General features: G+C 47.5%; 1 protein-coding gene, 1 long non-coding RNA gene and 1 pseudogene across 2 annotated transcripts; all 3 read right to left on the bottom strand.

The window, feature by feature from the left end:
- Nucleotides 1-10,812: 10,812 nt before the first annotated feature.
- LOC116904789 lies at nucleotides 10,813-10,911 on the bottom strand (annotated as a pseudogene).
- Nucleotides 10,912-23,487: 12,576 nt separating this feature from the next.
- On the bottom strand, nucleotides 23,488-33,825 carry LOC116903027. The gene is made up of 3 exons (XR_004388247.1): nucleotides 33,470-33,825; nucleotides 31,478-31,620; nucleotides 23,488-23,859 (listed from the first exon to the last, which is right to left on the bottom strand). It is a non-coding gene; the product is annotated as an uncharacterized LOC116903027 (long non-coding RNA).
- A 9,556-nt stretch (nucleotides 33,826-43,381) lies between these two features.
- Nucleotides 43,382-47,704, bottom strand: Inmt (indolethylamine N-methyltransferase). Its single transcript, XM_032905153.1, has 3 exons — nucleotides 47,499-47,704; nucleotides 46,076-46,283; nucleotides 43,382-44,024 (listed from the first exon to the last, which is right to left on the bottom strand). Exons 1-3 carry the CDS (start codon nucleotides 47,653-47,655, stop codon nucleotides 43,595-43,597), a joined length of 795 nt encoding a protein of 264 aa, XP_032761044.1. The 5' UTR covers nucleotides 47,656-47,704; the 3' UTR covers nucleotides 43,382-43,594.
- Nucleotides 47,705-66,653: the final 18,949 nt, after the last annotated feature.

Below are 66,653 nucleotides of genomic sequence, written 5' to 3'. Positions count from 1 at the left end.
CCCTTCCCCCAGGCCCAGGTTCAGCCTTCTCCTTCCTGCCTGGTGCATAAACACTCTGAGGGGAAGCATGGGCCTGGGGGACCCTTGTTCCCAACTACCAGCTGTTGTCTGTATGTCGGCAGCACCTGGGTACACAGGATACTAGGGACCACAGCAACTGTCCCAGAACCTGCTGTTTCCCAACTGAGAAAACACAGGACGAGGAACCCTGTAATGGACTGTGCTCCGCCTCCCCTGAGTGACTTGCTGGGGGTGCTACAGTGAGTGGCAGGGCAGACATTTTTGAAGATGGACTAAATATATTTTGCATTACGCTATGGCTAGGTATGGTTCCCGTAGACTTATGTGTTTAAAGCCTATGGGGACCAGGCACTGGAATGTGGTGGTTTGAATATGCTTGGTCCATAGGAGGTAGCCTTGTGGGGTGGGTGTGGACTTATTGGAGAAAGCATGTCACTGTGTAGGTGGGCTTGGAGTCTCCTAGTGCTCAAGGTCCACCCAGTGTTGAAGGGTGGGTCTCCTCCTGGCTGCCTTTGGATCAAGATACAGAACTCTTGGCTCCTCCAGTTCATCCAGATCTGCTTGGATGCTGCCATGCTTCCTACCATGATGGATGTAGACTGAACCTCTGAAACTGTAAGCCAGCCCCAGTTAATGTTGCCTTTATAACAGTTGCCTTGGGGCTGGGGATTTAGCTCAGTGGTAGAGCACTTGCCTAGCAAGCGCAAGGCCCTGGGTTCGATCCCCAGCTCAGAAAAAAAAAAAAAAACCAAAAACAAAAAAAAAAAAAAAAAACAGTTGCCTTGGCCATGGTTTGTGGTGTCTCTTCACAGTACGACAGCTAAGACAGTTGATATCCAGCCTTTCTAGCACTATTTGCTGAAGTTTCTTTCTTTTCATAAACATATGCTTTCGATATCTTTGTCATATATTAAATGGCAGAAGTTACATGTACTCATGTTTGGGTTTTTAATTATATTCCATTGGTCTATGTGTCTGTTTTTGAACCATATTGTTTTTATTACCATGGCTCTGTAATATATCTTTTAAAATGTTTTTTATTGGTTATTTGGAAATTTCACATAATGCACCCTGATTCTATTTACTTCCCAGTCCTCCCAGGTCCGTTTTCTACTGTTATGACCTCCCCCAAAACAAAAGAACAAAAAAATTACAAGACCCAATTCATGTTGCCCATTTGCAATATATCTTATATCTTAAGATCTGTAATGGTAATCTGCCTAGCCTCCTGCTCTTTTTGCACAGGACTTTTTGTTTTGTTTTGGCTGTTTAAGGTCCTTTGTAGTTTTATATAAATTTTTTTGTTTTATATAAATTTTAGGGTATTTTTTTTTCCTGTTTTTATGAAGAATGGAGGTTCTTACTGGGACTATATTGTATTTATAAATAGCTTTTGGTAAAAATGTCTTTCCATTCTCTTGTGTCTTTCCAAATCTTTCTTCAGTGGTTTATTTTCATCATCATCATTATTATTATCATTATTATTATTATTATTATTATTATTATTATTATTAACAACGGGGTTTCTCTGTATAGTCCTGGCTGTCTAGAAACTCACTCTATAGACCAGGCTGGCCTCAAACTCAGGGATCCTTTTGCCTCTTCCTCTCAAGGGCTGAAATTAAAGGCATGCACTACCACCATCTGGCTTATTTTTAACAAAATAAAGTAAGATAAGGTAAAACAAAAGCCATCATTTTGAAGTTGGACAAGACAAAGTAACAAAAAAAATGAAAGAGATTCAAGAGAAGGTACAAAAGTCAGAGACCCACTAATTAACACATTCAGGAATTCCATAAAAGTATTAAACTGAAAACTATATAGAACATATACAGAGGACTTGGTGCAGACCCATGTAAGCCCTCTGATTGCTGCTTCAGTCTCTGTGAGTCAATATGAGCTTTGCTAACTTTAGAGGACCTTGTTTTCCTGGTGTCCCCTGTTCCCCTGTTTTCCCCTTCCTTCTGCCTCCTTTCCTGTGGGGTTCCCTGACCTCTGAGGGGAGGGGTTTGATGGAGACGTCTCCTTTAGAGTTGTGTGTTCCAAGGTCTCTCCATACACAGACTGTATGTAGGTCTCTGTATTTGTCCCCATCTACTGCATGATGAAGCCTCTTTCTTCAGAGGTCTGAAGTTGTCCTTGTAGAGGTCTTTCATTTGATGTTACTATGAATGGCCACCCTTTTTACCTGCCTTTCTTGGGAGCACCCCCTTTATACATCACTGCAAAGAATGCCTGTTTCTGATCTGGGAATGGTTCTAGGGAACCTGTGTGGTCAGAAGGCAGAGAGGTCTGAATCTGACCTATGTAGAGTATGCTAAAATGAAGCCGATCACAGCAAAAGCAAACAAACAACCATGCACCTTCAGGGTTCCCCTGACTCGTCTTAGCCACATTTTTTTCAACTTTCTTAATAAAGCAAAGCAACAAAAATGACTAGACTGGGGGAGGAGGGGTGGAAGGCTGGACTGAAGTCTGCTTTAGAGAGAAAAATGTTAGAATAGGGGACAGGACTAAAGTCATATGTAAGGTGCAAGGAGGAGCAGGTGGGGAGATGCCCATGGTCAGTGCCTGTGAGTGAGCGATGAGTGAGCCCTCATTTTTAAAGAAGACTTCTTGATACTCAGTAGCTTGCACTGGGAGAGCTTGGGGAAGCAGGAAGAAGCACTACATTGTGGACACAGGGTTAGGGGAGGTCAGCAGAGGAAGGAAGTAGGAGGCTGGACTCCATATTGTTTTGTCCCAGAGTGGTGCCTTCCTGAAGTTCTCCATAACAACTCTTCTGGAGATTATTCTTATAAAGATCCTGCTACAATTTGACTGTAGCCCCATCCCAGCTTCATGTGTGGAGCTTGGTACTAAAGGATTTGTGGGATGGGATTCCTGGTTAGAGGTGGCTTCATTGTTACGAACTGTCTGACCCACTTGCAGTCTCACATCGTGTGATGCCCTCTGCCATGTAATGGTGCATCAGGAAGGCCTCACCGGATGTCACTGCCCGGCCCCAGGACTTCCCAGACTCTGGAACTGTTAGTAAAATAAACTTCTATTCATCAATTACCCAGACTCAGGTTTTAATAGAGAATGGACCAAGACAGGGCCTTTTTTGGTTTTCCTTTTGTCTTCATCTTCTTTCTTTTCCTCCTCTTTCCCTCTTCCTCCTCACTTTTTCTCCTCCTCCTTTTTTCTTCCTCCTCCTCCTCTTGAGACTAAACCTTTCTGCATAAACAACTCAGACTGGCCTCAATGTCACAGTCCTCCTCTCTAGCCTTCCAAATGCTGTCTGGTTGTACAGTTGTTTCATTCCTTTTCCCCTGTGATATTTTAACACCACAGACACACCGTGTATCTGACATGCAGTTGGGTTTTGGAGGAACATGGCCATTACAAATTCTAAGGGCGTCCCACCTTCCAAGAACCAGTGCTCCTCATTGGGAATGTAAATTGTTTTCCAGCCATCATCTAACTGTCAGAGGGCTTGCTGTGGTCCTCTCAGAGCACTGACTGGCCAGGATCATCGAGATGACTTTACTCCACCATCCACAATTGATGAGTAGGGGGATGGACAGCTGATCTGAATTAGCCCAGTGAAGTCCTGCCTTGGGATTCCAAAGAGTGTGCACTCCCCTCCCCTCCCACATAGAACCAGAGGCTGTGTTGCTAAGTCAATTCATCAGTGTGGATCTCCACACAGGGTAGTAGAGAAGATTGTGAAAGGCTATGTGGCTTTTGAGCCTCTGGTTTCCTGCTTTGCCCCCAGTGAGGAAGCTTTCCAATGAGTTTTCCTGTCTCTTGGGATAGTTTTGTGTATGTTTTAGCTACTTATCCCTCAGGGAATTCTGAGAAATGCAGAGGAATGCTTGGAGAATCCGGTGTAAATGGCTTCCAGGAAGATGCTAAGATACACTGTCCCAAACCAAGCCTTGGAACCTGCACTTTTAGGATATCGGGCTTTCTGTTAAGAAGATAGGGACGTAGCTTAGTCATTGTATGTGGCTATGAAAGAAAAAGATGGCTTTGAAAACTGGGGGCTTCTGGACTTTGGGTTTCGCACATCTTGGAGCACGGGGTGGGGTGGGAGACAGTATTCAGGACATCTCCTTCGGCTGCAGGGTGGCCTTGGGTTGAAGGTAGAGCCTGAATTGAAGGAGGGAGAATGGGCTGGTTGGCATCTCTGGCAAGACATCAGACAGTCCTCCCCATTCAGTGGTGAGGCTTAGGAAAGGCAGGGCCCGTGATAGTCAGAAGCCCCGACTGCCCTTAAGACACTACACTGGTTCATTCTTCTCTAAGACCAGGCATCAGAGAAGGGGAAGAACCTGAGTTACACAGAAGGAGTCCTCCTCACGTTGCCCCTGCCTGCTGCTAGGTGGCATGCACAGCTCTATGAAGTGGTTATGCTAGGAGGAGTGACACAAATTTAATTTCACATGGAGGTGTTTTGCTGTGAAATTTCAGACATACTTCTATAGCACTGATGACAGAACGGGCGCTGGCTTTGCTCATTTTTATTTTTATCCCCCCCTCCCAATATTCCATGGACTATTACCCTCTCTTTCCCCGGACTCTGGTTTGGGAACACTGGCTTTAAACATGATTTATGGTGCAATTCTGCCAACATCTGTCTTTAAGGTAAACCAATCACTGTCTGATTAACAGCAATCGATTCAGCCTTGGCAGAGGTTTTTACCAGCTTACAAAGACGCTTTGGACTTCAGGCCTGGGAACAGCTGCAAAGGCTTGTGTTTTCTGGACTGGTTTGGACTCTAGTCCTAGAGTGGCACTCAAGCCTGACTCCAGTTGTCATGTTTGTGGTTTCACAGTTGTCCCCTTGGCCCATGGGTAGGCTCCTCCCAGGAGCAGTGCCCAAAGGCAGGACTTGGCAGAAGCCTTGGAAGGGATCCCAAGGGCAGTGCAGGACAGGTCATTACTGGCCTCTGGGAGGAGGTGGCCTCTCCAGGGCCTTCAGGATCCTCTCTGTGGTGTCTGCCTCTGTCCCTGCTCCATTGGTTGTTGTGGGATACTCAATTTGTTCCTTCCCCCTTTTTTCCATCAGTCCCTTCACCTATGCAGTACGAAAGGAATGTGTCTCGTGGAGGGTACCAAGAGGAGCAAGGTGGAACCTGCTAAGAAATGTGAAGGGAAATAGTTATTCATGCTCACGAATTACTTCATGGTGGGAGCATACCCAGAGATGCGTGACAAGGTGACTTTATTGTTGTGCAAACCCGATGAGGTATACTAAATTGGCTTCAGTGCTAGTAGGGATACATTGGCATGTGGTCCCTACCTGACTGGAACATTAATATGTGTGTAGGGCTGTCCCTTTCTTTCTTTTCATGACAATAAATACCAGGAACTACTACACTCAAGACCACAAAGGAAGTATGGCCATGGGCACCTAGAACAGAGCATGTCTTTATCACGTGTTTGATGAGTCCTGAACGTACCAGAGTCTCAAGGCAAGAGGCATGGGGTAGTGAGGGACATAGGGACTGCAGGAGCACATCACACAGTAAGCCTCTGCTCCTACCTTTTCTGAATTCCTGCAGGAGCTTGGACAGTGGGAGACGGCAACCATTCGAATTTTTTTTAAAGATTTATTTATTTTATGTATATGAGTACACACACACACACACACACACACACACACACACACACGTGTATGTAAGATGTCTTCATGCACTCCAGAAGAGGGCATCAGTTCCCATTACAGAAGGTTGTGAGCCACCATATGATTGGCAGGAATTGAGCTCAGGACCTTTGGAAGAGCAGCCAGTGCTCTTAACTGCTGAGCCATCCCTTCAGCCCTCAGCATTGGAATTTAATGCTGGTTTATTTACTGAATAACTCTTAAGTGCAGGGTGCAGGGAGAGCAAGAAAACACTGACTGCTGCAGTGTGGTAGGGACAAGTTACCAGACTAAGACCACAAGACAGGGTGAGAGTGATCACCAGGCAGTGGATCAAAAATGGGGAGCAGCTGCATGGATTCTCTCCTTGAAGGTGAGGGAGGGCAGGTGGAGGATGTGTGATGGAAGAATGGGTCCCTGTGGTCAGCGGGACAGGCCAAGACTGATTTGCCTGAGAGGGATCTCTCCTAGATGGGTGAGTGTAGTTGCCTTTGTCAGTTTGGTTCACTAAATCAAAATGCCACTGTGTGAACCACAGATATCTAGCTCTTGGTTTTAGAGCTAAGAAGGTCAAGATGAAGGTTCATACATCTTGATTTGTAGACTATTTCTCTTGTGTCTTCACATATAGACAAGTCATAAAGTGCCCGTTAAAGGAAGTGAACCTCTCTCGAAGATGCCATCTATGTGATGTATTTACCTTCTAGAGAATCTACCTGTAATTCCATTGTGTTGGTAGTTAGGACTTCTAGATGAAGACTGGGGGTGGGGGATGGCACACATTCAATTCAAAATATGGATGAAGTGGGCAGTGGGCAGAGCCAAGTCCATGAGGCATGTAGGTGTGTAAGGCAGTCTTGCTCAGGTCTTGGATTTGAAAGGACGTGGCCAAACTGGAATCGTAGGAACATGGTGGAGTGTGGCCAGGCTGAGATCAGCCAGAGGCATGGAGACTCTTGTGAACCTTGCAAATTAGTATTGCTGGTACCCTGAATCCTTATCCAGATGCAACTCCCGGGGGGAATGAGCTGGAAGGGACCTTACAGCTGTGCAGTCCACTCCCTGGCTTAGGCTCTGAGCATTTGCAAGCCAGGCCATTTTTGCTGTGTGGTGACTTACTGGGCCTTGGACTTGGGGTCCCCAGAGATCAGGAACCTGAGACATCAGATCAGCAGAAGTGGGAGTTCTGTGTGGCTGCCAGGGCCTCAGTTTAGTCTTCACTGGGCAAATACCAGGCCCAGTGGCTTGGGAGCACTTCTGAAAGCTGTTGATTAAAAGACTACAGGCAGGTGGGATCCTCCTGGCAAGGCGGCAGGCTGCCTTTTCTAAAAAAGTTGCCTGTGTTTAGAAAGCTGCACTCTCCTTGGACTATGGGAAGCCAAGAAGAGAGTCATAGGAAACCATGCTGTGGGTTGACTGTACCCCAAAGTTCATGCATTGGAAACTTAATTATCCTGGCTAGTTTTCATGTCAGCTTGACACAAGCTAGGGTCATCTGGGAACAAGGGATCTTAATTGGGGAAAATGCCTTCATAGGATTGGCCTGCAGGCAAGTCTGCAGGGCATTTTCTTGACTGATGATTGATGTGGGAAGGCTCCGCTCACTGAGAGCGCTACCAGCCCTTGGCAGGGAGGGCTGGTTCTATATGGAAGCAGACTTAGGAAGCCATGATGGACAAGCCAGTAAGTAGCTTTTTCTAAGGCCTTTGGATCAGTTTCTGCCTCCAGGTTCCTACTTTGACTTGTCTGGATGATGGATATACAAGCTGTAAGACGAAATAAACCCTTAAGGTGCTTTTGGTCATAGTGTTCTATCACAGCAATAGAAATACTCACTAAGACAATACACAGATGTATGTGTTAATGGTATCTGGAGGGCAGTCTTTGGGAAGTCATTAGAGTTAGAGGTCATTAGAGGTCATGAAGGATAAGCCTCCATATTGGGACTGGAGGCTTTATGAGAAGAGAGATCTGAGCTTACAAGTTCCCTTACTTTCTCCCATGTAATGCCCTCTGAATGTGAACACAGGAGAAAGTCCCTTAACCTTGGATGTTACCAGTGCCAAGAAATGTCAGTGAACGTCATAAATTGCCCAATCTGATGTTGAGATGATACGAGCTGGCACAGCACATCAGTGTGTTGTTCTGGTAGCCAGCAAGACTAAGTAGGGGCAGAGCCATAAGGCCAGCAGCTTGGGAGGTTTGTCCCCTGCCCATTCCACTAGGCCTAGAGCTTGGGCATGAATGGAGGATTCCAATTCATTGAATAGCTTATTTTCTGGGAGCCCTTGGAAAAAGACTCCACCCACAAGGGCTTCAAGTTTCTCATCTGTCCAATGCCTGCCTGTATTGTAGTATCCTGGGTCCTGAAGATACTGAAGAATTTGGGGTTCTCAAGACTCCAACCTTCATTCCCAGTGTCCCTGGTTTTCACTTGGCCATGCTGTGGCTAGGGGCAGGCTGATAGTCTCTTAGATACATGAAGCATCACCGTGCTCCACTGACTGCAGGAAGTCGCACTTCGTTCCCTTGACCTGAGCCACCAGCCAGTAAAGAGGGGAATACCCTTCCTTGCACTCTGCTCCCTCTTCTCCTAGCCCTTAGAATTCTTGAAATGAGACACAGTCCTTAAAAGTACATTTAGGGGATAGGGAGGTTATGAGTGGTGGAGCTAATGTGTCCTGACACACCTTGCCTACCTTCCCCAGACAGGCAAAGGCGTCAACAACACTGAAGTCATCCAGGGACAGAGATCAAAGACAGGTCTGAGCAGACAGAGTACCATGCCTACACTACATCCAGCCATCCAAGAGGTGGCTCATGCAAGGGGACTGTTATTCTTGCTTTATGAAATTTCTTTCTCATGGCTGCTCCCATGTGGATCTCCTGGCATGTAGCTGTCTTTCGGGATTTAACTCACGTTGTTGTGAGCATGCTATCCTGCCTCCCAGGGGACGGTCAGACCATCACATATTCCAGGAAGTCTGTGTTCTCATGGTCACCTCTGAGCAGTTTCAGCTTCTTGATCCCACGTGTATCTCTTCTCTGTGGCTTATATAAGCCTGCACATGGAACCCCCACAACCCCTCAGCTCATACAGGGTGTAGTCACTCCTGCTAAGAGAAAACTTAGCCATAAGACTGTCCTCTTCCTGTTGTCTCAATGTCCCATTTCGCTTCACAGGCTGCTCCTGGCTTTGCTGTCTATGGCCTTGCCTCTGCCAGGCACAGGGCTTACTTGCTTTGGCTGGGGGACTGATGCTATCTAGGGCCAGCCCATTATCCACTATGCAAGCCACAGAGGGCTCTGCAATGCATTCCACTGTTAGGGGAGTGCTACAGGTATGTTTGGTGAGACAGCTATTGCAGTAGAAAGGGGTGCCCCAAAATGATCAGAGTCACTGTGGCATTGGGACAACACGGCCACTTGTCTTTTCTTTTGACCTTTGCTTCCTCAAAGGATCTCAGAGCAGCCCTGACATTTTGTCTTCACAGATTTAGAGTAGTTTTCCACATTGAGTGTTACAGGAGGTTTCCACAGTCCAGAGTTTGTTGATAGACACGTGAGCTTCAGCCACACTTAAAGAAATTAGCCATCCACTCCCATCTCCAGCTGGTAACACTCAATGTGGAGTCTCGACTCGATACATAGGTCAGATACATATTCAGATACATAGGTCTATGATGTGGACAGGCACAGAACCTGGACATGGGAAACATTATATGTCAACTGGGCAAGGCTGTGGCATCCTGTTGTTTGTCCAAATACCCGATGAGATGCCGTAGGCCTAGGTGGTTCCTCACCCCAGCTGGAAACTCTGGAGAGTGAGGGTTTCCAGGAAAAGTAAGACCAGTGTGTTAATTCTGAACTTGGAGTAGGGAATACCTGGCTTCTCACAAGGCCCAGTGCCTGGCGGGAGAGGGCAGAGCAGGAGCAGGAGGAGGGCTCACACAGGAGCTATGTGTCTGCGGAACCCTGGTAGGTGTCTGAGAATGGAGGGGGCCAAGCCTAGGAGCTGGTGTAACCACATGCACCCTAGCGTGTGGGCCCGGCTCAGCCCAGGGGAAGAAGGGGTCATGTAGGATAATGTGTTGGGACAGAAGGACGAGCAAAAGGAGCCAGGCTCTGTTCTCAGAGATGCTGGCTTCCCTGTTATCAGAGAAGCTGGGCCAGCTGACAGAGGTTATGGAACACTCAGCCATGGATCCCAGGGGACCCTTAGGATGGATTTGATTGGGATGAGAGAAGGGAACGTCATCTTGTTGCCTTGTGTTCCCAAAGGCCACCACAACACTATTTTTAGAAACTGGTATATTCAGTGGGGAAGTGAAATCCCACACTGCTCCCTGACTTCTGCGTTTGGAACATCGGCTTTGTGAGTTATCTGAAGTTGGAGTAGTAATGGCTGGTGTTCACAAACCCTTGGCTCTTGCTGGGTATCTTGTCAGTCCCTGTAGCCATGAAGCCACCCATGTCTGTGGGTCCTACCTCCATGGCCTCAACCAGCCTTAGGTCAGTAATATTCACAAAGGGAGCCTCAGCACCAGAAAAACAAAATGACAAAAACTGCATCTGCCCTGAATGTGCACGGACTTCTATTTTTGTTATCATCCCTCAGAGAATAACGTATCAGCTACTTATAGAACATGCAGTGCCCTTCATAAATAATCCGAGGATGAACTGGAGTATACAGCAGGATGTGCACGGGTTATATGTAAATACTATGCCATTTTACGTGAGGCACCTGGAATCCCATGGAATTTGGCATTCACAGGGATCCTGGATCCAGTCATCCTTTGCACTGGAGGGTGACTGCGCTGAGTGAATTTCTATATTTCTCATACCACCCAGGGAAGAAAGCACAGAGAGATTGGGTGATGGACCTAAGGTCGCAGAGCCCATGTGTGGTGGCCCTAGGAGTTGAACCCCAGAAGTTCTGGGCCAGGAATCGGTGTTCTAAAATAGCATGCTTTGGTGCCCTTAGAAGCAGCAATGTTGCCTCCCAGGGCTTACTTACAAATCAGAGCATAAGCCCTCCCTGCACAGCACTCCTGCTGACCTAACACCACCCCCACACCCCCACCCAACACTGCTCTTACCAAACACTGTGGGTGGAAAATCAGAACCTCATAGCTTTGTCTCTCTTTTCACTGAGTCCACGGCAGCCGGGTAATGTGCAGGTTTGTAATGGGGCAGGAGGAACCACACCTCACAATAGACTGAAAACCCAATCAGCATGCTTAGGAATCTCAAAGGATCTTTCTTTCTTTCTTTCCTTAAGAAAGACACAATGCTCTTGCCCCAAGCCTGGAGCCATTGATTCAAGCGATAATAGGAGGTATTGTGCCGAGAACAGCTTCTTCTGGTGTGATCGCAGAATGTTCTCTTTGGCAGGTAAAAAGAATATTGACAAAAGAGATTCAAATAGTCCTGTTGCCATTCCCCACCCACAACGGCTTCTGAGGAAAAAGAGGAAATTGGTTTTGAAAGTAGCATAAATACCCATCACCCATGGTCCCAAATATTGATTCTGTGTGGTGATTTTCGTTGCAAGCACATAGTAGGTCTAAATAGAAGCTCATTGGAACCAAATTGCCCGTGAGCATCCTGGTTGCTTTTTAGTTCAATCTCAAGTGAGTGACTTCAGTTCTCTGGGTCACAATTCCCCTGTGTAGAGTGGAGTGGGTAATATTGTCTGTCGCAAAACAGCGATCGTGTCCAAATAAACCTGTTGCAAGACAAAACGCAAAATCAGTGTGCCTGACCTCGCAGACCTTTCTCAGCAACATGTGCTGTGGTGTAGCTAGTTCCCCGTGTGACTGTGGAGATGGCCGCAACTGCAGTTCCTGCTTCTGCCCAGTGTCCCAATAGCTAGGCTGTGAAAGAGCCTCCCTCAAACGTCAAGCCAAGATGTCTGATTACATGTGTGTTTCTTTTGTCATCATGAAGCCTTAGAAGGAGCAGGGACATCCACCGTTGGGTAGGGCTTTGTCGGTTGGCATCGGGGATCCCATGGGGTGATTCGGGGTCAGATTGATGCCTCGCCCAGGTATAGCCTGTAACTCTGCTGCCGCAATGGCAGGCTGTCAGTGGGAAAGTGAAGGGAAATGCCTCGGATAGAGGGGGTCACTCTGGGAAGCTGCTCTTGATGGTCTGAGCTACAGAAGGCATTTCCTCAGTGTTTACACAAGTAATGGAAGCCTAGCGACACTTGGCAGAGTACCAGCGTGTGCATGTGGAAATCAGAAGACAACTTCTGGGAGTCGTTTCTCTCCTTCCAACATGAGCGTCCGAGGGAGAGAACTCAGACTGTCAGGCGTGGCAGTGAGCTCTTTTCCCTGTGGAATCCTCTTGCTAGCCCGTGAGTACCTATTGAAGGCCAGCGTAGGTGTGTCTGACTGGGCAGCCGCACTGCTGTGGTTATTTCTGTAGATTGATTTCTTTCTGCATGGCTGTGACCTGGGTGCTTCTGGGAAAAGGCACTTGTATCCCAAGTTAGCAAGCTTGGCTCAGAGGTGCCAGGGTGTACTGTAAGGGGAGATGGCAGCCGTCTATATACTAATTACGCTTCTGACTGGTGCCTGCTTAACCTGGGAGGGGCCTCGAGTTCTCATTATGTCTCCTGACCTACTCATTAGCGCCCCAAGTCCAAGGTCTCATGCATTTGCAGATCTTCAGAATAGCAATGACGACTCTGTGGGAATGAGGGAGCCTTTCTGCCCTCTTCCCAGAGTGGGAAAGTGGTTCCAAGAGAAATATTTGCCTCTTGGCTAGTTAGATGTAGGTCTAAAATGAGACTACATGCTGATTCACCTCAGAGTCTCTAGTCGGAAACTCGAAGTGATACTTAAATGTCCCTAATGTCATCTGAGGAGTTTGGGAACTCTTGCCCTAGACAAGTTCTATAAGTCCTGTTTCCTCTCCCAGCATTGGTGTCCTGACCCATTGCTGGTCAGTGCTGGTCAATGCTGGTCAGTGCTGGTCAATGCTGGTCAGTGCTGGTCAATGCTGGTCAGTGCTGGTCAATGCTGGTCAGTGCTGGTCACTACTGGTCACTACTGGTCAATCCAGTGAGCATCTAACAATACTCACAACCCCCCAACTGCCTCAATTCTCTGCCCTCTGCATCCTCCTTCCCCTCTCCGGGCAACTGAACTGTCATCAGAGAGACTCTCCCCTTTCATCCCTGAAAAGACTGCTTCTCCTTTCTTTCTCTGTGAGAGACTCACAAAAGCCTCTAAACTCTAGAGTCTAAAGGTTTGTCCCTACTCACTGCTCGTCCATTTTTCCATTATCAGTTGAACTTGGAACACAAAGATGAAGAGAAGTGATAAAGATGTTGCGGGGAGGGGCACCAGCATCTTCCACATCTCACGCCTGGCTTTGCCTCCTAGCTGGACTCCAGAATAAGTCATGTCTCCACTCCTTTCTCTACAATGGACAAGGCTTAACCTAGACAAGCTTTTTAGAGCCTTCTAGCCAGAACAACTTTGGCTTGCAAAGAAGAGCTGGTGCTGAGACCCTTAGTGAGCTTAAGTTGTTAGTGGCTGAATACCATGAGTTCTGAAGACAGAATACACACGGTGCATCAGATGGATAGGAAGTCTTTTTGTGTGACCAGGAGGGATGGGTGCATGTGCGCGTATAATAACAGACACTCCCCAAGTCCTATATCTCTCATGCCCCATACCCTGACTGCCCAGCCTCCTGGGCACAACAAATAGGACATTTCAGCAATTCCAGCTTGGGGAGGCCAGCCAGGCCAGAAAGCTCTCTGAAGTCACCTGATCTGTCAGGGCCAGAAGCTCCTGGTGCAGCTCCCTAGCTGCTGGACACCCGGCTGGTACTTGGCTGGCTTCTCCTCTTCAGGCAGTCAAGTTCCACAGGCCCTAGGAGGGAGGATGGCTCTTCCACACAGCCTCCTCGAAGGACTGGCGCCCTACAGACCCGCTCCCTCCTATATGGTTCCTGTGTTCTCTTAGTCAGCACTCTCTTCATCTGTCTCCACCAACTTAGAAGCCCACAATGCCTTTTGTAAAAGTATTTTTAACAACACAAGAAACACACACATACATTGTTATTACTAAGAAGTCAAAATAAAAGAAACGAATGTTTCCCTTGGTCCAAACACCCGCTGGCTTACTAGAGAACACGTCCCCTGCCCAAGAAATATACTCTAGGGTTGGGGATTTAGCTCAGTGGTAGAGTGCTTGACTAGCAAGTGCAAGGCCCTGGGTTCAGTCCCCAGCTCCGGAAAAAAAAATAGACTGTGGGAAAATGATTTAGGCTAAACATTCATTCTTTTGACAAAAAGGAAGACTACTGGTCCTGATGAGGAAGGTATTCCATCAGGAAGATACTGGCAGATGATGGTGGATTCACTTGGCTTTCAAGTGTCTCTCCAATCTGCTCTCCAGAAAGCATTGAGAAGATCTCTGGATTTTCCATACTTTCTATAAGAGCAGAATAAACAGATGCACCTTGCTGAGTCTTTCTGAAGGTTTCCAGAACACTCCGGATGAAGTCAGACTCCTCCCATACCTAGTTCTCTATTGGTCCCTCCACTCTTCCACCAACTGTGTAAGCCCTGTCCACCTGCATAGCTTTGCATGGCCTTCTCCCCCCCCCACAACCCTTTCCACCCACCCCAATGGTATGACCAATCATCACAGGTCTCTACTTATGGTTGCATCCTCACAGGAGCCTTTCTTGGAAATACCTCTGATGTTGTCTACAAGTCCCTATTCTCGTTTGGATGTAAAATATCCCCTAAAACAGTGGTTCTCAACTTTCCTAATGCTGTGACCCTTTAATACAGTTCCTCATAATATCGTGACCCTCAACCATAAAATCTTTTTTATTACTACTTCATAACTATAATTTTGCTAATGTTATGAATTATAATATAAATATATGTGCTTTCCAATGATCTTAGGTGACTCCTTTGAAAGGATTGTTTTACACACACACACACACACACACACACACACACACACACACACACACACACGTCATGACCCATAGGTTGCAAACCACTGCCTTAAAGTCTTGAATTTGAACCCTTGGTCCCCAGGCGATGGGGCTGCTTTGGAAGATGGGGCCTAGCTGGAGGAAGTGAGCCACGGGGCAGGGAAGTCCTTGGGGCTCATGGTCCAGCTCTGCTTCCTATCCCAGCTCCACTTCGTGTCCCACTGAATCCGGAGGAGGCAAGGAGTCCCAGCAGCAGGCTCTGGCTGCCTCAGATTCTGCTGTGCCTTCCTTTCCACATTGGGCTGTGTCTCAAACCATGAGGCAAAAGAGCTCCTTCTCCCCTTAAGCTGCTTTCTCAAGTATATGGTGATAGCAGGAGAAAAATAGCATGGCTGGGTTGGATTGTGCTTCACGGCATCAGACAGATGTGCTAACTAGTGGCCCGCTTGCCCCTGAGGGTTTCTGGCCCTCTCCTCCTCCGCTCCCCCCCCACCTCGCCCCATCTTACTAGACTGAAGTTTCCAGGAAGGCAAGGGCCAGCAGTACATTGTAAGTACCCAATAAGTAACCAGTGGCAAGGAGGTTGTTTTTCCCCCACCATAACATTTGCACTTTCATCTTCTGTTTTGTATTTTCACTTCCGTGGAGCTGTTTACCCAGATAACATACTGTGAAGATGCCCCTTTCACTTAGCAGCACACCTTAGAGACTTCTTGGTCTTGTTATGTGTGTCATCTATGTACACATCCATGTTCTGGACTTAGGACAGCGTAAGTGCTGGCTATTCTATCAGCTGTCTTGAACAGCAGGCAGGGAGGTACTGGCTATTCAGGAATTTCTGCGTGACTTATTCATTAAGACAGGCTCTCCCTACTTAGCCCAGGCTGATCCCGAACACTCTATGTAGTTGACGCTGATCTCAAACTTGAGATCTCCTAGTTCGGCCTCCAAAGAAATGGAATTAAGGCCTGAGCCACCGAGTCTGGCTTGATTGCTCCTCTTGGGAGATCCGTCGAAAACTTCCTGTGCTATAGGGATTCCACAGAGAATGCTTTTGCACACATCTTTTCGTGTATGTACCATGTCTAAATGTTTCCTTAGGGCATGAACTTGAAAGGCCAGGATAAATCCAGACCCCCTAGCAGGCAGAGTAAAGCAAAAAATGTAGGATAGCCGGTTCAGTGACTCTGTTCTAGGAATTAGCTGACCACAAGGTTAGATTATAATCTGAGAATCAGGGAGTTTCCCCTTGAGAACAATCTTGAGAAACAGGGAGTTCCCCCTTGTGATTTTTCACTGGTATTCTCAACATTTTTCCAATGATGCCCTCCCTACCCCCCTGGGTTGTGGTTTCTTCCTTTAAATACCTCTTCTCCCAGATACTTGGGGTCGAACTCCTCTACCCCTGTGTGGGATATGAGTCTTGACCCCACTGTGCTGGTTCCTGTCAATAAATCTTGTGTGATTGCAACAAGGATGGTCTCTTGTGAGTTCTTGGGGGGGTTGCATTATCCCGAGACTTGAGTGAGGGTCTCCCCTCTCCAGGGGTCTTTCAAACTCAGAAGTAGAATTGCAGCATTGATGGATATGCACATTTTCTATTTTCATAGATACTGCTAGTCTTCCTTTAGAATTGCTTGTTGTCTGGCTTCTGAGACCTCAGTGTACCCCGCCCTTGTCTAGGGCCATTGTTATTCACCTTCACTTCCCAATCTGGTGAGCAGGAAGGTGGGTCTGACTCTTGCTGATTTGCATTTCCCTGATTACTGGGGAGGTGGAGCGTGTTTTCGTGGTTATTAGCCGTTGTGAGGTGAATGTTCACTGCTTGATAAAGGTACTGGCAAGAGGAGAAGAGTAGTGTGTCTCTGTGCAGATTGTTCCACGAAGTTCTAGCGCTGAGCTAGTTTGTGGGTACAGATGGGGTACAGTTGAGGGGGTTAGTTATAATGCATGGAATGATACAGAGTTCCCAGTAAGAGAGACAAGGTTGGGCCTTGCACCCTGGGCATTTCCTCCACTATCCTACAACTCAGTGGCTGTGTGTAGAGAGGATTGCCCCTCCTTTTGGATTCAGTTTGTTCCACTTATTTAATGTTGCCTAACAAGGTATCCGGGACATAGTGATAAACACAACAGCTCCCTGTTGGTCAGTGTGTCAGCACCCTGCAGTGGGGACAGCTCAACTGCCAATGGACAACTCTATGAGTTGTCTTCCGGGCTGAGACATTTGAGAAAGAGTGTTATTTCGCATGTTTGGAGCATGGGCTGGGATGGCTGGGCCAGCTGAGGCCTCCAGTAATTCTCCACCTGACTCAGCTCATGCTTCCTCAGAACATGGAAGTCTCAGGGAAGTGACCCTTCTTACATAGCAGCTAGATCCCTTAGAACACAAAGTGAAGTATATTAGGTCTTCCTGATGTTCAAGCATGGAAGTCCCAGAAATCCCACCATGCCTCACGTCACTCTCAGGATCAGTAGAGGGGAAACAGATTCCATTTCTTGGGGGAAGCGGTTGGGAGGCACTTTTGCAAAAAAAAAAAAAAAAGCCTATGGGGGCTGGAGCTGTAGTCTATGTACAGTGGAAATCCCTCCACAAGCAATGGAGCAAAAGAAGAGTGTATTATAAGAGTGTGGGTATCTTAGAGAACCATAGGCCAGGAAATGCAGCCATGGAAAGGTCTGGAATAGGAAGATCCATCAGTAACCCAGTTTGCATCTCACTGGGCCTCTCTCGGTCTTCCTCCTTCTCTTCCTGTTTGATAACAGAAACATTTGGGAGAGCAAAATCTTGAACTGCATTCTGGGAAGTATGTTGGGGGGGCAGAGACAGAGACAAGGACAGAAACAAAGATAGAGAAAGATAGAGAGACAGAGACACAGAGACACGGAGAGGCAGAGAGACAGAATGAGAGAGGAAGAGAGACAGGGAGAGACAGACAGACAGACAGACACAGACACAGACACAGACACAGACACAGACACAGACAGACAGACACACCTGGTTCCCAGAACACTCCAAATACCCAGTATGTTTCCCATAAACCCCACCTGTCTTAGTGGTTCCACTGCCTCCCAGTGGCATGGTTTGCTGGTTTGCTTTTCCAAGAATTCAATGAGTTTGCCCCAGAGAAACACCTTACCTCTCAAACTCTCAACCACTGCAAGTTTTTCTGAATCTAAATCCCAACCCTAGATGGATCCAGGCCTGGACCCAGATGGACCCAGTTGTTCTCCTAGAGAAGAAAAAGAGGCTCAGAGATGTGGAGGGCCTTGCCGAAAGCCCTGCACAGCTGGGGAAGAGAGCCCAGTCTCAAGCTGAGGTGCTCATCAGACTCCAGAGGCAACTTTCTCTGTAGGCTTCCCTAGAGCAGTGACAGGCTCTGCATTTCTGCCCCAGCTGCTGTCCAGTGCTGATCTGCAGGTGCCTTGTCCTGACAAACAGCTTCTTCTACCCAGTGCTGGGGGAAGCAGCGTCATCTCACCTGTGGACTGCGGGTGCACCTGGGAAGATTCCAACTCCAGTCAAGGGCCTCCATGATGCCTGTGACTTTCTGTCTCGGAGATGAGCTCGAGTCGCAGCACCTGATGCGAAACTGGGGGTTGTAAGACCTGATAGGGAACCAAGCAGGCAGGAATACTTACTTCTGTGCCCCACGATGTGGAACATCGGCCTCACCGTGGCTCTAATACACCCAGTTACACTTGACAGGGCTATGCTGAGTGGCTGGGATGGGTATACTCTGGACTGTCTTTCCATGGATCCCAGACCTTTTCTCTTCTAAAAGGGCCTTGGGTGACGTCAGCTACAGCCTTGAGTATCCTCTTCCCTCAGTTATACCTAAGAACATCCTCACTCTGTAGGGCTTTGTTTCTATGACACCATTTTGGAGGGCAGGCCTGCGGACAGGTTTTACCTTTGGTTAGATGCCTTTATTTTGGAGCCAGGGAAGCATGGTCTGGCAGATCACCCAATGCACCATTTATTCATCGGTGATTCTTTGTGGTAGGTCTGCTCTGCTCAGATGCTGTCATAGCACAGAGACCAGAAGCTGTGAAACTCACTGCTGTCCTAGACCGAGGCTTTGCTGTGGGAGGCAGGCAATAAGCAAGATGAGTAAGTCGAGTACACAGTGAGTCATTAAAGGCAGGTGCTGTTGGATGAAAGGATGCAAGGAAGCGAGGTTAGGGTCTGAGCATGTTGTGCTGAAATGTCCTGGCGAAAAGCAACAGGAGAGAAAGGGTTCACTTTATTTTATAATTCCATGCCATCATCATGGGGAAGTCTGTGTGAGGAGCTTGAAGCAGCTAATCTCATCATTTCCATAGTCAAGAGCAGCGCGGAACGAGCTCATACAGGCTCACTTGCTTGTTTGTCTGTGCTCAGATCAGTTTCTCTATTCTAACACAGTCCAGGACCCCTTTCCCAGGGAACGGTGCTGCTTACAGTGGGCTGGATCTTCTCACATCAATTAACTTAATCAAGACCATACCCCACAGACATGCCCTCATGTACATTCCATGTAGATCTTATTAAGGCTACTTTCTCAGGTGATTACAGAGTGCATCAGTTTGACAAGTAAAGCTATTACATATTGGATGGTGCAATTTCAGAATTTTAGAGGGGAAGGAGGCCTTTCCTTGAAGGAGACATTCAAGCAAAGATTCACAAATCTTTGTGATGAAGTAAAATGAGGTGTGAAAATGAGATTTTCTGGGGAGAAGCCTGCCAGGGAGTGGGCTCCAAGGGTCCAAGGGCGTGGGTCAAAACTACGTTTATCACGTTCAGGCAGAGAGAGAGAGAGACAGAGAGACAGAGACAGAGACAGAGACAGACAGAGAGACAGACAGACAGGAAGAGGAGGAGGAGGAGGAGAAAAGGCAGAAGATGGAGTAATAAAGAAACGAGGCCTTAAGGGCCACTGTAAGAGCACTGGCTTTTATACTGAGATGTGGCAACTTAAGAGGAGGAAGTTATCATTATTATATTACTATTATTAACAGAGAAAACTATATAGGAAGCAACCATGAGATGAAGTTATTACTAGTAACTTTCAATCTTTCTGATTACTAAGCACTGTGGTAAGCACTTGCAATTCTATAGCCACCTCTTGAGTTGGTACCTTATTCTCATGAGGATGGTTTAGTAACTTTTACAAGGTCACACAGCTATAGAGTAATTGTGGCGATTTGAATGGAGAATGTCCTCCATAGACTCTGGTGTTTAATACTTGGTCCCCAGTTGGTAGTGCTGTTCAGTGAGCTTACAAAGCCTCTAGGAGATGAAGAATGACTAGAAGAAGTGCATCACTGGGCACTGGTGTGTGTGTGTGTGTGTGTGTGTGTGTGTGTGTGTGTGTGTGTGTGTGTGTATGTATGTATTAAGAATTCATAGCCTCACCTTGCTTTTTTCTGTGATTTCTCTGCCTCCTGACTGAAGACTGTCTTCATGCTCCTGCCACCATGCTGTTCTTCCCTGCCTTGCTGGACTCTGTTTCTCTGGAACAGTAAGTCAAAATAAACCCTTTCTTCACAAGGTTTCCTGTGGTCATGATATTTTACCACAGCAACAGAAAAATAATGAATAGTGTGATGGTTTATACATTCTTAGCCCAGGGAGTGGCACCATAAGCAGGTGTGGCCTTGCTGGAGTAGCTGTGTCACTGTGAGCGTGGGCTTTAAGACTCTCATTCTAGCTGCCTAGAAGCCAGTCTTCCACTAGCAGCCTTCAGATGAGGATGCAGAACTCTGAGCTCTGCCTGCACCATGCCTGCTTGCCATGTTCCCACCTTGATGATAATGGGCTGAACCTCTGAACCTGTAAGCCAGCCCCAATTAAATGTCCTTTCTAAGACTTGACTTGGTCATGGTGTCTGCTCACAGCAGTAAAACCCTAACTAAGACAAATAGTCATAAAACAAGAATTTGAATAGGAATTCAGCTAGTCTGAATCCTAAGATTGTACTCTAGACCTCCTCTTACCCTATTTTGAATTACTGAATAAGTATTCTCAGAGTTCTCATCTAGTCAAAGATATGACAGTATACTGCATGGCCTAGCTTCACTCAGAGATGAGTGCTGTACATCTATCCACTTATCCATACTACCTATCCATCCACTTTTCTCCTAACTATCTAACCACCCATTCACCCATCTTCCTTGTACCCTTCTACTAGTCTTTCATATATCCACCCACCCAACTACCCACACATCTCTCTATTCATGTACCTAAATATATCCCATCCATCTACCCACTTACCCTTCCATCCATTTTTTTTCCAGAAATACCAGAAGAGGGCATCAGATCTCATTACAGATGGTTATGAGCCACCATGTGGCTGCTGAGATTTGAACTCAGGACCTCTGGAAGAGCAGTCAGTGCTCTTAACCACTGAGCCATCTCTCCAGCCCTTCCATCCACCTACCAAGACACCCACTCTTCATTCCTTCCCTCGTGTCTTTCAGCAACCCCTTCACCCACATTCAGCATTCATGGAGGCCTGCACACTCAGCTATGCAGAGTGAAATACTCAGCCGATTCTGACATTCCTTTCCATTTCTTTCCCATGGCAACAGAAGCCAGAGAGCAGCCTCTGATTCCAAAGCTCTGCTCTGTCCAGCCCTGCAGCTTCTCTGGGCCTCAGTGTCTGTGCTGTCTCTTAGCTTAGTAGCTGCCAGTCTCCTCTGAAGTACCTGGCTCATAAGTTGTCTTGCTGCCTATAAGTGGGACTGGGGAAAGGTTCCAGCCTCTTGGAAGCTTAGAAAGGAGGTGGCCATCTGTAGTGGCGAATTGTTAATGTGCTCTGAGCTCCTGGCAGGTGGTCTCGCCTCTGACACCCGCCAGAGTGCTCTGGATTCTAGAATGACAGGACATGTACATGCAGCCTTTATATTTTGCTATGCCTTGACTAGCTCAATGGTTGGGCACTTTTTTTTTCTTTTTTTCGGAGCTGGGGACCGAACCCAGGGCCTTGCGCTTGCTAGGCAAGCGCTCTACCGCTGAGCTAAATCCCCAATCCAGGTTGGGCACTTTTAAACCTCCCTGAGGCTAGCACACACTCCCCTCTGGTATTCCCCAGTTACGTTTTCTAAATCTGTCTTTTATCTTTGCTGCCCTGTTTCCTTCTGGGCAGCCCTCCCACGGGGCCACTTTCCCTTTGCACCGCCATTGCTGGATCATTTCTCTCCTGCAGCTCTTGAACCTGATCTCTCTGCTTCTACATCATGGTGATTCTGTTCCTTCTGTCCTCTGCAGTTTTTGCCTGGGAATCCTAAAAGTCCTGCCTCTTTCACCCATTGGCTATTGGCTATTGACTCTTTATTGATTAATCAAAAACCAATTGGGGACACAGATCCTCAGCATCTAGACATGCAGATTCACATGTGATTTTGGGAGCCAAATTGAGACAAAGCATAGAACCAATCCCCAACAGCCATTTATGTTCAATGAAGAGCTCTTGTCCTGCCTTTGTGTGAGGAACATACTCCTCTTTCTTGCTTAGGGTCCTTGTTTGTGTGACCCTAGATGGGGACTGAGGCCAATACATAAAATTCAGTCCTGGTGAGGAGTCTCCTCAACATTCACTACTTTTTCCCCTCCTGGAGGAAGTTGAGCCTAGCCCCAGGCCCATGTGAATGCTGTTGACCTATGCCTGAAAGGGGCAAAATTTATTCCTGGGCCCTCAACTCAGGCCAGACAAGCCCAAGGAAGCTGGCTCTGGGGCAGGAGGTGTTTGCCATGTTCTTTGGGTTCTACTCAATCTTTTTTTTTTTAAAAGATTTATTTTATTTATATATGTACACTGGAGCTGTCTTCAGACACACCAGAAGAGGGCATCAGATCTCATTACAGATGGTTGTGAGCCACAAAGTGGTTGCTGGGAATTGAACTCAGGACCTGTGGAAGAGCAGTCAGTGCTCTTAACCACTGAGCCATCTCTCCAGCCCAGGGTTCTACTCAATCTTGACACTGCCCTCTGCCCCTTCCCTACTGCTCTCCTGGGTGATAGACTGAGGAAGACTTTGGACAAAAGAAGAAGAAAGAACAAGAGAATACCAAGGAGATGCAAAAGCCAGGCACCAAGGGTTACCGTGGAATGTCTAAGGCTCATGCTTGTTTTACTGTAGTGCTGGCCCCTGAACAACACACAAGGCAAGTACTCTACCACTGAACTACATCCCAACCTCTCTTCTACGTTTTGAATTTTGTTACATATTTACACGCAGCCTATTTAAATTTAATATCATTTAAAAATAATTTCAAGTAGTAGAAAAGCTGGCTCTCACTCAGGCTAATCAATCATTATCATTTTGCCATATTTAAAGTATCAATCATTCTCTCTGTGTATCTCACACTCATATACATTTATATGTCCTATATTTTATACCTTGGATACTTTAGTGCTTAAAATAGTTTCTAAAATGTGTGTTTGTGTGTGTGTATGTACGTGCGTATGCAATTTTTAGACAGCTGTTGCTATGTAGCCCAAGTTGTCCTTGAACTCTTATGTTCCTGCCTCTACCTGCAGAGAGCTGTGCTAACAGGCTTGGCAAGGCTGTTTGCGGCAGTGACTGAAGCCAGTAACTGCAACTACAACACCGACATTACCATTGGCTCATCTGTGTGTCCTGTATTCAGCAGTTGTCCCAAGAGTGCACTTTCTGTCAGTTTGTCTCTTGTCTGTGGTCAGACATTTAGTTGTCGTGCCATTTTAATCAGGGCTGTTGTCACGTGGCATTCTCTATTCTGCCATGACCAATGTTCTCGTTTAGCTGCAGGGGTTATTCTGGAGAGTCCCACCATTTGGAGCAGTCTGGTACTTCCTTGTGACTGGACTGAGCAAGAATATTATAAGGCCGAGCAAGGTGATGGTGGTGGTGCCACATGCCTTTAATTCCAGCACTTGGGAGGCAGAGGCAAGCAGATCTCTGTGAGTTCAAGGCCAGCCTAGTCTACAGAACAAGCTCTAGGGTGTCCAAGGCTATGTAGAGAAATCCTGTCTCAAACACCTCCCCTCCCCAAAAGAAAGACTATTACAAGGCCCATGTACTCTTGAGGGCAAGGGCTTTAGGAAATGGAGGAGGCTCACACACGAGGACTCGGGTTTGCTGTCCAGTATTGGATCCACTCCATACTCATCTACTCATCCATCTATCCAGGATGTGCTTGTTGGCTGGAGGTGTATTCAGTGGCCAAACACTTGCTTAGCATGGAAGATACCCTAAGTTCAATCTGAATCCTGAAAAAAAAGAAAAGTATGTGTTGGGCATTGGCTGTGAATCACACAGTGTTGGTAATTCCTGGTACATGTCCGTGAGATATGAGGAAATCAGACACCCCCACCCCTCTTTCCCTGGACCCTCAGAGGATGGCATTATTTGTCAGTGGGATTTTTTATAAGACAGAGATATTCTCGCATTATTAGGGTGGATCATGTTAGAGACAGAATATAAGACGGCCGGGGTGGGGCATGTAGGGAGGGCAGGGAAAGTCATGTAGAGGTGGCAAAGAGGCTGAGATAATGACCCTGCCAGCTGGTAGGAGGTGGGCGTGTGCCTTCTTAAAATAGGCGGAAAGTGATTATTGCCAGCTGAAATCACTTAAATGTTGATCTTCAGAAATGGCCACTTGCTTGGCTTTCCCATGTGCCGTATGATTCTGCAAGGGGCATTACCTTCATATACTAATGCCGAAATAACCTTCATTACCAGAACCTGAGAAGTGTGGCTGCCACCATCCCCAACAACAGCCTCTGACATGAACCTTGCCCTCCATCGGCTTCTACAGTCCCCACCATGTCTCAGAAAGTTACTCATGATCCAAGAGCAGACAACAATCCTTTCTGCCATTCCTTCCCAAAAAGGTTTGCTGCCCCCTTTCTAGTCCACCTGAGTAGCATGTATCAGCCATCGCATTTTAGAGTCCACTCATAGGGTGAGGAGCCCCATGCGTGTGTCAGGTTTATTAAACTACCTGCTTTTTCATGATTGCTAAGCTTTGTACTGATTTGGATCCTAGATTCAGCCAAAAAGCTTACATCAGCAGTAAGGGCCACAAGAGACCGGAGCCAAGGCCCTGCAGTGCCTTGACTCTGGAGCCTGCCCGTTTGTTCCAGAGCCTCAAGATACTACACGCAGACGCCCAGCTCCTCACCGCCGATGGGAACAGCGCCCTCTCTCATTGGCTCTGTAGCTTTCGGCAAATCTCTGAATCCCCCCAGCGTTTCTTTACTTTCCATGCCGTCAAGGTAACTGGTATCTTGCCTAACTCAGGGAGTTAACAGAATGAAGTGCTTGGTACTTAGTATGGTCTTTCATGATTGGCAGCTGTGACCACTACAGTCTACTCTCATTGGCTAATGAGACTCTGATAATCTTTCCCAGTCCAGAAGCTGGGTTTTATTATATCTGATCAAAGTACGGGAGTATCAGGTATGGGAGTCTAGAAAGTTCTATGTCTGCAAGCACATAAGAAGGGGATAAATAGCTCTGTAGCACCCTATCTTAGTAGGCTTAAATCAATACCAGTCTATCCCATGCTGACCTGGGGATCCTAGTGGCCCTGTTTGCCTGGGCACTCACTGTCACTATAAAGCTAGGGTAAAAAAGATGGTTTGGGCTACTAGGTTGGAAGTCCCAGAAACTAGAGCGTTTGTGTTGGCTGTGTCCTTGCCCTGGGACTACACACACACACACACACACACACACACACACACACACACACACACACACACACACACACACACACACACACACACACACACACACTTTTGACTCCATATTTTCATACCTCTGCCAGGACCACTATGGGACACATTGTTGTTGGCAAAGTGTGACCCGTGGTTTCACAGTGGGTTAATCTGTCACTATTAGCCAGCAAGCAGGCAGGTGAGACCAGGGTTCTGCACTCATGCTCTTTGAGGCCCCATTATATCTCCTGGGCTCCTTTTACACATCAGGTAGTGGTGGTGGTGTCCTGTTCATGTGCAGGCCTGGAGAAGAGGGGACATGCCATCCAAGGCCTCTCACAGGTAATCAAAAGGGCTCCTAAGAAAAATATTACTAAAGGACAATAAATTTGAGTCTTCGATTACAGTTTCCCTGTTGCCCGGAAGCAGGGCTCAGCTAGAATCTGTGGATATTTTTAGGTTGTATAATGCAGCTCTACCTTGAATTTGCATAGCCAGTTTTTTTTCCTATTGAAACCCTGTCATTTCAACCCGTTGAATGCCAGTACATTTTGCTGCGAGGCAAATCTGCCAAAATTACCTTCCAATTTCGTAATTGGTAAACTGAGGCTCTGAGAGGTAAATCAGCAGGTCAGGAAAGCTTGAAAGACAGAGGAGTCTCAGTAGGCAGGCTCTCCCGGCAGCCTGTCTCAGTGGGTGATGGCTGGGGTCTAACAGTCGGCTAATCTCTTTTGCCTCCACTGCATGGATAAGCTGTAGTGGCTCTGAGAAGAGTGAGCAGGAAGCCTCAGAGCATGGAGGATGCCCAGGGCAGGGCTGTGCCGCTTCAGCATAACCATAGCACTCAGTTTTCTGGCAGCTCCTCTGTAGCTTGAGTCATGTAAATTGTTAGATTTGGTTTTAATTTATTTGCTGATGAATATCCCTCTCCAGAGGCCGGGAGGTGGGACAGCAAGTCTCTTTTTAATTATTTGGGGGTATTATTTCTAAAGCCCTTTGAGCCAGGCTGGGACCTGAGGAAGCTTCTGCCTCTCCAGTGAGTACCCAGGTTCCCCTACCCTCGTGTGCCTGGTAAATCGCCCAAGGGCCAGGTTGAGCCAAGCGGCTCTCTCCCGCTCTTCCCCTCCTCCCTTTTCACCTGCTTCTCTTGCCTCAGGTAAAGGAGCTGATGGGCCCCTCTGCCTGCAGGCCTGGGTTGGATGGAAATAGGGAGGGGAAGGCCTGATAGTCACCTGCCCACTGAGGAGCAGTACCCCTGGGAGCACAGCTTTCTAGTCCCCTGCATCAACTTGATAGCATGACCATGTCATCAAAGTGTCTTCAGTGGCTCCTAACTATCCCAGAGTAAGATGATGGGCTTGCAGGGACACGCAGGGCTGTGAATGAACACATCCTACTCTGCCCACCATTCCCTACCCACTTCATTCTACTCCCAGGCATTGATCTCCCAGGTGCTATTTCACCTCAGGGCTCTTGCACTAGCCAATGGCCGTTCTCCCAAAGATAACTTCACTTGACACTTCTTGAGCTTATTTTTTTCTCTCCATCTTCAAAGGTCACTTCACAGAGACACTCTCCAGCCATACTGTCCACTCCTCACACTGCTCTCCTCTGTTCCTATGCATTGTTTCATGGAGGGACAGCTGCTTTGCTGGAAGAGTCCGCTTCCTTCCTGTTCTAGGTCTAGACAGCCCACGGCCACCAGTTGACTAACAGAAGGCTGTAGAAGCCTTGAGATATGTCCTTTGCTGTGATGTGGTTCTTGTGACACTGAGTAAATTGGTATTCTAATTATGATGAATGACATCATGCTTTGACAGCACCAACTCCATCTTGAACTTCTAACAAAAGCTCCTACTGAGACAAATGGCTGGCAGGTAGTCAGTCTGATAGCTGGCTGACAGCCACATTGACAACTGTGCATTCATATGTAAATGACACTGTTGGTACCTGGGCCTTTCTTCTGAAGTGGACATCCAAGAGCTCAGATAATACTCTCTATGACTGTAAATACAAACACCATCAAACTGAGTGTCCACAGTGACCTGAGATCCTGCCCCAGTGAACTTCTTCATCTGTATCCTTGGCACTGTGGCAACACTCATTCCCATAGGAATCACCTCGAAGGGTGGTCTCTGGGGCCATTTTGACAGTTTCCTTTGTGGGTACAAATTATTACTTTCCTTGCTAGTGCTCTGTTCTCAAGTGACTTTTTACTTTTTTGTCTGATATTTTCACCTATTCCTCCTGTTTTTTTTCCGCTTCTTCGGGTTTTGTGAGCAGTGCAATAAACCGGTTCACTTAGAAAGTCTTTGCCTGGCCTGGCTCTCATCCAATTAAGGGGAGAGAGGAGCTGCCTCTCTCAGAGAAAATCATTTTAAGGTGACACTGTTGCTAGATTGGGGAGCAGGCTGTCCCAGTTGGTGCAGTGTGACAGAAGGTTTCAAGGCAGAATATGTGCGTAGCCAATGCCCGGAGCTCCTGAGACCAGGCTGAATAAAGATCGTTTCTCCCATTCCCTTGTCTGTTCAAGGGCAGATCCTCAAAACCTCATCTCTGCTCTGCTTCCAGGAACTGACAAACCCACAGGGCCTGCAGCCACAACAACAGCTTGTCTCACCTCCCACCCCAGTCTACCCTTTGTCTTATTGTATCCCACTTAAGACCTGCCAATTATTTCTTTGGTTTTTGTTTCTATTAAAATAGATGTTTCGCCTGGCTCGTTCCTGGCATTCAGTGCCTGCACACAATAGGTCTTCTATAGATAACATTGTTCTGTGACTCACCATTTACCCTTCAGGCAGCAGGTATTGCTGTACCATGAGTTTTGCAGGAAGCTCTGGCTGGACTCCAGTTTGGACAGGAAAGAAGGCTGGTGGGGACCAGCATCAGGAGAAAACAGAGGACTCTGGGCTGAGAAACAGCTAAGTGGGCAGGGGCCTCAGGTAGGTGATATGCTGAATGTTCCTGAAGCTGTAGTATCTCCCAAGGGGGTGGGGTAGTCACGAGTAGATGGCTCATGTACTCTGTGTCCAGGACAGAGAGGCCAGCAAAGTGGACCCCAGGGGCTGCACAATCTTCATCAACAGAAGGACAGACTAACAGGGACCCTGGCTCTGCCTGCAGCATGGAGCCTTGGAATCTGCATCTTTTGTGGTGAACAGGGGAGAGATCCTCTGGGGCAGGGGTGTATATGGGAAAGACTTCTGGGAAGTGTGTGTCCTCGCACAGAGCCCTCCATGGGGCAGGTAGCTTCATTCCTGGAGCCATCAGATCCATTTTGTGGCAAGTTCTTCTTGCTGCAAAAATGGGACAATGTTCAGAAAGGTTGCCACCATGGTGCTGGTGGCAACAGCAATTGCAGCTCTCCAAAACAAGGTTCCTACTTCAGAGCTCTGACAGGCCCAGGAATGACGCCATCTGCCCCACTGGGGGCTCTATGCCAGGCCACACACTTCCCAGAAGAAGCTTGATGTGCTATATACACCCCAGCCCCCGGAGAGCTCTCCTCTGCTCATCACTAGAGATGCAGACTCAAGGATCCATGCCGATATCCATGGGGCAGAGTCAGGGTCCCTGTCAGTCTGTCCTTCTGTTGATGAAAATTGTGTAAGCCCCGGGATCCACCTTGTTGGCCTCTATGCCCTGGGCACAAAGCACATGGGGCACCTAATTTCATCATCTATCCATTTTCCTTGGCAGCCAGACACAAACAGGATCAAAACCAAGCTACCACGTGCTTACCCAAGGAAGGTCTTTAAGTCCTCTGAGCTCCAGTTTATGCATCTGCAAAATGGAGGGTGTGGTTGATAATCTTGGTTGTTGATTTTACTACATCTGGGATCGACTAAAACCCAAGCAACTGGGCATGCCTGTGAGGTGTTTTCTTTATTGGATCATTTGAAGTGGGAAGACCTATCCTAAATCTGGGCCACAACTTCTGGTGGGAGCCCACATTAAGGATATGAGAGAAGAAGGAAGCTTTTGCTTTTTGCCTGCTTGCTCTCACAGTTACTGGAAAGTTTATCTAGCCTGCTGTTAAAGGATTATTTTTACTAGTATTTATTAGAACCTTCATCTTTGGGATTCCAATGAGACTGAAGACTAGCTGAAACATCTAGCCTCATGAACAGGAACAACAACTGAATTCTTAGCCTTTCCACTGGGATACAGCCATCATTGGATGAGTCAGATCACGGACTGCAAGCCACTGTGATAAATCCTCAGTCGAGCATGGTGGTGCCTGCCCATAATCCCAGCACTTGGGAGGCAGAAGCAGATGGGTCTCTGAGTTTGAGGCCAGCCTGGTCTACTAGAGAGAGTTCTAGGACAGCCAGGGCTACACAGAGAAACCTTGTTTTGAAAAGCCAAAATGAATGAACAAAATAAATAAATAAATCCTCATTTTCATTGTGTGTGTGTGTGTGTGTGTGTATGTTTATATATAGTATAGTGGTTTGAATGAGAAAAAAACCACATAAGCAAATAGATTCAGCCAGCGCTTAGTCACCAGGAAATAGGACTGTTTTAAAGTTTTAGAAGGATTAGGAAGTGTGTCCTTGTTGGAGGAAGTGTATCACTGAGAGTGGACTTTGGGATTTCAAAAACCCATGCAAGGTCCAGTGTTTCTTTCTCTGTTGGCTGCCTTAGCTATTGCTCCAATACCGTGTGTTCTGTTGTGTTCCCTGCTGTGATGGTCATGGGCTACTCTCTGAAACTGTAAGCAAGCCCCTAATTAAATGCTTTCTTTTGTACGTGTTGCTTTGGTCATGGTGTCTCTTTAAAATAATAGAACAGCGACTAAGACATAATCATTCTGCCAGTTCTTTTCCTCTAGAGAACCCTGACTAATATGGAGGTTATCTTAATTACTCTGCAATCATTTACCGCAGACCTAGTATGTGTCAGACCCTGTGTTTGGCTCTGGGAGCACAACCTCACACAGCAACTATCTATATATTCCTGGAGGCCATGCACAAGCCTTCCAAGCAGCTAATCCCTGCCCTATGCTTGCTTCCTGAAGTGCCTGTGGTGAGCCCACAGGGGGACCTTGATGGCTTCTCTTTTGCATACCTGTACCTTGAAACAGGGAAGCTATCACCAAGAGAGGAATGGCTACAGAGAATGCGGTATAATTGTTTGTAGGAAAATAGTGTAACTGGACATAATGATATTAAGTAAATTATTGCTCATAAGCTACGCTGGTTAGTTTTTGTTAGCTTGAAACAAATTAGAGTTACCTAGAAAAGGAAACCTCACTTGGGGAATAGCCTCCAATCATATTGGCCTGTGAGTGTATCTCCTGAACATTGTATTGACTGTTGACTGAGGTCGGAGGGCAGCCCACCATGGGCGGTATCATTCCTAGGCAGGTTGACCTAGGCTGTATAAGAAAGGTAGATGAATATGAGTCTGGAGGCAGCTTTCCTCCAGCCTCTGCTTCTGCCCGAGTCCCTGTTCTCACTTCCTCAGTAACCGGCTGTGATCAGGACATGCAAGACAAAGGAAGCTTTTCTTCACCAAGTTGCTTTTGGTCAAAATGTTTATCATAGCAACAGAAACTTAACTGAGACATATGAGGTGTCTAGATTTTATACCGGAATGCTGAATTATGTATGAAGGTAGAAATGAAACTTGTTTAGGAGAACAAAGAGAACTAATGAGAGAGAAGGCAAAGAAGGGGGACTTTGCACAGTGTATAATATGCTTGTGTGGTAATGCCTCACACACTGCAGTCAAATGTACAGAGAATCTACACAGTGAAAGAAAACAGAGAGGTTAGAGTCAAGTAAGGAGGCAGAGACCCTGCTCCAAAGGGAGCCAGAAGACGCAAAATGAAAGCACCAGGAAGCAGCACAGCTTGAAGGATGATGTCCTGCCCCTTTCTATAGTTTGTTTCCGACAAAGTCCAGATTTCCTAGCTGCCTGCATGTTTTCTTTCCTTGGTAGAGCTTGGGAAACCGAGGCCAACAAGTATCCAGGTCTAACTTACCACCGTGCTGATCCCTGGCCTTCCCAACTTTTGCATTATCGCTGGGCCATGGTTCATGCCCCAGATGACTGCAGCTGTCCTTTCTCACCCAGAACCTTAAAATGAGAGTCTAGGCACACCCCTGAGTTCAGAAGAGCTGCTTGAGCCTAGAGCCTGGAACAGGAAAAGGAAACTTACCACGCATCCAAAGCTGGTATGTAGATCCACATTAGACATCTCAGTTGCTGAAGTCAGATTCTAGAACCCAGGCTTCCTGGCTGCTGACCAATCCTTTAAGTGCCTGTGCAGGACTCTGCTTTTCCTGCATGCTCCTGGCACAGCTGAAAACAGTGAGCACTGTCTGTAATCCCTTCCTCCCAAGACTTTGGATTCCCTGCACACCTGCCTGTCCTTCCAAGGATCTGTGTGTGGGTTCGTTGGCTGCCTGGGAGCCAAATGTCTGGACTCTCTAACATCCTCTAGAAAGTGGTTTCTCTGCCCTTGCTGCTTGACTGATCTGTGGTTTTGAAGCAAAGCCATGCCTTCTGAAATAAACAACTAAATTCTAGGGGTGAAGCTGAACACAGCAGAATCGGCCACTCACATCCCTCTCTGATCCCAAAGTTATTACAAACTAAAAGGTACAACCTTCTTTCCAGCACACAGGGAAGTCAGTTCCCAGTCTAACGACAGTGGGTAAAATACAGTTCCCATTAGTTACAGGAGGGGCTGGCTCTGTTTGCAGCACTGAGGCTGAGGCTGTCTCAGTGGGCTGATTATGGCAGTGTGAATCATGATAAGGTTTTCCAGACAATGTTCACCGTAGGAGGTCCCTACCAGCCCTGGCCACTGCACTGTTATCTGCCTACCCAGGCTTGGGCCTCTGCTGCCTCAGAGAACCTCTTCTTCCCATTAGGGTGCCCCGCAGAAAGGTGCCTTACCTTCCTTGGCTTCTGGTTCTTCCCTACCCACCCTCTAAGAGGCGTGAGAGTCCCACCAGCCAGCCAATCTCCACTGCATCCAACCCTGATTTCCCAGTCCCTCTGCATTGTGCCGAGTCTCAGCTGACAGCCTCAGAAGCTAGCAGGTCAGTACACAGCAGTCCTACCCACCTCTTCTGCCTTTGACCACAGACCCCTGACAGGGCTGCCTACCCCCTTGCCAGCCTTCACTTAGCTGGTGGCCCTTAATCCCCACCAGCCAATAGGACTCTCCCAGACTCTTGCAGTAGGTGGAGTCCTTTTTTTTCTCCAGGGGCAGCCCACTACCACACCATTACAGCCCCATTCCCAACATAGGGCGACTGGACTTTAGACCTCAGAGGGGCTCAGAAGTGATCTTTGGACCAGTTCCTATTGAATACTGGCCTGCAGGGGCCCTCATCTTCATTCCACGTGGGAAGCGACTCATCTTCTGGATGCATACCTCATGGTAGTAGGGGGATGTCTTTAGGACACGACCTTCCCCAGCCTCTCCAGGCATCCTTGCTACTGAAGGTTTCATTTGGTACTGTCCTTCCTTGCACCCTGCCTAGAAATGATTCTCGAGCTTGGGGCCCCGTGCCTCTTAGAAACCTGACCCTGGTTCTGGTCAGGGAGTGGCTAGTTGTGAGAAGGCTGCTGGCAGGTGGTCTAGCCTTTACTGCCACCTAGGGAAGGGTTCTGGGTGCATCTTTCCCACTGCCCTTTGCTCAGACTCTGCAGCAGCAGATACGCTGAGTCCCAGGGAGCCTGTGCTTCTCCACTGAGTCAGAGCTCAGTGCCTGTGTGGCCCTTAGTGTTTGTCAACTTGACAAAAGCTAGAGTCACCTGAGAAAAAGACCCCCTCCATGAAAAAATGTCTCCATCAGACTGACCTATGGGCAAACCTACAGAGCATTTTCTTGACTAGTGATGGACATGGCAGGGTTCAGCCCACTATGGGCTGTACCATCCCTGGGCAGGTGGTCCTGAGTGGTACAAGAAAGCAGCCCAAGCGAGCCATGGGGAAAAAGCCAGTAAGCTGCATTCCTCCATGTCTTCAGTCTCTGGCCCCTGCTTGGAGTTCTGGCACTGACTTCCCTTCATGGTAGACTATAGACTGTGAACTGAAGCACACCCTTTCCTCCCCAAGTTGCTTTTGGTCCTGGCGTCTTATTGCAATAATAGTAATCAAACTAAGGCACACTGAGAGCAGACAGTTGTTCCTTACCCGGAGAGGTCCAGCATCAGCAGGTACCTGGAGAGGAGATACCCTCCCCTCTTCCTCATTCCTGCTGTCCCCAGAAGAATCTGAAAGCAGATTTCTTGCTGGTCTGTTCTACAAAGGTCATAGCTGGAGAATTTGGTGGCATCTTCATTTTCTAAAACTTACCAGGACGCACGGTTAGCACATCTGTTAGTTGGACTCTCAGAGTCGGCTGCCTGGATTGTCCTTAGTGATCCCTACGTGCTCCCTCTTTCCTTCTCTTGCCTGCAGGCAGAAAGGGAAGAGGAACACAGAACCATAGATACTTCATGCTACACGCACCCTCAGAGGAGCCTGTGTCTACTGGAAAGTGTCAATGACCAGTGCAGACACTGAGATAGGAGCCCAAACCCTCCTGCTTGGTGCTGCCCACCTCCAGATGCTCCACCCACCAACCCTACTGGACTTGTCCCAACTCATGTCTCAGCTTCCTCTCCCGCCATCTCCAGACCCAGTGGATGCACAGAGACCACGCAGACAGGGAGTAGGTCCTGATTTCAGAGAGACCTTGCCTGTTGAAGGTTGTTTTTCTTTTTTTGTTATTTGTTTTTGCCTGAGAGGGCAGGAAAATACACTTCAGGATGTCAAAAAGTTGAGCAAACAAGCCTCTCTCCTAAGAACGCCTGGGTTCTGCTGATGCTCTGCCCTGCACTGCCCTCTCATGGCCATATGGAGTCATTGCAGCCTCACATTGCTGTAGCTTTAAAGCAAGGACCAGGGACCAAACTTGGCTTGCTCTTGCACTGCCTTGATGGTGGGAGGATTCCCTTGTTATTGCTCTCTAACCTAAGTCTTAGGGTCACCTCTCTCACACAATGGAAACATTTAGGGAACAGTTGCTTTTAGCAGCAGTAGAGGTGCCCTTTCCCAGGCCATGGCTGTTGGCCTGGTCCTTCTCGTCAGTTGCTGTTTCTGTTCAGTGTTCAGAAGTGGAGCATGGGTTAGAGAGGGGAAGGGGAGCTCCGTGTAGTGAGGTAATACAGGTAGGTGGCTGTCCTGGTTAGTTTTGTTTTATTTTGTTTTTTTTGTCAACCTGACACAAGCTCGAGTCATTTGAGAAGAGGGAACCTCAACTGAGGAAATGCCTCCACCAGTTTGGCCTATGGACAAGACTTTAGGGACTTCTTGACTGGTAATTTATGTGGAAGGGCCCTGCCCACTGTGGGTGGTGCCACTCCTGGGAAGGTGGAATAGGATGATGTGAGAAAGCAGGCAGAGCAAGCCAAGAAGGTTCCTCCATGGTTTCTGCTTCATTTCCTGTTTCCAGGCTTCTGCCCTATTAACTAAGACAGAAATTAGTAATAGGGTGGCGGCATTGTAACAAACCTGACCATGTGTTTTAGGGAGAATTGTGCTTTGGGCTGGAAAAGCCGTTGAGTGCTCAGAACTCAATGGGCTGTTCTCTAGGCTCGTAGAAGTTACAAATGTGGAGAGCAGGGCAGATGGTGGATGCCTGGCTTGTGTTCAGAGCAAAGCAAAGATCTATGGGAGTCATTGAGTGATACTTTGTATTCAGACCAGTGGCTCCAGTCAGCTTGGGCTGAAGAATTAGCTGTGGTTAATGCTAGCTTACAGGCGATTCCCTAGGGACCCAGGATTCCTCAGGGACCTAGCAATGGCTCATACCTGCTGTCATCACCTGCTGCCACTGACAGGTGTGCCAAGTATAAAAGGACTGCCCGCTCCCCCCCCCACCTCTCTGTTCTCAGTGGAGTTTTCTTTCTCCCTTTCTGTCCTTGGAACCCCTCTGTTGTGTTAGAATCACATCTCTCCTCCAGATAGACCATACCAGACCAATACTATTCCATGTAAGAGAGGTTTATTGTGGAGGAAGGGGGCAAAAGGTGACAAGGAAGACAAAGGGGAAAAGAGAGGGTGGAGCTCAGGAGGGTCTGCCTTTTATTTGGGTTGTGATGTTACCGCTCCCAGGTAAAGGTTGGAGGTGAGCCAGGTGGACTCTGGGAATGTATGGTGATTGCCATGGCAATAGATGCATGGGTCCCTGTCATCTATGGGTGACGCCACTGACATTGCTAGATTTGGAGGCGAGCTGCAACTGGAAAGCCAGTTCCTGATACCAACACCCTTCCTCTCCCTCTTCGTCCCTTCTCTCTCTCGGCCCTCATGGTTCTCCTTACCCAGGTACTCACCCCTCTCCCTTCCTCCAACAACCCACCTTTATACCAGAATGGTTGTGTGGAGTTGTTTCATTGAGTTCTGGATCACTCAATGGTTCTGAAAACTAATTACTCAGGGACACACCGTGGGATGGGCCTGTCAGGTACCCCCTCAACCCTTCGAGCTTCATAACAGTTAACAGCAGACCAGAATGATCAGAGCACATTGATGCCGGCGGCACAATCAATGCTGGTTGGTTAAAGCTAAGAAGTTAGAAAGTAAAAAGAAACCAACATCAATGAGATAAAATCTTGTGGGAATATTTCCCTAGGGTCAACACGAAGATGCTGTGGTCCAGAGGAAGTTGAGGCTGTGTCTTATACTGATAGCTGAACTTGGTAACATGTAGGAGCCTCTTAGAGGGTCCTGGTTTTAAAAGTATGTGTTAGCATTCTGTCTAAGGTCCACCCCCACAGTTACCTGGCAATAGCCAGGTATGCTCCACCCCACAGTTACCTGGCAATAGCCAGGTATGCTTCACCCCACAGTTACCTGGCAACAACCAGGTGTGCCTGACATTATAAAAGGGGCTGCTTGCCAGCTCCTCATTCTCTTGCTCTTGCTCTGTCTTGCTTCTCTCTTGCTCTTACTCTGTTTCCCCTTCGTCCCCTTTTTCCCCATTCTTTCCCCCCCTTCTCTCCATGTGCTCATGGCTGGCCTCTACTCTTCTTCTCTACTCTTTACTTCTCTATCCCCCTCTCTTTCTCTTCCTCCCCATGACCCGAATAAACTCTATTGTATACTATTCTGTTGTGTGACTGGTCCCTCAGAGGGAAGGGTCTCAGCATGGGTCCGCTGAGGCACCCTTCCCAGACCTCCATAGAACATGATCCCCTCTCTTTATCTTTTTATCAATACAACATTGGTGCTGAAACCCAGGGCATATCCTCTCTTTATCTTTCTATAAACGCATCATATGTGCTGTGACTTGGACTTAGAAACTCTGCAGGTTTGCATCCCCTTGTTGTCATACGGAGGTCCAACGCTTGCTAGCCTAAGCTCTGGAGAACTGGTAAGCCCCTCCCCCGCTGGTCAGAGTGAAAGTCCACACGGTCCCAGGGGAGCGTTCTCCAGCTTGGAGCTACCCTGTGCTGCTCTTGAGGCTGGAGCTTTTCACTGACCCTCGTTCTAGGACTTTTCCCCTTGGGTGAGATCTTCCCCTCTCCTTTTGAGACAGTTTCTTTCTTGCTGTTGAAATGCCAGGCCGGGCCTGGATAAACTGCTCTCTAGCTCAGGGGCACCAGCTTCTATTCTCTCACCCATGGGTCTGTCTTCGCCGCCTTGCCTCTATTTACTGGGATGTTTTGGTCTAATTCACAGTGAGCAGAAAGCAGTATCTCATTGTGGCCACTAAACGGCTTCTCTTGCTAGCGTATGCTTCCCCCTCCTCCCTCATTGCTGCTGTGCTGCTGCAGCTCCTGAAAAGCACGTCTGTCCCTGTCCCTTGTGTCCTGCCAGGGACTCTGTGAGACTTGCTTTCCCACACACGTGGGACCCCCTACGTTTGGCACACTCTCTCTCTCAAGGGACTTCTGCGCTCTGCCAGCCACCATTCCTGCTTGGCTGCCTCCTGCCAGGTGTTGTGGCCTTTGCAACTGCTGGTTCACAGAGGGAAAAGCAGGTCTGGCCCCGACCCTTACTTACATCCTGCCAGGGACTCTGCCTGCTGGCCCTCCCACGTGTATGAACTCTCTCTGTCCAGGACTTTGCTCCTGTGCTTGCCCGCGAAAGACATGAGAAAAACAGTTTTCACCCTGTCTTTTCCAGCATGCTCACACAGCAAGAATAGCATACTCATTACTAGAATAGGGATGCTACTCAGGGCTCTCCCTCTCCCACCCTCCTGCCCACTATGCGGCCAGTCAGCCCAAAGCCAGAATCATTGGTTGAGGGGGAGGTTCCAGCTCCGCTCCACCTGCCTGGGCCCTAGCCCCGTGTGAGCCACGGAACCACCCATGTGCCTAGTGCCTCAGCTGCATTCACCCATGCCTGTTCCTTGCCCTGCAAATTAGCCCAAGGCTTGCTGTGCTCAGTGTCACAGGCTTGAATCTGCGGTCATGGTCCTGTGCACGCACAGTTTTCTTATTCCCTTTCTCTATTTAAAAAACCTGTCAGCATTATTTAAGATTTTCATTCCTATCCTGTTGTGACATACGATCCTTACCAATAATTTACTTCCTGAGGAATGCTGGTGAGTTTGGGAGCAGGAGAGAATACATGCAGACAAGATCCATCAAACAGATGGATCATATCCAGTTGGATCTGAGGCAGGACCTGACCAAGATCCCCGATGGAATTATAATTCCACAAGTGGTATTTTAGCCAGATATAGATCAATAACCTGCCTCCTGGCCAGTCTTCACAGGGCAGCCCTAAAACCAGTGGATTTTGAAAAATTCCAAGGGGTCACCCAGGAAAAACAGGAAAATTCATCCCAATTTTTAGAACGCCTCACAAAGGTTTTATTGCAAAATGCTTTATTGCAAAAGGCTTTATTGCAATCCACTAATCTGGAACCTAAAAACCCAGAAGGTAAACAACTTCTGATGACCCATTTCTTTTCCCAGAGCTACCCCAACATAAAAGACAAACTTAAAAAGCTAGAGAGGGGGCCCCTAACTCCACAGGCAGAAGTGTTGATGCTGGCCTTCAAAGTACCATGGAAGGGATGAGAAGGCTCTCAGACAAAAGTACCATATGCTAGCAAAGGCTGTCTGACCAGCCTCAGTCACTGCCCTGGATTCCTGGTCTTCAAAAGATTCAGAGACCACCAAGCTCCTGCTACAGATGTGGCCAACAAGGGCATTGGGCAAAGGCTTGCCCTAAGTCTGCAAGCCAAGGGGCCATGTCCTAGGTGCCATCAGGAGGGACATTGGGCTGTTGATTGCCCTCATATTGTGCAGGACAGAGGGACATCACTCTCAGGTAACCCTCCAGCCAATCTCTAGCCTCCGGTAGCCATCATGGTATGTGGGTGGCCCATCTCCTTCCTCTTGGACACTGGGACCACTTTCTCAGTCCTGACGGAGTTTTGGGGACCCACTTCTCTCTCCCATTCTCCTATTGTTGGGATAGGAGGACAACCTTACCTTCCTCACCAGACCCCAACACTTAGTTGCATTTTTAGGGGTGTACCTCTCACCCATTCCTTCTTGGTAGTGCCAACATGCCCGGTCCCCTTATTGGGAAGGGATCTTCTAGCTAAGTCGGCAGCCTCTATTTCCTTTGTTCCACCCATCCGCCTAAACCCAAGCTCGCCAACAGTCCCTCTGCTCCTTCTAGCCAGTCAACCTACTAACGCTAACATGTTGCTTCCTTTACCAGCTTCGCAGGTAGACCCCCGAGTCTGGGAGGTCCAGAACCCCTCTTTGCCAAACAGTCTTTCCAAGTAGGGACCAGAAACTGCTTTCTCTATCCCTCTTTTTGGCATGGCAAAACACACCCAGGACACGTTCTGTAAGAACGCTAGGCTCTGTAGACCGCAATAGAACCACAACCCTCATGCCTCATCTCTGCCACAATGCTCTGCAGTCCAAAACACATCCATTCTTCATGGCACTCAGGTATATCATCGCCTACCTGTCAGGAGTCAGGAGTTTACACGTTGGTGCTCCTTTCCCCTGAACTGGGAGTAATCCAGGGAACCAAGCCCCTGCCAATCCCATTTGGCAAGGAGGACCCCAGATTTCCAAAGTAGGGTCTGGCCAGTCTTTATGGGATAAAGGGCCTCCTAGCTGACATACGAGATGAGACCTTGACCAGTGGGCAAGTATTCCCTTGAAAGTGACTCGCGATCCCCTCCCCCTTCTGTACTCTTGTAGCTGTTTGAAGAAACTCCCAGGCCTGGGTAAAGATGCTTTCTGAAGAGTCCAGGACTCACCATATGGCCTCCAGAGGGTCTGAGTGATGACTTAGACATATAGCCTGGCAGAAATTTTAGGTGTTGAGATTATTCTCAGGATGCCAGTATGAATAATTCAATACCTGCCCCCATGGGTAACTCATTGTCTTTGAACTCAACTTCTTTTAGCTATGAGGCACGCAGCAGATGACAGTACAACCCTCGATCCAGTTAACGAACTTTCTCAGAGAGAAAGCAGGCTGGGTTCCTATACCTTTAACCCCTCTGCCTCTCTTAAAGAGTTTCAGTACATTACTCAGTCTTATACCTTGACTTTCCACGCTGTACAGATGATGTGCTCTATTTAGATGTAACCAATCAATCCTGTCAGAAGTCTGGTAATTATTAATATATTTAAGTTTATGGCAGACAGAATCTCCCAAAAGCCTTTAACAGTTTGCCCCACAAGGTCTCAGAAGATATGAACACAGCTTCAAGAGTCTGCCTGGATTGTGATATGATAACCACTGAGAAACACAGTGGACAAAACTGGATTCCCTCAGAGTACAATGATTTACCTTAATCAAGGTAAGTCATTTCTCATGGCACACGTATCCATTCCACAGAGAAAAAGCTCTGTGTCTTCTGGGCTCGAAAGCCAGACTGACTCCACCCAAGTTGCCATGAAGACTACAGAGACCACAGGGAACGGCTGGTCAGCTAGTAGGCTCTGTTATTGTTTAAATACTATAGGACTGATAGATTATAGTTTATTCTTCCCCAGATTTCTGACCATTGACGACTAAGGTAACTGTAGCTTAACAACTAAGAAACAGACCTCTGAACTCAGTTTCTAGCAACTAGTTCAGATGTAAACTTTCCAAGATGTAATCTGTTACTTCCTTATCTAAACTTGGTTTTCATGGATTAAGTGCTTCATATTTCCTCTTCTTGCTACACCACTGTCCTATTCCAGTTCTTATAAATCTGCCTCACTCATGAAACTTCCCACTATACGATCCAACTGTAATCACAAATTCTTGTTCCTTCTGCTCCACAGAAAGCTTATCTTAAAGAATATTCATGTTGTCAACTCATGTTGTTATCTCATTTGTAAACTTATAAGCTGCAGAAAGCCACTCAGACCTACCTCTCATGGACCAAATAGACTCCACCCACAGAAGTACATCTGCCTAAAGTTCCCACTTACGACCTATTCCAAAGGGTGGGATTCCCCTGGGTTTCAAATACACATCTAAGAAATTCCTCTGGGTCTCAAATGTACATCTAAGAAAAAAAATTTCTTTGTCCCAAACACACTTAATCTTATTCTCTACTTATAGCAAATATATATGTGTGTTTCAGCATCTTGCCAAGTCCAGGCACCTACTACACCCAGGACAGGTCCAGATGTCCAGTCTCCTCTCACAGACTCAGGCGCTTCTATTGGACCTGCTCCTTCTGACCTGTCCTCAGATGGTTCCGCAGACCCTGGACAACAAGGAAACAGCCAACTCTAAGACTGGACAAACAACCCATACTTTTCTAGGTTCCCTGGAGACACATCGTTCCAAAACAAGCATGAAGCAGCCAGAGATCACAATGACCCTATTCCTGCTCCACCATTAGCTCTAATTTTTCTTTTTTAATTAAACCAAAATGGGAGCAATGTTAGCATTCTGTCTAAACTCCACCCCCCAGAGTAACCTGGCAACAGTCAGGTATGTTTCACCCCACAGTTACCTGGCAATAGCCAGGTGCATGGCACTATAAAAGGGGTTGCTTGCCCTCTTCTCACTCTCTTGCGCTCTTGCTCTCTTTTGCTTCTCCCTTGCTCTCTTGCTTCCTCTCTTCCCCCTTTCTACCCTCTCTCCCCATTCCCTTCCCCCCTTTTCTCCACGTGCTCATGGCCAGGCGCTACTCCACTCCTCTACTCCTCTCCTTCTCTACTCTTCTATTCTACCCCCTCTCTCTCTTTCTTTGCCCTACTACCTTCTTAACTCCTCTCCCCATGCTCTGGATAAATTCTATTCTATACTACACTGCCATGTGGCTGGTCCCTCAGGTGGAAGTGATGTCTCAGCACAGGCCTGCTGAGGCAGCCCCTTTCCTCAGACCTCCATAGAACATATCCCACCCCCTCTCCTTATCCTTTTATAAATACAACAGTATGGAGGGGTCATGGAGAGAAGTTAGGACTTGGCACCATGTGGCGGGGTCAGAGTCTCCAAAGAGAGCCCAAGAGAGGTTATTAATGAAGGTACAATCTGTCTGCAGTGGAGGACCCAACATGCTAGTACAAAGGTCCATGATTCGCTGAAGAATGACACCCTGGACTCAAATAATGTTTCATTCTGCAGAAGTCCAGCATGCTAGGGTTTCCCCATTACCAAGATGACAGACAACCAAGTGAGCTTCCTGGCCTGATTTAAAGCACATTAGGGAACTCCAGGGTAGGTGACCTCTATGTTAATCTGTTGGGTCCATCTCTACAGAGATCCGTTACCTGGGTGTGGGGCTGGAAACTTGCTGGGGAGGTCTGGAAACTGTTATTGAGGAAGTCTGGAAACTGCTGCTGACCCATTGTCCTTGCCTCGGGCCAGGTAGTGGGGCAGCTTCTGAGGCCGGATGTAGCTAGAATTGCCCAGGTCTTGGAAACAGAGATTTAGGCCTAGTCTCTTTAGCTGCCAATTTGAAGCCTGTCATGGAATCAGCCTAGCCTTCTCACTAGTACTACGGGATGACCACCAAGGCCAACAGCAGCTGTGTACAGGAGCCAGCTACAGCATAAGAGACAGGCTTGCTGCACGTGCGTGGATGGCGGGGTACTGTTCTACTGTGAGGCTTTCAAGGATCTTGCTTGAGGTTTAGCTAAGACAGGAAGTAATCACACAGTTTAAAGCTGTTAGCTTTTTTGCTAGGGCAGCCTCTTAGCTAGTGTTTGGCATCTAACCTAACCTGAATTCTCTGCCATTCTCTTTCTCCACGTAGTTCTTTTTCAGACTTATTTCTTTTATGTATGTGAGTACACTGTAGCTGTCTTCCGACACACCAGAAGAGGACATCAGATTCCATTACAGATGGTTGTGGACACTATGTGGTTACTGGGATTTGAACTCAGGACCTCTGTAAGAGTAGTCAGTGCTCTAAACCACTGAACCATCTCTCCAGCCTTCCACATGGTTCTTATTGCCTCCCTCCAGCTCCAGCCCATCTTCATTCTGCTTCCCTCTGCCTTTCCCAAGTCTCTGCCCACCCCTTCTCTCTGCCCCAGCTCCAACTCTTTATTATGGGAAAAGCCACATTCCTTACTCGACTGGTAGGCTGAGGAAAGTCACCTCCCCGGAGGCAGCTTGTACTGGTAGGAAAGTGACATTCTCATATCCTGCTAACTGGGCATTGCTGGCTTTCAATAACCATTGAAAACACAAGCACACACTTTTTCACAGCCAGAAAATACAATATTTCTGGGTCCCAGACGCTGTCCACTCCAGCTAGCACACTGCATACCCTGGTATCTCTCTTCTGAACCAGGGCATGGTGACCAGACTAACTGTGGTTGGTAGCTTCAAGTCTGCTGAAGCTGCTGAGACAAGAGACCTTTGAGAGCTGCCTCTAGCCACTGTGCGGGAAGCTGGTAGTCACAGCTAGCTCCCTTAGTAGGTAACCTGCAGGTTCTCACATTGACCCCAGCTCCAGCTGCCTCAGTGGAAAAGGCTTTGTGCTACACACAGCACCATTTGCCTTTCTCCTGCTCTCTGTCCTATGCCTGCATGCGTTCACAGCATCTGCTCTTAGATAAACGTTTGGCAGTCAAACTCTTGTCTGTTGTTGGGAGAAGACATCCCAAGACAGAATCCAGAGAAACCACTTTATTTTAATGAGCTCTGATCAGGGTACAAAAGGAGTAAGGGGGATGGATTTTGGTGCTGAACCTTGAGTTTTCCCTGGTGAGCTGGTGACCAGGTTATAGAGAGAAGCAACATGGTCAGTGTTAGGAGGCTATGGAGCAAGGCTTTACAAATGATTGCTATAACTTCCCCAGGGAAGGCAATTCTCTGCCGGTGGCCTCAGGCACTGGGACCCTTTTGGGCAACCACGAAGTATAAACCATCATTGACACAGTAGGCCTCTGAGTAGCTGAGGGAGACACAGCTGCACCTTAGCACCTGGAAACCAGCATCTTGAATAGCCTTTTCTACCGTCTCCTTCTCCAGGTAGACCCCAGTGAACTTCTTGGGGCCCACCATATAGTGCTGGAAGCGCAGAGTAACCAAGGTAACCAGATGCCCTCCTGGCTTCAGCAGGCCAGCCAGTCTGCGCAAGGCTGCCCGGTAGGTATCTACATCAGGACAGGCACACTCCATGGCCTGAAAGGTCAGCACGCAGTCGGCCAGAGGCACTTGAGCTGACCCCAGTGGGGGTGTCTTGGTCACATCACACCTCAGTACACGAGTGACTGTCCTTCGGAGCTTGGCCTCCTTCTCCTGCCACCTGCTTCTGTGAGAGGGTCAGAGAGATGCTGCGATGACTACAACGGATAGCATCACCGTAACGAGCACACATAATAAATGATAAAGTTTGTAACTATGAAAAACGGCTTTTGTGGTGCTTACGATTTTCTCCTTGCTATTTAATCTAATTGGCAACGTGCCAAGCAGCTGGAAACTGAGGCACAGAGCTGCTCACAGCCCCCAGTGATGGTGGATTGGGCATTTGATTGTATCCTCCTTTTTTACACCTTCCCTGCCATCTTAAAAACCATTTAATATTTTTGCTGTATCTCATTATTATTTTTGTCTGTGTGTATATGTGTGTGTGTGTTTGTATGTATGTGTGTGTAAATGTGTGCACATGTGTGTGGAGGCCAGAGTACAACCTCAGGTGTCATTCCTCTGGAGCTGTGTCCTTTTTCTTCTTTATTGACACAGTGGCTGAGGAGACGGACCCACAGGGTTTCTACAGACTCCAGCATCCTTCAAGCTCCTCTGTGGGATTTCTCGAGTTATTGTCACTGCTAGGATAGCCCTGCCACCTGCTGCTCTGGCTGGGTTTGACACTCTCCTCAGCTTGGTGTACTAAATAGTTCTTTTAAAGAATCAGGTCCTGAACTAGTGAGGTGACTCAGTGGATACAGGAACTTGCTGCCAAGCAAGCCTCATGACTGAGTTCAATCCCTAGGACCCACATGTTGAAGAGAGAGCCAGTTCCCACAGGTTAACCTCTGACCTCCACACATCCACTGTGGAATGCGTGCCACCAGACACACACACACACACACACACACACACACACACACACACACACTGCACTCATGAATGCACACATTCACATGTGTACATCAGACATACAAGTATGCCTTGTACACACATACGTGCACACACATATACACATATATACATATGCATTTAACATACAGATATATACTCTCATAGACAAAGACATACACACATTCACATACACATATTCATGCTGCATCCATACATAATGCAAATACAAATACACATGTCACACACACGTGCACACATGTCACTCTTATCACACAGCCTTGTGTGTGGTCTTGGTGGCCCTCCTGATGCCTGGCCATGTCTTCTTCATATGTGGATCTGCAGCCCTTGCTGTGTAGCTCATGTCACTTACAAGGCCTTCCTGAGACACATCCCTGTTTCCTCACTTCAATTACAGGAGCTTGATCTCCCAGGAGGGGTCACCTCTAGCCTCTCCTCCTGCCTCATATTACCTCTCTCCATCTTCCATGGTGGTAGCTGTCTTCCTGTGTAACAGGAGTTCCATGCGGCTCCCTCCTCCTGGCTGTGTGTGCGCTTGACTCATGACACCCAGATGGGACTATAGGCTCCTATAATTATAGGGACCAAGGCTCCTATAATTGTGTCCCTCTAACTATGACCACTGTAGACTGTTCTGGACTGTAACAGTTATGGACTCTGTTTCAATATTATAGGACAGAAATATTAACCTGCTTTTATTCTGCTCTGAGGATGTCTAGAGGACCCTCTCTAAGCTTGGGCCTCAGTTTCCCCATCTGTAGGATAAGGTCAAAATCGCTGATCCTTGCAGCTGCAATTGGAGCATATATCCTCTGTGAACAAAAGTGACCTGCAGAAGGCCACTGCCATTAGTCTCTGTGCTTTGTCACCACGTTGAGGGGACAAGTGTGAAGTACACCCCACAGCCTGTCTTTTCATAACAAGTGTGTTCCCCAATGTCAGAGGAGACACTGAACCAGTTTCCAGAGTAAAGTGGGTGTGCTGTGAGCTGGGCAGTCGGCAGGACTTCCTGGAGGAGGTGACATAGAAGCTGGAGTCACAGATGGGTTGAGCAGAGAAAGAGAGAGTAGGGCCAGATGGTTTTGGGAGGCATTAGGGCTAGAGTTAGGACTGACCCAGAGGGAATGTTATAGGTTCACGAGGATAAGGTGGGCCAGGAGGAAAGGGAGGTGCGTGGTGGGTTCCTGTGCTGTCCTGAGTACCAGAGGGGCCTTGTCTGAGAAGGACTAGATGGGTGGACAACATGGGACCACTTGCAAATACCTGTCTCCCTCCAGCTCACACACATGTTGTACAATGGAGGACCAGTCATAGGCTCCTGGCTCCTTCTTCAGCCATTTCTGCAGCTCCTGCAGGTTCTGTGGGGTGTAGTCAGTGGCGATGATCTCCCGGAAGACCTCGCATGCTGAAAGCAGCTGGTAGATGGTGGGGCCAGAGCCAATGTCAATCAAGACATCGCCCCCTACACCTCCTGTGGAGATAGACAGCATGGCAGGTCTGGGCACCCTGACTTCACATCCTGCAGAGTGACTCCAAACCACATTAGGATGGCCCCGCTCAGAAGGACAGCGGCCGCTTGCCTCTGGGCTGTGTGTTGATAGAACTGGGGAGCAATGCTGGGGGTGGGGTAGAGCTGATTTTCTTAATTGCCTCCCCATTACCCCCAGGATACCAGTGGATGCCTGGGAGGTATGTCTGGCCTTCTGGTTAAATTTAGGATTTCTCTCTCTCTAATCACGGGTTTATTTGGAAGAACATTGGATTTAGAAAACTGGGGGAATTGATGGAGTGGCAGGGTCTGGGATAAAGGCTGAGAAGGACGCCAGCCAGTTCTTAAGCCCTCTGGTTTGCTTGGAAAGGCAGCCACACATAAGAAAGCGAGGCAGCCTAGTGTATTCCCTCTCAGCCTGCTCTCTCTTCTCAGTCTCCTTTTATACCTACTATGCTTCTGCCAAGGACCAATGCCTGTACTCTGTCCCAGCTTTCTCCATGAGCACCGGACTTCCCTTCCTCTGCATTCTGAGGTTGCTCACCCGTTCCCCGGCACTGAATGTCTGGTTAAGAAGACTTTCACGGGATGAGGAGGGTGGTTTTGCACAGAGCTATCTCCAGGGTCACACAGAACACATTCTCCCCATTAGTGCTGGGCCACTCTAAGTATTATGCTTTCTTCTTGCTGGTGTTACTATTAGTTCCCCGACTTTGACTGGCCACCTCTCTCCCTCCCCACCATGCCCAGCCTTAGTTTCCCCTTAGACATGGGGGGGGGGCAAATTATGGAAATTTGTATGCATGTATGTGGGGAAGAATTCTCATTAAATTTTTTTTTCAGGGAGATTCAAGGTCCCAGAAAGGCTACAGAGCTTTCTGGAAGGCCTCTGGCAGAAGGGGAGGGAGGAGGAGCAGCCTTAGTGCCCAGTTTCCTGTCACTTCTCTCAGCATGGGCCTAGTAGCCCCACAAGTCTGGGGGTACCCCTCAAAGTTTACAAGTGAAGCAGATGAGGCTGATCGTGGCTGCAAGCCAACTTCTTTGCTCCAGAGGCATGGCTCCTCTGGACCAGCACACGCTGCCGTCTGGGCCCTGTGGGCCTCCAGGCTAGTCAGTTCTGTAGCATCTGTATGTACAGGATGAGCTCTTTCTGTTGGTACAGCTCCAGCCCCTCCCTAGGGGACCTCAGCCACTCACCTGTAGAGAAGGTCTGGTAGAGGTTCTGCAGGCTGAATTTTACAATTTCCTGTTCTGCCACCGTGCCAGAGTCGAAGCTGTAGAAGGTGGTCAGGTAGTCTTTGGGAGTGAACTCTTTTTCATAGTCCTCACCTCCCATGTATACCTTGCCCGCCATTCTAGTCAGCCTCCACAGCTGCCTGTATTCCTTTGTCCCTGCAGAATGCTCACTCCTTCCCACCTTACCTTTTATAATCTCTGTGGTAAACTTCCCTTCTCAGGGAGGAGCTAGGGTCCCTGCAGATGGTGTCAGAGTGCTGGTGTCAGATTTCTGGCTAGATTTGATTTTTGTGATGAAGCAAGAGGATGCTAGAGGGCCCCCAGTCCTGTCCTGGGTCACTGGGTCCTGAAGCTCTCATCTCTAGTTCTCTAGGGTGGTGTGCCAACGACTGGAATCTGGAGAGGGAGAGAATTACAGAGGGATAGAGATGCACAGACAGACAAAGAGGCAGAGACCAAAGGGATGAGGGTCTGCTCAGGGATGCTTCACTCCTGGGCTTGAGAGTAGAGTGTGGTGATACAGGGCTAGGCCCCTGGCCAACACATTCAGGGCCCCTGGGCTTCATCTTGGATACAGCAAACAAAACAAGAACCAGAGCCGAAGTGCTCCTCAGGCTGGGGAAGTAGGAGGATCAGAGATTCTTAAAATCTCTCTGCTATTCTACACTCAGTGAACTTCTACACTCAGTGAACTTGCCCTTGTAAACAGCTCATCTTTAACTGAGTTAATGATTCCCCAGTAGTTTAAGTCTTGTTTTCTCATTTGGCTTAATGTTTTCTTTTTTTATGAACTCAGGAGTAAACTTTGACAGCACCTCCCCAAGTCACTAGGCCTACGCGTTGGCCAAGCCCTGTATTTGGACAAACAATTGAAAACATGTCTTGACATGGCATAGAGTGCCACACCTCCTCAGACACATGTGTGCGCATGTGCATGTTGTCCTCTTCTCATCCCCAGAATCATCAGTTTACATACATCTGGTGTGGTCTGGTTTGGTTGCTTTGAAAGATGATGCCCCAGTTTGCTTTGTATTGCGATGGTAAACACCAGGACCAAAAGCAACTTGGGAAGGAAAGGATTTGTTTGTCTTGCACCTCCTGATCACATCTGTCACTGAGGAAGAGCAGGGCAGGAACCTAAGCAGGAGCAGAGGCAGGAACAGGGAAAGAACACTGCTCACTGGCTTACCCTCCATGGCTGCCTTAGCCTGCCTTCTTATATAATCCAGAACCACTGGCTAAAGGGTGGCACCACCCACAGAACACCGGGCTCGCCCACATCAATCATTAATCAAGAAAACACTCCACAGGCCAGTCCGATGGAGGTCATTCCTCACTTGAGGGTCCCTCTCCCCAGGTGACTCTAGTTTGTGTTAGCTTGGAAAAACCAGCACAGCCGCTACCACAAAAGGAAAATGGACAGGGTGGACAGAGGCTGTGTAGACTCTTCTTCTACTGTAGGAGAGTGTACAATGATCACACACGTGCGTGCACACACACATGCACCCACACGGGCGGGCACATGTGTACAAGCTTGCCTCATCTCTTTCCAAACGTCATCCAAGGTGAGAGCTTCTGGGTAGCAAACTTCAGAATGGGTTCCCAGGGGGCAAGCATTGGGAGGAAGGGTGTCACGCTGTGGGGAAAGTTCATGACATTGGCTGCCTACGATGTGACAAGGGTCTCCTGTCATTTTCACAACAACCTGCAAGGTGTCTACCCCCTCAACAACAACAAGGAAGTGGGCAATGTGATGTCCCAGGTCGCCCTGTCAGCAGCAGAGGCCCCAGATTCATGTTCAAGGCCCTGTGTCCAAAGTGGGAGCACAGACTCACCCCAAGTACCCATCCTGTGGGAACACAGACCTTATTCTGTTCACCATCCCTTAAGTTCTCCGAGCTTCAGTTGGGTGGTTCACAGACTTGCTCACATGCTGCCTTACAAGCTCAGGGGATCAATCACTTGGGGACCCAGAGATGTAGATCCTGTCCCTGGATCTCTGTCCTGCCCCCAGACACTGTTTCAAGCTGGAAGAATGAACCTTGTCATCCAGAACGGAAGATGATCATTTTCTCTCAGGCTTTCTGGAGCTTGGGAAAACATCTCCACAGGATATAAACAAATCGTCATTCTCGTCCTTTCATTGTGGAAGGCATGACTTTCCTCATTTCCTGGAACTCACAGAGCCTGAACTCTGCTGTTTTTGCTTCGTCACAATGGTGCTGCACAGTCGTCCATGCAGTTATAAACAATACAATTAGTCCCCTACTCAACTTATTTAAAATGCATTGAGGCTGAGAGCTGAGGAAACTAGATCCTACTGGGTTAACATGAATGGAGACCCTGAAGGTATGACATTTATGTAGTTTCCCACATTTGCCCCTGACACTTGTGACGAAGCTTCTGTGCAGAGATCCATTCCTCCCTGTGCCTGCAAGGATCTGGGCAGCTACCTGAATATGTTAGTAGCGCCCCCTGGTGCCCAACAAGTGAAATTCTTCCAATTGGGTTTTTTGGTATGTGAGTTTCAGTTTTCTAGTCAAGGCTTGAAAACCTTTAGTATGGATAATTTAGGCAAAAGATTTCCATGCTGCTTTATTTTTCATCTTTGAAATTTTTTAAGGATAAGTATCTGCATAATTTCTCTCTAAGAAAGCATGAAAAAGGTAAGTTTTTCCTTTCTCTTTGGGGTGACTTGCTTCTGTCCGGGATTTAGGAAACTGTTCAGGGTGATGGTGTGTGAGAAGATATTGAGCCCTGATTTTGGGGTTTGTAATGGAGTGGGGCTTGTTCTTTGGGTTTCCTCTTTCTGACAGGATTTCCTCTCTACCCAGGCTCCTCACATGGTGTGACACTCTTTTCTAGCTCACCGAATTTTCACTTGGCCTCATTATCTGCACAGGTAGTGTGGAATTTGCTCATTTCCTTAAAATTATGGCAGGAGTCTCCCTGAGTGTTATTTCTTTTAGCTTTTAAAATGTCGCAATATAGCAACAAGTCTAAGATGGCGTCCATGTTCTTAGAAGGGACAGACGCTGTCCCAGTAGGAACAGAAGCCTTGGGACTGGTTCTCAGTGGGCATCGGTTTTGCCTACAAGGCCCAGCTGTTGATATCTAGAAACGTTGGTGCTTATCCCAGATGCGCATCCTGTAATGCTGTTAGGTTCAGTGCCAGTGGTTCTGATGTGGAAAAAACACTTTGCTTAGAATGTTTTCATAAGAGGTCAACTCAGAAGATTTCCCTACCTCTGTGAAGGGTCCCTCTGAGTGGAGTGGAGTCAATAGATTCTAGGAATCAGTAGAGACCAAGACGGCAAAGGTGATGTGAGAAGGCAGGTGGAAGCCAGAGGGAGAGCCAAGGGGCTAGTTGAAATGTGGACACACACAGAAGACCAGGGAAGTCTGTACGCGGACCCCAATGTGTCCCATGCATCCCATGGCACTGGCTCTGGATAGTATAGCCACATGTGTCCCATGCATCCCATGGCACCTGCTCTGGATAATATAGCCATGTTTACATTCTGTAAATACAAGTGTAATGAGGTAACGAACTCAGCTAACACTCAGCACTGGCTGGGGAGGTGGGGAATCAGGCCTACAGCAGTTTGCTGCTGGCTGTCCAAGACCTCACCATATAGCCATGTGAGTCCAGGGCAATAATGGGGTCCTTTGATACTAGCCTTCATTTTTGTGATGTTCCTTTTATGTGTCAACTTGCCTAGGCCATGGTGCTCGGATGAGATTAAATTTTTAGTGGCAAGGTTTAAGTAAAGCAGGTAACTTTTCTAACATGGTAGGCCTTATCCAACCCGATGAAGGCGTGTATAGGGTAACAGACTGACTTCCCCAAGCAGGAAGAGGTCTGCAGCAGATGGCCTCTTGCCTGGATCTCCAGCCTGCCAGCTCCACACTGAACATTTGGATTTGCTAGTCTCTGCAGTCATGTGAATTAAGAGCTTGAAATAAATCTATTCCTATGTGCAGTTCTTGGATCATCTGGAGAACCCCAATTAATACAGGTACCTCAAGACCTCAGTCAATGCCCCTGGTTAGTACTGCCTCTGTCTTAGAGTTCCTAGTGCTGTGATGAAATACCATGAACGAAAGCAACTTGGGGAGGAAAGGGTTTATTTTGTTTAAAATTCCATGCCACTATTCATCACTGAAGGAAGTCAGAGCAGGCTCTCAGAGGGCAGGAACCTGGAGGCAGGACCTGAGGCGAAGGCCGTGGAGGGGTGCTGCTTACTGGCTTGCTCTTCCTAGCTGTTCAGTTTGCTTTCTTATAGAACCCAGGACCATCAGCCCAGGGGTGGCCTCACTGCAATTGGCTGGGCCTTCCCCCATTGATCACAATTAAGAAAATGCCTTGCAGGCTGCCTACAGCCCCATCTTCCAGAGGCATTATTTTCTCCTCTCAGACGACTTTAGCTTGTGTCAAATTGACATAGCACAGTCTCTTTATTAACCCCCCCCTTGCATTATGAAACATGAGCATAGCGGTTTCCTGCCTCCTTGGAAGTCCTGGTCTGGCTCCTTAGAAGCTGCCTTGTGAGTGACTGCTGGGTGACCCTGCCTTAGTGGAAGCCCCAGGCTGTTGGATTTTACAGAGTCAGAATGGTTTGTTTATATAAACTTGAGCAAAAACATTCCTGTCCTTCAAGGGCAACAGGCCTGAACCTTCACATGGCTGATGCATTTCTGCTCCATTTGTGGCCAAGTCAAAGCCATTTCCTGGCCTAAAGGAAGGCCAAGTTTTTCTGACTGTGGGAGGTCATCCACACTCTCATTTTACAGGGAAGGATACTGAAGTCCATGGTTGACTGAGCCAAGGTCTGTGGCAAACTACTGGCCAGGAAGTCAGGCTGTGGTCGGCATTGATGGTAGGCCTCCACAGTCCTCATTCCTGGAGATGGTGTGGCGAGCTCTGGCCATTCAGTAGCCTGCATAGAATTGCTGGCTCAGCCACCCAGCTCTGTCACCAGGTCTCAACTCTAACCTTAGCCTATTGCCCAGTCTACAGAGAGCCATTTGACCCTAGTGACCAGCAGGGGACCAGATGGGGACATGTCTCGGCACTCGAGCCCGTTATGCCTGTGACCCACGGATGTGGCTTTAGGTTTCATAGCACATGCAGATGAGGACACTCCTCTTTAGCACTGTTCCAGGTCACACACAGAGGAGCATGGGCATCAGTTGGCCCTGAGGACCCCAGTCCATTTCCAGAGGAAACAGGGCAGGCTCGGCTCCACGGCTCTACAGTTAGAGGCGAATCAGGCGAGCTGCGTTAATATGGTGGTGTGATGTGGTCCAGGCACCTGCATCCTTGAGGAAGGGGAAGCTTAAGGACCAGTCAGCATGGGAGGAGCAAGAAAACGGTGCAGGAACTCTGAAGGGATAGATTGTGGTACTCCAAGTGAGCCTGGGGAAAGACCTGGCCAGCAAAGGCAGAGGGGACAGACCTCAGAGCTAAGGCAGAGGGAGGTTTCACAGGCGATAGGTGACCAAAGTTCCTCAGGCATAGGGGCTACATGACAGCTATTGCAACTCCTAAGGGGATGTTAGCCCCAGGCTAAGCTGTAGAGATGGACCAGGAATACCCTTAGGGACCCTAGAAAGTGTGTGTGTGTGTGTGTGTGTGTGTGTGTGTGTGTGTGTGTGTGTGTGTGTGTTGGATGATGAGAGGAGCCTAATCCTCAGAGACCTGGGTCTCAGGACACAGTTGGAGGACCCAGAACCCTGCAGTTCTCAAACTCTCTATGGAACCTTGGATGGCTAGGGTAGATGAGGAATTCTCTCTCATTATCCTTAGGTTTAGCCATTTCTAAGGCTGCAGATACAGAGCAAGGTTGTGGTGGGCTTAGGATACCTGCTTTTGGCTTACAGACAATTCCACTAGGCTCCGCCTAACAGATACCTAGCAAGAAGGACTGCACAGCTACCCCAACTCTCTCTCTCTCTCTCTCTCTCTCTCTCTCTCTCTCTCTCTCTCTCTCTCTCTCTCATCTCCATCTCCTACTCTCTCTTTCCCCCCTCCTTCACTCTTTACCCTTGTGTTCCTGGCCAGCTTCTTCCTCTCTTCTCTCTTTCTCTTTTCCCCTTCTCTACACATTTCCAGCTCCTCTTCTCCTCCTTCCCCTCCCCTCTCCTTCCCTTCCCTTTCCTCCCTTCCCCCAATAAACTTCTTTTACACTAGGCCCCGTATGAGGATGCAGCAGCACAGATTCACCATGATGCTCCCTCCTGCCACATTATACCACCATTTATAAGACACCCCCACCCCACCCCCATCCCTGAAAGGATGAGATGATGACCGGGTCTGAAGAGCTGATGGGAGGAGCAAACTCCTGTTGGGAAGGTAAGGTGTTCAGCAGTTGGTGGACTGACTGTCAGACACACCTCATGACCTGTGTTTGTTTTGACCACGCTGCTGCTTTAAGGTCATGTGTCCAAATCCTCTCTGCACTCAGTGTGTGCCTCTAGCCAGTGTTTCTTCCTTGCCTATCCTCTGCTTGGGGTTCTTTATCTTTCCTGGGGATCAAGGCAAGGGGATTCAGTTGGAATCAGGATGGAGGATTCTATATTGCTCTGGTCCACTCATTGTGGCCATTTTCCTGCTGTGGAAACTGAAGCCCAGAATGGGGAAGATCTGTTCCAGGTCACACATGGATTCAGAACTGTGGGACAGTGGACATGTGACAGTAGGTACCTCCCTGCTCCCTACTAGATTCCTGGTCTGAAACAAGTGTCCACACTCCTCATAACAGTCACACAGCCTAAAACAGAGTTCTCCATGATAATGAGGTACCAAGTGACCTTGAGGGTTCAGCCAATAAGCTTCCCTTCATGGACATTCCTCCCTGCAAAAAAGGTATTTAATCTCTGATTCATCCTGAGGAATTGGTATGTATTCATTTTCCACTATGAACAGTCAATAAACAGTATGGATAAACATGGACTGTCTCTTCCATCAAAACCACCATGAGGAGCATGGAGAAGACCTTTGCCCACAGAGCTGCAGCCTAAGTCTCCCCCAGAAGTCCTCTCTGCATGTTCAGTCAACTGCCGCCAAGCTAAGGAAAATCACTAATGAGCTAAGCCAGAGCTCCCATTTCCCTGGCTCCGGGTTAGTCACTGTCCTCAGCCTGCAGGTCCCCAACTCTACTCCCAATACCTCGTGACTCAGCAGTGCCTGGATGTCCAAGAGTTTGGGAGTGTTCAGTCAAGACAGTGGGGCCTTGTCTTAGGCGTGGACCCCCACCCTTCGTTCCCAACTCCTCTGTGTGGCACCCCCATGGCGACTGGATGTCAGGAACCCCAACTACTTGTTCTCCCACCCCCTGAGTGGTGTCTTGGAGCTCCCCTAAAACATAGCACCCAATGGCAGTGGCACAGGGTCAACGCAGTCTAGTGCTTCCTGCGTTTGCCTCCCCAATGACATGTCCCACACCCCAATGGTGGAGCTGAACACGAACTGGACCCACAACTGGCATCTCCCCATTCTGCCTACCCAAGCATCGTGCCACACCCCAAGGCAGGGAAGAACACATTCCCACACAGAACAGTGAAGTTTTGAGGAAGCCGAGGCCATCCATGGTGCTTCACTGCAGATATAGCAGCCCCTTCTCAACCTCTAATCATGGTCCCCGAGTCCCGCCATCCAGGTAGCTCCAGGAAAGTCCTTGTTGGAGTAGGTATGGCCTTGTTGATGGAAGTGTGTCACTGTGGGGGTAGGCTTTGAGACCCTTCTCCTAGCTGCCTGAAAATAGTCTGCTCCTGGCTTCCTCTTGATGAACATGTAGAAATCCCAGCTCCTCCTGCACCATGCCTTGCCTGGACACTGCCATGTTCCCGCCTTGATGATAATAGACTGGACCTTTGAACCTGTAAACCAGCCACAATTAAATGTTGTCCTTATAAGAGTTGCCTTGGTCATGGTGTCTGTTCACAGAAGTAAAACCCTAACTAGGACAGCACCTAGGCTGATGGTGATGATCATCCTGCTGGTTTTGTACATACTCACTACGGCCCACAGTATCCCTGCCACAACCCAGGGTGTAGTGCATACCTACCTACCACAGCCCAGGGCCTATCTGCCATAGCTTTGCTGTTTCTCACACCTCACTGTGAAGCCTTCGTTTGCAGCTCAGGCCAGTTACCATGTCGTGACCACAGCTACACTGCATCTCATATTCTACCTGCTGCTATCACTGGGCTCAACATGGAGGCCTTTCAGGACCTGAGCCCAAAGCCTAGAGGGCAGGCCAAAGGCCTGTCATACTCTGAGGCCTCACTCATTCAAGGTGGTTTGGGAAAGACTAGTTTTCTCTCTGTTTTTTTTTAAATTTACGGTTCCCAGTATCCATCCATGTTGTACCATTTGTCAGTGCTCTGTCTTTTTAAGGACTAATAATTCTCCACTGAATGGAAATATTATGACTATTTTGTTTGTTCACTCATGCATTGACAGATTCTCGGATTCCTTGGAATATTGTGAGTACTGCTGCCATGAAGCCAGCCATATTTAAAAACACGTTAACTCATTTAATTCTCCCAGTAGCATTATTTCACATTCCTATTGTCCAGGTAAAGAATCAGTGTATTTAAAGTCACACAGCTATCAAGTGCCTAAACTGGGCTTCAGAACTAGAGCAGTTCAGTTCCCAGGTCTGAGACCATAATGGGTCCCACTGTCCTTTCAAAGCACCGGGAAACTGTCCAGGTGGACCTAAGAAGGACCTCCTTAGGAGGACCAGGAATGTGTTAATCCTGAGATTCATCAGAAAAAAAGTAATTCTACCATCTGGGCCAAATTTGAAGCAAGCTTTATTAAATACTAAATACTGACCAAGAGATGGACTTTGGTCAGGACCAGTCCCTGGTATTTCCCAGCTGAGTGGTCCTGAGATGTGTATGTTGCAGGGGTTTATAATCATAAACCTATAGGCCACTGTACTTTCCCAGAGGGCTTTTGTTATACTCCAAGGACTGTAACTCCCAGCATCCCAGAGGGCTACTTGATCCTTGGGCAGATGGGAATACAGATTAAGTCTATGCATTACAAGGCTCCATGGTGCCCATGACTAAATGGTTCACTAGAAGCTGGCCCTTAAAGAAAAGAAGGCTGGCCGTTCCTGCAGTGGGACATCACAGATGGCCATGTCTAGTAACCCTGAGGTCCACTCTGCTTTCTAGTCAAGGCCCCCATGGGCCTGAAGTACAGAAAATGAGAAAATGCAGGTTAGAGAGCCCTAGTGGGTTGCCATCCCCTCCACCTACTTCATCGTAGCATGAAGGTAGTACGGGATTCAAAGGAAAACTCACTTCCCATCTCTGAACCTTACCAGAGTGGGACTGTGGGGAGGAAATGTGACTGACTTGTACCCTGTCACTGGTCCCTTTGCCTGAGTAGGTCCATGGTCCTGAGAAGAGGGACACAATGCAGATACACACATCTCAGACACATCACACCAGCCCTCCTCCCTCCGTGGTTGTAAGACTCAGGTGAGGAGATTTTAGGCATTTTAAACTTATTTGTACAGAAAAGGAAAGTTCTGCTCATATCAGGTGGCGTCAGCAGAGAGACAGTGAAGGTATTTTCATAGGACATTGTGCTCCAAGCCCTCCCCTGAAGTGACATTAAGACTTAATGCATAGATTCATCTGGGGATCAGTCTGCAGGATGTGGGTGTGAGGACTGTGCAGACCGGTGTGCTGAGTGTAACAAGTCTGTCATAACAGAAAGAACGAGAAACATCGGACTATGGATTTAACATAGAAGAACTCCAATGTGCCAGAGGTTGCCAGTTGCCCTTCATTCTCCGTTAGATGCATAACTCTCTTGGAATAAAAAAAGCTATGTACATGACCACCCTAAATAAAGATTACATTTCCTGGTTCCTTCATAGCTAGGTGCAGTCCTGGAGTGTGTTCTAATCTAAAGAGTGAATGTGGGCATCCTACCGCCAGCTCTTGAGATCTATAAAAGTGACTGCCAGGCAAGATTGCCCACAGGTGCAACAGTGGCACAGCCATTATAGTGTAACCAACTGCTTTCTGATTGGATTTGAGGCCTGCCCCATGATGTGAATTATATCTCCTGCTGAAACCTTGATCAAAATCCCATGTCTGAGGAGGTTCTGGGCCTTTATACATATGTGTAAAGATTAAACTCCTCCCCTGCACCCACTGACTCGCCACCCTTTCCTGAATCCTGTGATCTGGAGTTCATCTTGGGTGAGGAGGTCCAAGGCCACCTGAAGAGAAGAAATGACACAGAAGGGAAGTGAACATCTAATCACATAAAGTACCACAAGGCAGACTTCCATCCATGAAAGTCCCTGAAGTCATTATTTTAGCATGAATGCCCCAGAGGCAGTGTTCAGTGTTTCAGGTGTCTAAGAAAGTGGGGTACAAGATTCAGATGGCCCCCTTGCTGTCTACCATCGTGAGCTATGAATTATCTCCCAGAGGTTTATGTGTTGAATGCTTGGTTCTGACAACTGGCATTGTTTAGTGAGGTGATGGAAGCTTTAGGAGGTGGGACCTAGCTGAAGGAAGTAGGATAGTTGGGGGGCACACTTTGGAAGGTTATACTTGTTCCCAGTCCCTTCCTCACTCTTGGTTCCTGTCACGTGTCACATGCTTTCACTACCAAAATGATCCATCTCACCACAGGACCAGAACCAGTAGAGCCAAGGGCTATGGCCTCGAATTAGGGCCAAAATTAATCCCCCTGCTTCCCACTTAAATTGCTTCTGTAGTGATTTTTTTTTTTTTTAAAGATTTATTCTTTTTTTTTTTTTTTTTGGTTTTTTTTTTTCGGGTCTGGGGTTCGAACCCAGGGCCTTGCGCTTTCTAGGCAAGCCGCTTCCCCCTGAGCTAAATCCCCAACCCCTGTAGTGATTTTTAAAATTAAATTTATTCCTTGACAACTTTATATATATAAATTATATATTCATAAATATAATATATTCTGATTATACTCATGTTTATCCTCTCTTATGGCCCTTCCATCTCTGTCAACCCTACCTCCAGTTGCACATCCCTTTCCAGATTTCGTGTCATTTTGGTTATGGTTTTATGAATAACTGAGTTTGGATGTGAGCAAGAGCATAGTGTGAAGCTATCCACTAGAACACGGGGAACTTGCCAATGGCTATACCAGTGACGATGACTAATCTCCCTGCTCCAGCCTCCCGCAAAGGCTAATAGTTGCCTGGGGAGAAGCAGGTGTCTATGAACCCCTCTACTATCCGTAAATGTATGCTGACAGGCCCAATCTTGTGATTGCAGCTCCTGTGAGTTCTTGATTCTAACACACATCACTCCCTCTTTCCCCATCATCCAGCTCTTGTTCTTCTGGTTCCCTCATCCACGATGCTTCCTAAGCCTCCAAGGGGTCAGATAGGACTTTAGTATAGGGCTGAGAGCATTAAGCAGTCACTTCATAGCAGTACATGCATTGCCATTTGCTACAAAATGAAACTTCTCTGATTAAGGCTGAGAGCAGCCCTTGTTCATGATGATAAGCACAGCTATTTAGAATTTAGTTTAACACCATGTTCATTGGACAAAACAACAGTAGTTGGTTCCTACCTCGGGCTCAGGACCTTCTCAGCCAGGGGATTTTGATCAAGATTTTAGCATCAGATATTATTCACCCCATGGGGCAGGCCTCGAATCCAGTCAGAAAGCAGTTGGTTACTCCGTAACAGCTGTGCCACTGTTGTACCTGGCACTCGGTATTGTAGCAAGCTTGTTTCTGTAAGGTATTTTCCCCTCCACAGTGGTGTAAGAGTAATTAAAACACTGATGATGGTTGATTCAATCACCTACTTAAAGTGCTGGTTAACTTTACTATCAACTTTCTCCACCACAGGCTAACTATTTTCCACTCTGCAGGGCAGAAGTATCTTATTCAGAGACACCTTTAGGCTGCCGACGTCACGAATCTACTAGTTTGAGCACTTATTGATTATTTTGCTTGGCTGAATGGTTGTTATTATCAGAGTTGCCAAATATTGATTCGCCAGTGACATCACCCTTTCCACATTTATTGGATGACATTCAAGTGTTCCTTCCTTTTCATTTATTATCTTGTATAAACATGAACTCAGAGACTCCTGTTGTTTCAGTGGATCTACCACTCTTCTGATTAACTTCGATGAACAGATATGGCCAATAAGATCCATTTTCTACCCAAGCAGTGTGTTTATTTCCTTAGTAATTTTCTATTTGAGATGTCTATCACTTTTAAACTTAATGCTCAACCATAACCCATCCTGGAGGAATGGAAAAGCGCCAGGGCTCTCAGGCTGTCTTCTTCAGCTCTGGTCCCAGAGGTCTAGCCTTCCCCTCCTAAAGGCATTGGTAGTTCATGAAGCAATCGCCCTTTCACCAGAATAAGGATTTTTTTCTTACAGAGCTACCCGCTGCTGCCTGTTCCTTATGCAGAATCAAGCAAACATCCCATTGCAATCACTTTCCACAGAAGTCCAGTTTGTGCTCCAGTCAATCGGACACGTGTATTTAACCTTATGCTAATGCCATATTTAATCTTAAGTTAACTCATGCTAATTTCGGTGTAAAATTTTTCCTTGTTTACTTTGTATCTTAGTGTTCCTCACCACACTGTACAGTTAGTACCTCCTGACTTACCGTTCTGGATCTCTGCCAACTGCTAGATGTTTTTCAGGGCTGTTTGATGGGTCCTCTTCTGAGGCACTCTAACTAGTGCTCCCTTCATCAGTGTGTTGTAGCTCAAGGAGTCATCTAGAGATTAATGCCCCAGCCCCTTGTCTTAGTTAGGGTTTCCATTGCTGTGAAGAGACACCATGACAGGGCAACTCTTGTAAATGATAACATTTAATTAGGGCTGGCTTACAGGTTCAGAGGTTTCATTAAGGTGGGAACAGCTTCCAGGCAGGCATGGCACAGGAGGAGCTGAGAGTTCTACATCTTGTTCCGAAGGCAAACAGGAGAAACCTGTCTCAAAGGTAGCCAAGAGGAGGGTCTCAAAGCCCACCCCATAGTGACACACTTTCTCTAAGGCCACACCTACTCCAGCAAGGCCTAATAGTGCCACTCCCTGGGCCAAGCATATGCAAACCACCACATACCTAAAAGCAGTTTGGTTAGCCTCTCAAGAGGCCATCCAACTCATCCCTCTTCTAGGCATTGTTTCCGGGGCTCGGAACTATAGCAGCTGGAGAGAGGTAACCTTACAGCAATTAACCTGTCTGAGCAGCCCTCTCCTTAGAGAAATCTCAGATCAGTTTAACACCCTTCAGGACCCTCTTGACTCCTTGACTGCTACAGTACTCCAAAATTACAAAGGATTCCAAAGTTAGGTGTAGTGGTACACACCTTTAATCCCAGAGGATTAAAGACAGAGGCAGACAGAACTTTGAGCTCAAGGCCAGCTTGGGGTCGGGGGTGGGGGGAGTTCAGGACAGCCAGGGCTACCAGGCCAACAAATCCTAACCAGTTTTCGATGTTGCTTAGAGACAAGGGGCAGGCAAAAATTCAATCACAAGCTTCCTTCTATTGATGGGCTTCTGGTTCCCTCCCACCTTGACTCCTCCCTCTGACCACCTCATCCCTCCGTACTATCCTCATACTTACGTTTTTTTTTTTCCATGTCTTTTAAGTGTTTTGCTTACGGAAATTCACTCTGTACCCAAACAAAATGCTGCATGTAAGTTCTCCCAATGGCTCTCACCCTACAACAGCTCTGTTTGTTCCTGACACAAGACCTTATGATGCTGTGGAGGACCTGGCATCCCTTTTACCCCAGGTCAGATACATTTCTTTACATTAATCCTGCATTTTCTCCTGTTCTAGTCTTTTGGCACTCTGTAGCTCCCTCATGCTTCTGTTGGCTCATTTTGGCACAGGAGTCCTCTGCGTCCTCACTTTTTCTCACTGGGCCACTCTGACTCTCCTACCTCTGCTGCTCCCCTGCCCACAACCTTCCCAGAAAAACCTCTCAGCTCTACCCTGTAACCAAACAGTCTAACCGTCTAACAATTATGTTTCAAAAGTCTCTTCAGGAAGTTCAGGGCAACCATGGCAGGATCCATCACAATGAACCAATTCAAACCCCCACCAGCTAAGTGACCAGAGGACTCCATCTTAAGCAGACCCAGAATTACTCCCTCACCACGCGGACAAACTAGATGGTAAGATTCCATCCATTTTGGTTGCAAAACAAAGAAATCAACCTGAACTTGGTAGTGTTTTCGAAATTCCCACATGATATGGTTTTGTAGATAGGGCCCTGCCAGGAGGTGAGAGAGTTTAACAAGAATGGGAGGGCAATAAGAAAGAGTGAGGGTGAACATTAATCAGAGCGAATTACATATATGTATGAAATCGTCAAGAAATAGACTTAATTACTAAAAAGAAATACTATAGAAAAGGGTAGTCCTGGAAAGTACATTCTTTTTAAAAAAGAGTTATTTATTTATTTTATGTATATGAGTGCTCTATCCGCATGTACACCTGCATGCCAGAAGAGGGCATCAGATCGCATTATAGATGATTGTGAGCCACCATGTGGTTGCTGAGAATTGAGCTCAGTACCTCTGGAAAAGCAGCCATTGAGCAATTTATGGATTCTTACCAGAAGTTTTATAGCTCATGGAGACTCTCAGGCCCAGCACAACACTCTGTGTGAGAGAGGGAGAATCAACACAAGGAGAGGAGGCAGCAGGGTGGCTGGGAGAAAGGCACTGCTAAGCCTCATGACCTGAGGTGTATCCTTGGGATACATGTGGAAGGAGAGAACTAGCTACTGAAAACTGCCTAGTGGGGGAGGGGGCACTGTGAGGAGAGGAGGGAGGGAAACTGTGGTTGGGATGTAAAAATAAGATAAAATTAAAAGAAAACTCTCTTCTGACCTCCATAGATGAATCATGAAAAGCACAGTCACACATATGCATGTGTGCACACCACATAACAATAAACAATAAATAAGATATAAGAGAGACAAGAATGAGAGGGGGGGGAGGGGAGACAGAAAGGGAGGAGGGGAGGGAAGGGGAGGGAGAGAGAGGGGGAGGAGGGGGATGGGGGGGGAGAGAGAGAGGGAGGGAGGAGAGAGGGAGGGAGGAAGGAGGGGGGGAGGAGGAGGGGAGACAGAGTGTTCTGATCATCTAGCTGTCTTCTCAGTCACCATGCTGGCCCCTCTCTTTGTTTTGATCCACCCTCTGTGGTGTATGATTTCTGCAGAACTGAGACATTTTTATATCTCCCTGCTGGGTAAGGATTCTGCACATTAGTGTATCTCCTACCTGATTTACCCTTTCACAGCACCCCCATCCAACTCTCCCTTTCACAAACATTTGAAGAAAAACTAATATTTAGCCCCAAATGAGAACCAAATGAATTGAGGTAGTTTTACTGCCCCTTCATCTCAGTAGCTTGGGACGTGGCCCTGAAGGTCATCTTGGTTGGAAAAAGAGAAGCTCCCCACTGCGTGAGACATCAGTTAAGGGCACTCACTCCCTTGGTACAGGTCATATAAAGGCAACTATATGACAGGGATGATATTTTAAAATAGACAGCCCCCAGATTTACTAGCAGCCAACAAAGTCAGGGTCTGCATAGTACTCTCAAGAAGAATGTTATGTTAAGGAACCTGGACAGGTACTAGGAAGCCATCAATCATAAGATGTCAATGGGATCTCTGGTAAAATTACTAGAAAAGTATAGATTTAAAGCTTAGAAAGGGAAAAGGCCTTAATCAAATGTTAATCATGTTGGGATCCTTGATTTTCATCTGGCTAAAGGCTCCAACCAGACTCTTGGGAGAAGAGTCTTCTTTTCCTTCTCATGTCTCCATAAACTTCCATGGCTTTCTATCCTGCCCCACACAGACCTAGACAGCTAGTCCCCATGACTCCTCTGAGTGTTTAAGTGGGTTTCTCTGGGTAAAATGCAAGACTGTAGCTCATCTTTTACGGCCTTTAGTGCTTGTGAGTATCTCAAAGGCACATGTCGATGGCCAAGGGATACAGCTCAGGGATGGAGATTGGGAGATGGCTTCCAGATAGGGCCTTGAGGGAGTGTGTGAATGAGTTGTTTCTCATGCTGCCTGGATGGTTGCTTGGAAGGAACCACTGACCTCTGGAGGGAGTGACCAGACAACTGGGAAATTCTGAAAGTCAAGTCTTCAGAAGGATTTTCACAATGCTCTGCTAACTTGGCTGGGCCGGCTTGTTGACATAGTTAGGTCCCTGTTCCCATCTCCTGGCTCTGGGCATGGTATAGTGGTGAGGGAATGTGTTTGCTTGCTTCTGAAAACTCTGACTTGGATAGACAGCCAGCTCTACACGGTCCTCAAGTGACTTGAGCTGGAAGGGTCATTTTAATCGGTGTCCCTCCTAAAGCATTATGAAGGAGACAATGCTCTCACAAAACCCCTATCCTGGTACAGCAAGCCTCACTCACATCCTTGTTTCAAATCCCAACACACCTGATTCTTCCTATAGTCAGAACCAAACAGGATACCAGACAGGGTTCCTCACATCCCTCCACTAAAGACACATTGACATTAATGCTTTATATATACACTTACTATCTCTCTCTCCCTCTCCCCCCCCCCCCCTCCTCTCTCTCTCTCTCTCTCTCTCTCTCTCTCACACACACACACACACCCCCACACACACACTTTGTCTCCTTGTCTTGCCATATTCATTCTAAACATTTCCCAAATTTCTGTTGTAACTCTTTCTTAGTCTTCCTGCTTCCAGACCTGTTCCTTTGTAGTCCATTGTCAACAAAAGAGAACCTGCTCACCTTATGTTATGTGACAGGATCTGGAGCTCACTGATGAGCCTAGGCTCCTTGGTTACCAAGCCCCAGAGATCTTGTCTCCATCCTCCCATTCCAGGAATACAAGTGTGCATGAACATGCTGGTTCTTGTTTTAATCTTTTTTTCTCCGTCTTTATTAAACTGGGTATTTCTTATTTACATTTCAAATGTTATTCCCATTCCCGGTTTCTAGAACTACATTCCCCTAACCCCTCTCCCTCCCCTTCTATGTGGGTGTTCCCCTCCCCATCCTCCCCCAATTACTGCCCTTCCCCCAACAATTCCATTCACTGGGGGTTCAGTCTTGGCAGGCCAAGGGCTTCCCCTTCCACTGGTGCCCCTACTAGGCTATTCATTGCTACCTATGAATTTGCAGCCCAGGGTCAGTCCAGTCTTTGGGTAGTGGCTTAGTCCCTGGAAGCCCTGGTTGGTTGGCATTGTTGTTCATATGGGGTCTCAAGCCCCTTCAGCTCTTTCAGTCCTTTCTCTGATTCCTTCAACGGGGGTCCCGTTCTCAGTTCAGTGGTTTGTTGCTGGCATTCGCCTGTTTATTTGCTGTATTCTGGCTGTGTCTCTCAGGAGAGATCTACATCTGGTTCCTGTCAGCCTGCACTTCTTTGCTTCATCCATCATATCTACTTTGGTGGCTGTATATGTATGGGCCACATGTGGGACAGGCTCTGAATGGGTGTTCCTTCAGACTCTGTTCTAAACTTTGCCTCTCTATCACCTGCCAAGGGTATTCTTGTTCCCCTTTTAAAAAAGGAGTGAAGCATCCCCATTTTCGTCAACCCTCTTGAGTTTTATGTGTTCTGTGCATCTTGGGTAATTTGAGCATTTGGGCTAATATCAACTTATCAATGAGTGCATACCATGGGTGTTTTTCTGTGATTGGGTTACCTCACTCAGGATATTTTCTAGTTCCATTCATTTGCCTATGAATTTCATGAAGTCATTGTTTTGACAGCTGAGTAGTACTCCATTGTGTAGATGTACCACATTTTCTGTATCCATTCCTCTGTTGAAGGGCATCTGGGTTCTTTCCAGCTTCTGGCTACTATAAATAAGGCTGCTATGAACATATTGGAGCATGTGTGTTTGTTATATGTTGGGGCATCTTTTGGGTATATGCCCAAGAGAGGTATAGCTGGGTTCTCAGATAGTTCAATGTCCAATTTTCTGAGGAACCTCCAGACTGATTTCCAGAACGGTTTTACTAGTCTGCAATCCCACCAACAATGGAGGAGTGTTCCTCTTTCTCCCCATCATTACCAGCATCTGCCGTCGCCGGAGTTTTTGATCTTAGCCATTCTCACTGGTGTGAGGTGAAATCTCAGGGTTGTTTTGATTTGCATTTCCCTTATGACTAAAGATGTTGAACATTTCTTTAGGTGTTTCTCAGCCATTCGGCATTCCTCAGCTGTGAATTCTTTGTTTAGCTCTGAACCCCATTTTAAATAGGGTTATTTGTCTCCCTGCAGTCTAACTTCCTGAGTTCTTTGTATATTTTGGATATAAGCTCTCTATCAGTTGTAGGATTGGTAAAGATCTTTTCCCAATCTGTTGGTTGCCTTTTTGTCCTAACGACAGTGTTCTTTGCCTTACAGAAGCTTTGTAACTTTATAAGATCCCATTTGTCAATTCTTGATCTTAGAGCATAAGCAATTGGTGTTTTGTTCAGAAAATTTTCCCCAGTGCCCATGTGTTCGAGATGCTCCCCTAGTTTTTCTTCTATTAGTTTGAGTGTATCTGGTTTGATGTGGAGGTCCTTAATCAACTTGGACTTAAGCTTTGTACAGGGTGATAAGAATGGATCAATCTGCAACCTTCTACATGCTGACCTCCAATTGAACCAGCACCATTTGCTGAAAATGCTATCTTTTTTCCATTGGATGGTTTTGGCTCCTTTGTCAAAAATCAAGTGACCTTAGGTGTGTGGGTTCATTTCTGGGTCTTCAATTCTATTCCACTTGTCTATCTCTCTGTCTCAGTACCAATTCTACAAAGTTTATATCACTATTGCTCTGTAATACTGTTTGAGTTCAGGGATAGTGATTCCCCTAGAAGTCCTTTTATTGTTGAGGATAGTTTTAGCTATCCTGGGTTTTTTGTTATTCCAGGTGAATTTGCAAATTGTTCTGTCTAGCTCTATGAAGAATTGGATTGGAATTTTGATGGGGATTGCATTGAATCTGTAGATTGCTTTTGGTAAAATGGACATTTTTACTATATTAATCCTGCCAATCCATGAGCTTGGGAGATCTTTCCATCTTCTGAAATCTTCTTCAATTTCTTTCTT

Source organism: Rattus rattus, chromosome 6, assembly GCF_011064425.1.
Source record: "Rattus rattus isolate New Zealand chromosome 6, Rrattus_CSIRO_v1, whole genome shotgun sequence".
Classification (NCBI taxonomy): Eukaryota; Metazoa; Chordata; class Mammalia; order Rodentia; family Muridae; genus Rattus; species Rattus rattus.
The sequence above is the reverse complement of the archived record's forward strand: the minus strand, read 5'-3'. Positions and strand labels throughout refer to the sequence as shown.

Bases quoted from the DNA above. Each gene is read 5' to 3' on its own strand.
- Inmt (XM_032905153.1), bottom strand. From the start codon at position 47,655: ATGGCGGGCAAGGTATACATGGGAGGTGAGGACTATGAAAAAGAGTTC. The intron at 46,284-47,498 runs GTGAGTGGCTGA...CTATCTCCACAG, and splicing joins CTACCAGACCTTCTCTACAG to GAGGTGTAGGGGGCGATGTC. The intron at 44,025-46,075 runs GTATTTGCAAGT...ACCCTCTCACAG, and splicing joins TGTGAGCTGGAGGGAGACAG to AAGCAGGTGGCAGGAGAAGG.